At 51.7% G+C, this 63,708-nt stretch overlaps 6 protein-coding genes across 6 annotated transcripts; 4 read left to right on the top strand and 2 right to left on the bottom strand.

Annotated features, from left to right (window-relative positions):
• Positions 1-4,497: 4,497 nt before the first annotated feature.
• C6H11orf68 (chromosome 6 C11orf68 homolog) lies at positions 4,498-7,775 on the bottom strand. The gene is made up of 2 exons (XM_043972807.1): positions 7,638-7,775; positions 4,498-6,751 (listed from the first exon to the last, which is right to left on the bottom strand). Exons 1-2 carry the CDS (start codon positions 7,742-7,744, stop codon positions 6,004-6,006), a joined length of 855 nt encoding a protein of 284 aa, XP_043828742.1. The 5' UTR covers positions 7,745-7,775; the 3' UTR covers positions 4,498-6,003.
• A 472-nt stretch (positions 7,776-8,247) lies between these two features.
• On the top strand, positions 8,248-11,683 carry DRAP1 (DR1 associated protein 1). Its single transcript, XM_043972808.1, has 7 exons — positions 8,248-8,437; positions 8,925-8,997; positions 9,175-9,268; positions 9,565-9,684; positions 10,797-10,887; positions 11,150-11,238; positions 11,453-11,683. Exons 1-7 carry the CDS (start codon positions 8,396-8,398, stop codon positions 11,553-11,555), a joined length of 612 nt encoding a protein of 203 aa, XP_043828743.1. The 5' UTR covers positions 8,248-8,395; the 3' UTR covers positions 11,556-11,683.
• Positions 11,684-22,310: 10,627 nt separating this feature from the next.
• On the top strand, positions 22,311-30,833 carry LOC122730557 (testis specific 10 interacting protein). The gene is made up of 9 exons (XM_043969715.1): positions 22,311-22,478; positions 22,850-22,977; positions 23,061-23,489; positions 23,639-23,817; positions 24,389-24,518; positions 26,631-26,801; positions 28,450-28,549; positions 29,879-30,003; positions 30,770-30,833. The coding sequence occupies exons 1-9, from the start codon at positions 22,311-22,313 to the stop codon at positions 30,831-30,833; spliced, it is 1,494 nt and encodes a 497-aa protein (XP_043825650.1).
• Positions 30,834-36,131: 5,298 nt separating this feature from the next.
• On the top strand, positions 36,132-46,200 carry SART1 (spliceosome associated factor 1, recruiter of U4/U6.U5 tri-snRNP). Its single transcript, XM_043971384.1, has 20 exons — positions 36,132-36,553; positions 38,801-38,858; positions 39,057-39,112; positions 39,471-39,597; positions 39,739-39,844; positions 40,089-40,166; positions 40,317-40,416; positions 40,527-40,669; positions 40,805-41,011; positions 41,421-41,545; positions 41,623-41,756; positions 41,875-42,008; positions 42,167-42,337; positions 42,534-42,644; positions 42,738-42,825; positions 42,917-43,007; positions 43,107-43,262; positions 45,741-45,819; positions 45,913-46,034; positions 46,125-46,200. The coding sequence occupies exons 1-20, from the start codon at positions 36,211-36,213 to the stop codon at positions 46,141-46,143; spliced, it is 2,448 nt and encodes an 815-aa protein (XP_043827319.1). The 5' UTR covers positions 36,132-36,210; the 3' UTR covers positions 46,144-46,200.
• EIF1AD (eukaryotic translation initiation factor 1A domain containing) lies at positions 46,151-48,324 on the bottom strand. The gene is made up of 6 exons (XM_043971383.1): positions 47,942-48,324; positions 47,401-47,500; positions 47,178-47,286; positions 46,964-47,072; positions 46,828-46,878; positions 46,151-46,659 (listed from the first exon to the last, which is right to left on the bottom strand). The coding sequence occupies exons 2-6, from the start codon at positions 47,485-47,487 to the stop codon at positions 46,527-46,529; spliced, it is 489 nt and encodes a 162-aa protein (XP_043827318.1). The 5' UTR covers positions 47,488-47,500; positions 47,942-48,324; the 3' UTR covers positions 46,151-46,526.
• Positions 48,325-48,765: 441 nt separating this feature from the next.
• Positions 48,766-49,941, top strand: BANF1 (BAF nuclear assembly factor 1). Its single transcript, XM_043971211.1, is given in 3 exon segments — positions 48,766-48,948; positions 48,950-48,991; positions 49,409-49,941. Coding segments are annotated over 3 exon segments (273 nt in total). The 5' UTR covers positions 48,766-48,864; the 3' UTR covers positions 49,556-49,941.
• The last annotated feature ends 13,767 nt before the right edge of the window (positions 49,942-63,708 follow it).

The following is a 63,708-nucleotide window of genomic DNA, read 5'->3' as shown; positions in this document are numbered from 1 at the left end:
GCCCTGGGGACAGCTCAGGGGGAGGTTGTGATGGGGGCCACCACAAGTGGGTGGACTCTCCCCCAGTTTAACACAGTTTAAGCAGCCAATCCCTTTTCGGCTTTTAACTGGTTTGGGGAAACTGGATGGGAAGGGATGGGAAACAGCAGGTAGCAGTCTATCTCCTCATTCCTTTCACAAAAGAGTTAGGAGGCATTGGGAGGATGAGACAGAGGGGAACTCTTCCCTACAACTTCCCCAATGGAGGCATCCCTCTCTCCCTCCCCAGAAAAAGGTATCCCTGTACCCAATATGGTACTGCTTCCATTTCTAGGCCTATCAGGGATCACCCTGTACCTGTCTACACTGTACTCTGGTCGGCTAAACAGAATGACTCTTTGATCCCTAAACCCGGCCCAGTGCCTTCCCTGGAGTTTTGCTAGCTCTGTTCTGTCTGTGTGGGATGCCCTTCCCTCTCTCTGCACCCTCCCCCTCCACCTGCTGACTTCCTCCCCATTCTTTAGACACCAGTTCGAATACTTCTTACTCCAGGAAGCCTTTGCTGACTGACTGCCTGAGAACAACACGTACTGGAAAGGTCCAGAGCACTGTTTGCCTGGGATTCGCTTGTCCTATCATGTTGGAAGCTGAGGTTTCCCGGGGCTTGCCTCCTCTTAGACTCTTAGTTCCAAGAGAATAGGGACCAAGTTGGGGCTAGAGAAGGCTGAGTGTAGTGGGGAGGCAGACGGGCTAAGGAAGGAGAGAGGGTGAAGGAAAGAAGCATTTTAGGGCATTTCCTATGAGCTAGGCACTTTACAAGTATGGTTTTTTAATCATAAAAGTATTTTCTTATTTTCCAGTTAGAGATAAAGATAATTTTCAACATTTGTTTTTATAAGATTTTGAGTTCCAAATTACAGATATATATTCGATCCTCACAACAACCTTGTGAGATGGATGCTGCTATTGGCTTTATTGTACAGATGAGAAAACCAAGGAAATTCAGTGACTTGTCCAGAGTCACACAGCTAGTGTAGCAGAAGCCAAATCTGATGTCAGGCCTTCCTAACCCTGGAGCAGTTCTACTCACCACGGCAGCAGCTGCCTTTTATTTCAACTATCCACACAGCCCTCTGAATTGAGGGGCTTCATGACTTAGGAATGTCTGAGGGGGGCAATCCAGGACTCTGGGGCCCACAAGACGCTTTCTTTGCAGGTGACCTCATTTTCTTCTCTGAACAGACCAGTGAGGGAGATAATCCTGGCACTCTTATCTCTTACAGGTGATGAGAAACTGGGCTGTAGAAAGATTGGGACTTCCCCAGAATCCCACACCCAGGTCTCACCTGATACTTTGACCTGGAAGCCAGAAGACCTACCTTCCAGTTCCAGCTCTGCCCCTCACCGGCTGTGTGATTGGGCACATTCCTTCTATCTCTGACCCTCAGTCCAGTCCCTTCTGAGATTCGGATACTAGGAAAAACTCGGCACAGGACTGCTAGAAATTAGAATGTAGTCTAAGTGTCCCCACTGGCGAACTACAGGGCTCCGGGTGTTGAATGGCTCCAGGGGAAACTGAGGCGCCAGAGGGCAGCCAGGAGGGCCAAGAGACATCCAGCGGCGGGAGGAGAGACGCCGGCTTCCGTTAGCACAGTGAGCCGAGGGAGAACCTCAGGGGCTGGGGGGACGGGGAGGGTACTGGGGGAAAGGTGACTCCTCCAAGCTGCTGCCGGGAGGACTGAAGGAGAAACATTTCCATCTTTCCTGAAAGATGAGACTTACTTCTCCGGCTTCACAGCCAGAGGAGCATGAGGCAGCGAAGCATCTGCACCCGATGACTACCCCTGTGTCCGCCACGGTGGCCCATAGGGAGAAATGCGAGAGTAACTAACTGCCCATGACTCACCTCACTTCCACCTCCCCTCTCCCGCCGAGTCAAGTCAACTCTGTGGCATCTCCGCTCCTTGGCGGTGGCATTCCGATCGCGTGAGGCTCCCGGTCCTGACTCAGCCTTCGCACGCAGCGCTCTGTCCTAGGAAGCGGCAGAGACACGCCCCCTCCTCCCCCCCCCCCCGCCCCCAGACGCCAGAGTAAAGGGGGAGGCCCGGGAATAAGGGGCAGCAGTGGAGACCCAAGCTGGCCCAAGAGACTCGAGGGGCTTCATTTCCCTGGAGGACCCAAGCCAAAGTGACAGGAATCAGCAGAAATCCCAGTTCTCCCCGGTGGTCCCCCCCTCATCCCCTCTGCCTCCTTTACTCATTTCTCTGGAGCTAACGGTCCTTGCTGAAAGAGCTGAGCATCCCTAGAGAGTGCTTCATAATTCAGCCACGGATGAGTGACAAAACTGAGTAAAACCAATACCTTATACTTTATAGCATAGTAAATTCTAAATGAACAAATGGTCTAGATAGGAAAAGTCAGTCCATAAAAAAAAACCAAAACCAAACTAGGGGAATGAAAAGTTAAATCTTTCAGTTATGAGCAGGAGAAAAATTCCTTACAAGGTGAGGCATAAAAGACAAAATAGAGACTCTCAAATATATAAAGTGTAAATGTTTTTGCACAAATAAAATCAATGCAGCAAGAATCAGAGAAAAATATATGGCTTTGGGAAAATCTTTCCATTAAATATTTCTGACAAAAGTTCCATAAATACAGGCTGTAGAGAACTTACATAAAGATATGCTTAAGAACTTCAATAGAGAAGTTTTTCAAGAAAGAAATACTAATTATCAATAGCCACTTGAAAAAAATTTCGAAATTACAAATAAGTACAAATTATGATCCTGAGATACCACCTTAGACAATAAATGCCTTTTGAATGAATTCTGCCTGAAGGTAGCAAACATACAAAAAGATGGACAAATTCATTGTTGGAGCAGTTGGGGAAGATAGGAAAACTGATTTATTGCTAGTGAAGCTGTGAACTGGTCCAACAGCTCTGGGGTAAAAAGCTGCTTAAAGGAGGTGACTCACAGCAACAAAAACTGATATGCTGAAGTATTGATAACAATATTATTTGTGATAGACAAGAAATGTGCCCAACAATTGGGTGGCTACATAAATTCTGGCCTGTGACTATAAAGGAATATTCCTGCACTCTAAGGAATGATGAATATGAAAAAATCCAGAGGATCACATGAAAAAAGGAAGAGACAAAGCAAACAGGGCCACAGTTGTGCCAGTAGCATCACCATGGGAAAGCAAAGACCTGAAGGCCAGGATGATTGTCAGGGTTTTCATCCTGACTCCAGAGTTAGGGGACACATCTCCCTGACTCCTCTGTTACCAATCCAATTGTGTGTTGTTTTTTTTTTGGTGGGGGGGGGGAGTGCACTAGGTTAGAACACAGTAGGGAAGTACTTTGTCCAGAATTATCTGTTGTGTCCAAATAAAAGGTTATCAATAAAAATTATAAAGATAAAAAAATCATACTCTGGCTTAGTGATCCCCACCCCAAAAGGGCCAGAAAATTTATTCCAATCCTTTAAGGGCATGTGATTCCATTGGTGATGCCTGGGAGGCAGGTGCTATCATTACCTTCATTTTACAGTTGAAGAATTGAGGCAAACAGGGGTATAGTGACTAGCCCAGGGCCACACAGCTAATAAATGTCTGAGATTGAATTTGAACTCAGATCTTCTTTAGACCAGGCCCAGGGCTCTATGCATTACACCATCAAGCCCATCTAATGGCTCTTTGGGTGACCTGAAATTTTGACGTTTTGGGAGAAGACAGTTTTCCAGATACTTAGCCATACAGCTGAGAAGCACATTGGCATTTAAAGGTGTTTTTTTGTTTGAGTGAGAACCTTGGGGGTCACTAAAAGTACTGCACAATTTCCCAAATGAAAGTCGGCCTACTCTTCTATTTAGTTCTGGACTTGGTTGAGATCTTTGCAGCGTCTGCCTAGATATGGGCCATATGTCTAAGCACAGTCAGCTTACACAATGTACAGGTTTCATCCACTTGGTTTTTCCTGTCTAGATGGTTACTGTGTGTGCCCTTAGGAAACTTGGCCTTAGGAGCTCACTGCTGCCAGCAGCACCCAACAGGAGCAGGATTCTGTGGGCGGTACAGCAAACATCTCTGGTGGGGAGCATCCATCTCTCAGTGTTCACCAGAGGATCACTGAACAAAATGTGACTCTGCTGTTGTATCTTTCAAAGATCTTCACATGACTCTCCCTGCAACATTACAAATAAGCCACGAAGCAACTTTGGCCCGCCCAACCCCTTGCTCAGAAACCTTCCCAGACTGGAACTGCCTTTCCTCCTCACCCTCCTTCTAGGGTTAGCTCAAGGGCGCACCCTGGGATGATTCCCCAACTGATGAAAATGGTTTGAGAGAATACTATCGGGGCAGCTAGGTGGCGCAGTAGATAAAGCACTGGCCTTGGATTCAGGAGAACCTGAGTTCAAATCCAGCCTCAGACACTTGACACTTAACTACCTGTGTGACCCTGGGCAAGTCACTTAACCCCCATTGCCCTGCCCCCCCCCAATCCATTGGAGAGAACACTATCTGTGTAAACAACGTAGAACTGGAAGCTCCTTGAGGGCAAGGTCTGTTCATTTTCCTTTGTATTCCCAGCACCTGGCTCAGATCCTCATGCATCTTACTGGGAATACAAATGCTTCCTGAAGTAAACGGAGTTTCACCCTGAGAGGCAGATGATATAGGATGGAAAGAGGTCTGGACCTGAAGTTAGAAGATGTAGGTTTGAATGCCAACCCTGGCAGCTGTGTCACTTGACTTCTGTGCCTCAGTTTCCCGATCTGTAAGATGAGGATACTCGCTATGCTCCCTACTTCACAGGACTGTTGTGGGGATCACATGAGACTGGACTGAAGGTTCTCCATAAGCCAGTAAGTGCCCATAGTAAGTAAACCAGTAAGTGTCATACCTAAGGCAGAGAGGGAAGCTGTCGAAGGAATCAGTCAACAAGCATTTATTCGGGGCTCGCTAGGCACCAGGCACTGTGCTAAGTGCTGTGGGTACAAAGAAAAGCAAAAATAAAAGGGTCTTTTCCCTCGAGGGGCTCACATTCTAATGGAAGAGACAACGAGTTAATAACTAAGGAGACACAAGTATAGGGGGAAGGAAGGCAGTGAAGGTCCCAGGGAAGGCAGGAGGCAGAGGTGAAGACAAAGAGCATTCAGGCATGGGGCAGAGCCAGTGCAAAGGCCTGAGTCCTGTGCAAGAACAGCCAGGCCATTGTACCTGGAGTGCCAGAAGACGGGGAGGGGAGGAAAGGAGCAGGCATGCCCGACAGGGCATCCTCAGTGTGATACTGGAGCTGATGGGAGCCAGCAGTGGCACCAACAGCAGTATTGCATGGTCAGGTCTGTGGCTCCCCAGGTCTTGGTCCTAGGCTAGCCCCTAACCTCCTCAGCCCAGCAGGCCTCCTAACACCATTCCTCCTCACAATGGCTGGACCTGACCAGTTGCCACCCAGACCAGAGCACCGGGAGGAAGGGAGGGCTGGGATGAAAATGAAGGTGGGCTTTATTGAAGCAATGAAAGGAAAAGTGAGTTGGGGGCATAGGGCACTGCCCTCAGAGCAGGGAGCAGCTGGCACCCTCTCCATGGGAGGCCATATGGGTGGCCCAGTTCAGAGTCAGGACTACAACTCCCAGGATGCAACACTCCACCACCTCTTCTGTGCTCTGCCAGCCAGGGATGGGGTGGAGCAGCTCTAAGCAGGGGGAGGGAGAGAGCCCAGCTGAGGCTCTGGGCAAGCAACAGAAGCTCCGAAGGCAGAGGGTCCCTTTCTCCCTCCGCTGCCGGGACCAGCGCTGGGGAAGGGGGGAGGGGGATGACGTCATGTCTCAGCTCCTCTCCCTTCCCCTCTCCTGAGCCTCAGGCTGGTCCCCAGGGCCGGGAAGGCAGGCAGCCTAGAGGGTGGGGGGGTGGGGGCTGAGCGGAGGGCTGGGTCTCAGCTCCAAAGCCCACGCCCCCTACGGGCCGGCCAGGGTCAGAATGATTGTCTCTGCCCTCCCCGCCCCAAGGCCACTCGGCTGGCTAAGTCAGCGCCGTGTTGTTGAGGCGGTCCAGGACTCGGGAGCAATGGGGGTCGCTCTCAAGGTGGTAGCTGCTCTCGTAGAGGGTGGGGCACAGGTGCCAGCGGTTAGCTCGGTAGATTCCTAGGTAGGTGTAGACATCGGGTTTGTAGGTCATTGGGCACTTGACCCCTGCTGCCCGGATGGCGGCGTCAGCCTTCAGCACTCCCTCCTGGTCGGTAAAGTCCTCCGTGTAGACGCAGATGACCTGCCGCTCCTCTTCCTGGGCCCGGGGACTCACTTTGGCCACTTGTAGCTTCCCCTCCACCACAGCCCGGGCAATGCCGGCCCACGCATGGTCCAGCTTGAAGCCAGGGCTCAGGTGCATCAGCCACTTGCCCGTCAGGACCTGGTGAGTGAGGGCCAGTTCCCGCAGGATAGCAGGCGTAATGGGGCGCCCGCTGGCCTGCAGGGCTTCCCACGCCCCCTGCAGTCCCTGGACGTCCCCAGCTCCAGGGGAGAAATCAGGCCCGTAGACGGCGATCCAGCCCACAGGCTTGGGATTGGGGGCACCGGGTCCCCCGTAGCGAGAGACGAGGGAAGGAGGATAGTCGGCCAGCCAGGAGTCCAGCTCACAGGGTGGGGTGCTGCGAGCATCGAAGACCAACCAGGGGTCCATGTCCGCTGCCATGGCCTCAGCAGCCAGGTGCTCAGCCGTGTAGCCATCCTCTTGGTTCCCCGGAGGGATCTCTTCCTCTGGCAGCTCGATCCTGCAGGGAGGGGGAGAAGTGAGGCCCCCAGAACCCCTGCCTGTGCACTGGGTGTCTGGGCAGCAGGGACCACGGCCCTCCCCTCTGTAAAATGAGGTCCTTTGCAGTGCCAGGCTGGGTGTCACAGTGGGTAGAGTGCTGGGAAGCACTGAGTTCAAATGATGCAGTGTAAACCTGGTCAGTCACTTGACTGCTCTCTGCCTCACTTTCCCCATCTGCAAAATGGGGATGATAGCCCCTGCCCCTTCCCCAGGGTGGTGGGGAGGACCAAATGAATTAACTAGGGAAAGCATTTGACAAACCTCGGAGGGCTAAGTCATCGCTGGCTATCACTGTTGGATGGTCATTATTATTCATAAATGATAACATGAAACTCCTTCGACCCTGAGTTCTTTTTTTGTTTGCTTTTTGTTTTGTTTTTTGCGGGGCAATGAGGGTTAAGTGACTTGCCCAGGGTCACACAGCTAGTAAGTGTCATGTATCTGGGGCCAGATTTGAACTCAGGTCCTCCTGACTCCAGGGCCGGTGCTCTATCCACTGCACCACCTAGCAGCCCCACGACCCCAAGTTCTTAAAGGAGATGAGTCTAGGAGGACAAAACCCGAAAGGGTCCCGCGCCACCTCGGCTAAGGAGCCGGGTGGGTGCCAGTGCGCCCCCGCTCTCCACCCCCCCCACTCCCGTCCCCGGCTACTCCCACCCAGGTCTTCCTAGGCTCCGCCTCCCCTCCTCCGCCGGAGGGGGCGCTCGCCGCCGCTCGCCTCCTCCACGCCCCTCCCCCACCCCGGCCTTGGCCCCTCCCGGCTCCCGTACACTCCCTGCCGCTATTCCTGCCCTGGCTGGTCTCTGGCCCCGCGATCCCGCTGCCTCCCCACAAGGCTTAGTCACCTTCGCCTCTCGCTCCTCTCCGTGCCAGCCCGACCTGGCCCCCGCTCTCTCCGGGGCTCCTCTCCGCCGCGGGCCCTCCGCTCCGCCCACCCTACGGCCGCCGCCATCTTGGGCCGCCTGCCGCCTCAACAATAACTTTATCGGCAACCGCCGGCTGCAGTCGCGGACAGTCAGAACGAGGGGGGAAGTAAAGGGGAGTGGGGGACGGGACTTATCCGGACGTGGCAGAAGACGGGACCAATGAGAAGCGGGGTCTCTCCGCGGAGGCGCCCGGCTTGAACGCGCGGAGGGCGGGGCCGTTGAGGGCGTTCATCCTTCAGCAGGAAGGCGGGGACGAACGTCGTCCTCCACCGCGGATCTATGGAAGGAGGAGTGCTGGTGCTGGGCCGCGAGGAGGAGCGGGGCGGAGCGGAGCGTGCACAGTAAGCGGGCGATAGGACCCAGAGGAGCGAGAGGAGTCCCGGCGCTAGGACCCCGCGGCGCAGGAGGCGGCCCGGCGCTAGGACCCCGCGGCGCAGGAGGCGGCCCGGCGCTAGGACCCCGCGGCGCAGGAGGCGGCCCGGCGCTAGGACCCCGCGGCGCAGGAGGCGGCCCGGCGCTAGGACCCGGGCGGGGCCGCTGCCGGAGCCAGAGGAGTCGCGGCGGCGGATCCCGAGGAACCGGAGGAGCCGGGGCCGGAGCCGGGGCCGGGGCCGGAGGGCCGAGGCCGAGGTGCGGCAAGAGCAGCGGCGGCGGCGGCGCCAGCAGGAGGCCCCGAGATGCCGAGCAAGAAGAAGAAATACAACGCGCGCTTCCCGCCGGTGAGCAGCCGGCCCGGGGCCCCGCAGCCGCCCCCGGTCCCGGCCCCCCTTGGGCCTCTTCGCGCCCGGTCCGCAGTCGCCCTCCCGACAGCTGCCTCGTCCCCCTAGGGCCCGGATCCCCGCCTGCCCCCTGCCCCCGCCCAAGAACCCCGGGGGCCCCTCCCCCAGCACCGTGGGGTACTCTTACCCTCCGACCGCCCACCCCGCCCCCGCTGTCCCCCTCCCTCACTTCCTCCAGCACCCCCGAACCCCGGGATGCCCTCACCCCCAGGTCCTTCCCCCCCTCGGCGCCCCTCTGTAGCCACTGTCTTTCCGCCTCCCGTCCCCCTCCCCAGCCTTGCTCCCGGGGTCCTGCCGCCCCCTGCACGACCAGACCGTGGCCTCTTCGCCACCCCGTGTCATCCTCCCCCGGCCCAGGCCCCCGACGTCCCTTGGGTCCTTGTACCGGTTGTCTTTAAGACTGAAGCTGTTCCCCCCCCCCCCCCAGGCCAGAATCAAGAAGATCATGCAGACGGACGAGGAGATTGGCAAGGTGGCAGCCGCGGTACCTGTAATCATCTGTATCCTGGGCTTGTCGTCGGGGAGGGGGTGACGGGGCTGGGGGCTGGCGGGGGAGGACCGGGGCTCCGGAGGCTGGGGGGTTGGGCAGGACTGGGGCCCGGGAGACTGGAGGGGGGAAGGACTGGGGCTCAGGGCTGGCCCGGGTTGCCTTGGATTTTCTTGACAAGCTCCTTCAGCCCGGGCATTAGAACTGTTTTTGGAATCGCTGCTCAAGAAAGCCTGTCAAGTGACCCAATCTCGCAATGCCAAGACCATGACCACCTCCCACCTGTGAGTTCTGACAGCCAGGCCGTGGCGCCCCCCCCCCCCATTCCCACCTCTGGCTCTCTCCCTCCATCACGTGGCCTCAGAAGACCCACTTCCATCTTCCTCTGAATCTCTCTTCTGGTTCTGGGCCTCAGCTTTTTATGCTCCAAAACGAGGGGGCTAAATGGGCACACTTCGAAGGTGCCCACTGGCTCTCCATCCCAAGAGCACCTGCTGCCCCTTGCCCAGAATTCGGGGGGCAGCCTCTCCCTCTCTGGAGCCTGGAGGAGGAGCTCAGCCCCCATCCCTTCCCGTCCTAGGAAGCAGTGCATTGAGTTGGAGCAGCGGTTTGATTTCTTGAAGGACCTGGTGGCAGCGGTGCCGGACATGCAAGGGGATGGAGAAGACAATCACCTGGATGGAGAGAAAGGAACCCGAAGGTAAGGGGGCACAGGGGGCTTTGAGCTACCCTGGGAAGGCATCGTGCTTCACATCGAATATTTCCCAAATCCTTCCAAAGTTAAGCACCACCAAAGGAGAATGCTGCTTATACAAGGGAGAACAGTTGTGACACATTTATTCAGCTATGTGTCAGGTACTGTGAAATCCTGAACCAATCAATGTCTCATATACAATTCAACACATTGCCTTCTTTTTAAAATGTTTTATTGATAACTTTTGTTTTGACATCAGCCAGATTTCCCAGGGCATCCCTGTCCTTACCCTCTTCCAAAATGATGTCCCATATAACAAATAACCTTTTTACTGTCTTTTTTTGGGGGGGAAATTGGGGTTAAGTGACTTGCCCAGGGTCACACAGCTAGCGTCAAGTGTCTGAGGCTGGATTTGAACTCAGGTCCTCTTGACTCCAGGGCCGGTGCTCTAGCTACTGTGTCACCTAGCTGCCTCTCATAAATAACATTTTTTTTTTAAACAAATAGCATTTTTAAAGAAAGAAAAATCAGCAGAACTGATCCACCCTTAGGAAAAGTCTGAAGAGGTGTGTAGTTCTCCACAACTGTGGACCTCCACCTCAGCGAAGGGGTCAGAGTGAGGGCCTGGTCTTCCTTCCTTGGTAATTTCCCGTCTAGGACTGTTTTGGCTGGGGCTGGGGCTCTCTCCATTTGTGTGGATGAACCTCATGTATACCTAATTCTCCTGTTCTCCCCGATTTGTTCTGTATCAGTTCACACAAATCTTCCCAGGTTTCACTGTCCCTTTTCCTCTTTTTGAAGGCACTATCATATCCCATGACACTCCTGGATCATCATTTGTTCAGCCCTTTCCCCACTGAGAGGCTCCCCTATAGTTTCAAAACGAAGTGAGTTTTATGTGTGGGCTCTCATTAGGGGTATTGATGAATCCAAAGGGCACCAAGGGTTGCCCTGGCCTATGAACCCTGAGCTGCCCCAGCGGCCGAACAGAAGCACCTCAAGGTCTGGCCCTGGGTTTTTTTCAGTTTGGGTTTTTTGTGACCCACACGGCCTTTCACATCCATAAATGTTCATTGGACTGTTTACATACTCGCTGTCACCTCGGTTTCCAAATCTAGGGGCCGGAAGCCTGGGAGCAGCCGGAAAAATGGTGGTGCTGGGGGAAAAGGGAAAGATAAGAAGCAGTCTGGGACCGACTCGGAGCAGGAGGTAAGCTAGCCCAATTAGGCTGTCCACTCACTGAGGACAGACCTCTCTCCCTTTGGTCTCTCCGGTGACTGAGTCATCATCATAGATTGCCGCCAATCCCCAGGCGATGGCCCCCCGGCCTCTGGCCACCTCAGGGAGGAGGCCATCAGCCTTCCTTAGCCTCCCTCATCCCTTCCCTTTCTCCTCCCTGCCCCTCCCCGCTGAGCTCTGGGGGTCTGAGTGTCTAACCTAGTTGAGGCTTTATCTACAATGCTGCCCATAGGATGATTCTGAAGACACAGAGACAGATGGGGAGGAAGAGATGCCACAGGCCCCACCCCAGTCTAGCCGGCCCACGACCCAGTTGCAGAGGTGAGGTTGTAAGCCTGGAGGCTGGATCTGGGGAGCAGTGTGGGAGGTGGGATGTGGCTCGGGCTAGAGACTGAGGGAGCCCACTTTGCAAACCATTCTGGCCGCGGATGGGCCCCAGGGTCCTCCGGCATCCTGATGGGGAGGCAGGGGTTCTGGCCTGGGGCACGTCTGTGCAGCTCATCTGACTGTCTCCTTCCTTGTCTCTGCTCCACAGCCCCCCGGCCCCTTTCCTCCCCTTCCCCTCAAGCCTGCCTCTTCCCCCAGCACCCCCCGGTCCCACGGCTGCTGAAGAAGAAGAAGAAGATTATGACTCATAGGCCCTCCTCCCCTGGCCTTCCCCACCTCCTCCTCCCACCCTCCACCCTCATTCAGTCCATTTTAGTGGCTGAGGGGGAGGTGGGGGGGAGGGGAGGGCCTTCTTAAATTTATTAAACCTTTTTAAAAAGAAAGAGGCTCCTGAGTGTTCTCCCCGCTCTCTGTCCCTGGGTGTTCTCCCCCAGGCTCGACCCTGACCCACCCCTGCCCCTCCCTAGCCTTTAGGAGATCCTTGGGAAGGCCTCACTTTCCTGATCTGTAAAAGGGGGCCATTGGGTCCGGCGTGCCTGGAGAGTGGGCAGGCTGCTGACTGTGGAGCCAGACTCCCTGGCTCATACAACTCCTTCAGCCTCTGAGCTGAGGTGGCTGCCCCCAAGGGCTGCTGCTGAGAAGAGGGAACCGTTGAGGGACAAGAGCCTCGAGCTGACCCCTGCCTGTCCCCTGGGTCTATCAAGACCTGGGAGCCAGGGTAGCCCCTCCTCCTATACTTCTCTGCAACCACCCTGGCCTAAAGGTGAGAGCATTGCCTCAGGTTACAGATGGAGAAACTGAGGCCCAGGTCCCACATCACCTGAATTCCATCCCAATTCTTTTGGCCTCTTCTTTCCCCTGCAGAGCTGAAGCCAGACTAAAGATGGCGCGGGGAAGACGGGAGGGCTGCTCTGAACATAAGTGTTGGGCTCGATCTATAGACCCGGGCCCTGACAGAAGACCCCGATCTTTCCTGCTCTTTCCCCGTGTCCTTCCCCAACCCTCCTGGCCAGAACAACTCAACTCCTTTCCCAGGGAGGCTGCTTGGGATGAAGGGGGGAAGGCAAGAGATGCATTAAGTGGTTGCTCTGGGTCAAGCCCTGAGGAAACACCTAGGAAAAGAAGCCCCAGGGGAAGAGTAGGCCCTTTGGTGCTTGCCCCAGGGAGAACTGGGCTTTATTGCACTGGGGTCCCCACTCCTGGCCTGTGCCTTTGTTTCTCTGGATGCCTAAGCCAGGCCTATGAGGACCCCCCCCCCCACTCCACCCCCTACCCCTGCCAGTCCTGATTACTTAGGAAGTGGCCTCGATGTTCCTCACCCCAGGGAAGGCAGGCACTGATAATGAAGAACAGATCGAGAGAGAGCGCGAATGGGCGTCCAGCTTATCCCTTGGCCTGAGGCTGCCCCCAGCCAGCTCTCCATGCCTGTGCTCAGCGCCCCCTCAACTGTGGCCACCCAGATCTTGAGCCTGGGGTCCTGCTCCTGTCAAAGCCCAGAGGTGGTGCTGTTATTACAGATAAGGAAACTGAGGCCCTGAGATACAAAATGTCATGGCAGATGTCTCGTGATGCCCCACTGATGGAAGCTGCTCTCTGCAGCCAGCCTTGTGGGATCTGCAAAGCGCACCTCCACCACCATAAGGCAACCCCCCTTCTTTCTCCCAGTCGCTTCCTTGAGGGTGACCTCTTAAAGGTCCCCCAGAGTGAGTCATGGAGACTCGGGCCCCTGGTTGGGGGAGGGAGGACAGGAATCACTGGGGGGCAGTGGGGGAGGTGGGCTTCTCTGCCCTGCATCCAGTTTAAGCACCCCCCACTTTCTGCACAGCCCCATTCTCCTCAGTGTTGCAGAGTCTCTAAGTAAGAAATGACAGGCTTTCAGTGTCCTCAGGTGGTCTAAATAGCATGTGATCTGGAGATGCTTCAGCATCTTGGCTGCCCTCCCCTGGCTGGACCTTCTGCAGCTCAGCATTCTGTTAAGATTGGATGCCCAGAACTTAACCCAAAGGGGATCCTAGGTCTCTGCTAGAAGGAGCCTGACCCTAGTTTGACCCTGTAATGTGACTAGACTCCAGATAGGTTCTGACCAGGTTGGAGCACACCGCCCTTGTCCCAGACACCAGGCCCCTCTTAACGAAACTGAACACTGCTTTGCCTTTCTTGGCCACCCTCTCACATTATTGGGTCATTTGGAGCTTGCAGTCCACTAAGAACCCCAGATCATTTTCACAGCTTCCCAAGGGCTTGAGTTCAGACTGTCCCATGGTTCTTCTGCATAGACAAGGTGAGACCTGAGCTAGATCTCCGAGTACCTGCAGGAGAGGGAAGGGAGAGTGAGGCAGAGTGCAGGGAGGTGGAAAAAGGCAGTACCTACACAGATCAGGCATGTTTACCGGCTGAGCTTGCCCATTTTGGGCCTTCTGGCTTCTGAAAGAGTCATCTGAGGGACTCCAGGAGTGAGATAAGAGGCTCCAGTCTCATAAAAGCTGAAGGGGGGGGGGAAGCTAGGTGGCACAATGGATAAGGCACTAGCCTTGGATTCAGGAGGACCTGAGTTCAAACCCAGCCTCAGATACTTACTAGCTGTGTGACCCTGGGCAAGTCACTTAAACCCCATTGCCCTGCAAAAAAACAAAAACAAAACAAAAAAAGCCAAAGGGGGACTGGGAACAATATTCCTGGGCATTGCCCAGTGTTGGCTCCTTGGCCCATCGCTGCAAGGAAGCATCTGTGTGGCAGCAGGAGCCACTCACAGCACCCTAGGAGCCCAAGCACGTGGGAACCCATCTCTCCATGCAAAAAGAGAAAGAGTGTGGAGGAGGAGGAGGGGCAGACTGTGAGTAATTACAGAATGCCGGGGCTTGAAGAAGCCACTAGTCTGTTCCCTGTGTTACAGAGCTGGTGACTCAGACTCACCTGGGGTCCTGACTCCAAGGCCACCTGGATAAGCAGCGCTGGTTGCAGATATGGATTCATTTTTTTTTTAAATAAAATTTTTATTGATGTCATTTTTTTTTAGAATCAGTACCATTTCTCCCAGTGGGCACAGCAGATCAAGTACCAGGTCTGGAGTCAGGAAGATTCATCTTTGTGAGTTCAACTTCAGCCTCAGACACTTAGCAGCTTTGTGACCCTTAGCAAGTCACTTCATCCTGTTTGCCTCAGTTTCCCCATCTGTAAAATGAGCCTGAGAAGGAAGTAGCAAACCACTCCAGCATCTTTGCCAAGTAAACCCCAAATGGGGTCACGGAGAGTTGGATACGACTGAAAGGACTGAACAATTTCTCCCTCATAACTAGGCAATACATGGAAAAGGTCTGACAATACGTGCAATGTTCCACCATCACTTCTGGACCCCTCCCCCACCTCTGCAGAGGGGTGGAAGGTGGCTTCCTTTGTCTCTTCTTGGGGCCAAGCTTTTTTTTTTTTTTAATTCAGCATGTAACTTGGGGGGGGTAGGGCAATGAGGGTTAAGTGACTTGCCCAGGGTCACACGGCTAGTAAGTGTCAAGTGTCTGAGGCCGGATTTGAACTCAGGTCCTCCCGAATCCAGGCCCGGTGCTGTATCCATTGCGCCACCTAGCTGCCCCCCAAGCTTGTTCTTTAAAATTCTGCAACATTTTTTTTTTTCAACATTCACTTTTGCCTTTTTTGTGCCTCTTCCCATTTCTATTGTTGTAGTCACTGTGTGTGGTATTTTCTTGGCTGTGCTGACTCCCTTCTGTACCAGTTCGTGTAGGTCTTCTTGTTTCCCTCTATTCAGCACATGTCATTTCTCTGATATTCTGGTCCATTCATAGCCCACATTCTGTTGGGCCATTCCCCAATCAATGGGTATCTACTTTGCTATCACAAAAGCACACCAAGAGCATTTTCCATCATGAGTCTTTTAGCATTATCCTGGATCATTGTATTGCTGAGAAGAGTTAAGTCTATCAAGAGGAATACTTTGGAGTTTGGGGACTTTTTATCAGTGGCCTCCTTGGGGTCTCATTGCTGGCCTCTGAGCAAATCAGCCAAACTGATGCAGCTACCTGGAAACTCCAGGAGGTGAGACACACATGTGGCCTTGGGTGAGGAGGAACCAGGGAAGGAATCAAGGAAGAGGTGTCCTCTGAGGCAGTAGGGCAGGGTAGGAAGGACATTCTAGGCAAGGGATGGGTCCTCAGTCTCCTTTGGAAAATGAGAGGGCCTAAAGCAATCATCCCGTGAGGCCGGGAGTGTGGTGCTATCCCAATCTTAGAGATGAGGAAACAGGCTCAGAGTTCATTATACCATAGGATCACAGAGAGAGGGAAGAGGCCCTAAGATCTCATGTGGCATATCGTTTTAAGAGTCCTAGAGGTCTGGCTTCAAGTCTGGTTTGCCAGTCCCTGCACCACCTTGTCTCTCTCCTAAGAGGCCACTAGGGCGCGCCACAGTGCGCAGAGACCTGAACCTGGAACTGGGGAGACCTGAGCTCAATCCAGCCTCAGATTCTATCACTTCAATTTAGGTCGACCTCCGTTTTCTCATCTGTAAAATGGGGGTCATAATAGCACTGCCTTCCCAGAGCTGTTGGGAAGCTAAAATGGGGTCATGTCTGTAAAGAGCTTTATTTATTGTTTATTATGATTATTCCGTCATCCAAACTCTGACTTTGGTAGGTGCTTAGGGAAAGGATTGAGATGAATGGCTTGGACCCTGCACGTGTCCTCAGGGTGATGTCGAGAGCCCCAAAACACTTTGTCCTCCAGCATTTTAAATGTTTCTTCTGTAATCTGGTTGGCACAATTCCCTGCCACATGTTTTATGCCTGAAGGCTTTGCTAAGCACATCCTGAAATCTGGGTGTCCTTCCATGTGTTAATAATCCCAGACACCACTCTGGCAGGGTTCTCTCCAGCACAGCCAGAGGCCCCCAAAGGTGCCCACTTTCCTGATTCCTTTTTCTGCTAGTTGACTGAGTGGGGTGGGATGAGAGCAGGAAATACACAGTTACGGATCATAGAAGGTAAAAAATGATCGGGACCAAGGAGAGATTCAAAGTACTTTAGGAAATCTGTGCCAGAGATAGATCCCTTTTATTTATTTTTAATTAAAAAAAATTTCCAGACCTTTCTTTTTAATAATTTTTTCCAATTACATGTCAAGATAGTTTTCAATATTCATTTTTTTTTAAAGTGAGGCAATTGGGGTTAAGTGACTTGCCCAGTGTCACACAGCTAGTAAGTGTCAAGTGTCTGAGGTCATATTTGAACTCAGGTCCTCCTGAATCCAGGACCAGTGCTGGATCCACTGTGCCACCTAGCTACCCCACAATATTCACTCTTGTAAGATTTTGAGTTCCAAAATTTTCTTCCATCCTCCCTTCTCTCCCCCCTCCCAAAGCCAGCAAGAAATCTGATAGAGGTTATACATTATAACAATGTTAAACATATTTCCACATTAGTCATGTTGTAAGAGAAGAATCAGAACAAAAGGAAAAAATCACAAGAAAGAAGAAACAATAACAAAAGTGAAAATAGTCTGCTTCAATCTGCATTCAGACTCCATAGTTCCTTTTCTGGATGTGAAGAGCATTTTCCATTGTGGGTCTTTTTGGGGGGGGTGGGGGAGGTATTCAAGTTGAGTTTTTATTCAAATAGCTTCAGTGTTGACCAACTTGTAGGAATATGAATAATGGACAAAAATAAATACATAAAATCACCCAGAAAGAGAAAGCTAAAATATAATCCTAATCACAAACCAATATGGTTTTTTATCTTAATAGTATTTTTTCCAGTTACATGTAAAGATAGTTTTCAACATTTTTTTTTTTGGTGGAGCAATTTGGGTTATGTGACATGCTCAGGGTCACACAGCTAGTAAGTGTCAAGTTTCTGAGGCCGGATTTGAACTCAAGCCCTGAATCCAGGACTGGTGCTTTATCTACTGCACCACCTACTTGGCCCTTTTAAGTTTTTTTTTTCAATATTCATTTTTATAAGATTTTGAGTTCCAAATTTTTCTCCCTCCCCAAGATGGAAAACAATCTGATATAGGTTATATGTGTACTATCACATTAAACATATTTCTACATTAGTCATGTTTGAAAGAAGAATCAGAACAAAAGAGGAAAACCTCAAAAAAGAAAAAAAAATACAAAAAGTAAAAATAGTATGGTTCAATCATTCAGATCCCAAAGTTTGTTTTGTTTTGTTTTGTTTTCTGCATGTGGAGAACATTTCCATTATGAGTCTTTTAGCATTATCTTGGATCATTGTATTGCTGAGAAGAGCTAAGTCTATCACAGTAGATCATCACACAATGTTAATACTGTGTACAATGTTCTCTTGGTTCTATTCATTTTATTTTATTATTTTCCAGTTACATATTACATATAAGGATAGTTTTCAACATTTGTTTTCACTGGATTTTTAGTTCCAAATTTTTGTTTTCTCCCCCCCTCCCTTCCCTCCCTCTTCCCCAAGATGGAAAGCAGTCTGATATAGGTTGTATATGTACAATCACTTCAAACATATTTCTACATTAGTCATCTTGTGAAAGAAGAATCAGAGCACAAAGGAAAAACCTCAAACAAGAAAGAAAAAAACAGTCCAAAAGTAGAAACAGTATGATTCAATCTGCATTCATAATTCACAGTTCTTTTTTCTGGATGTTGAGAACATTTTCTATCACGAGTTCTTTGAAACTGTTTTGGATTGTTGCACTGCTGAGAAGAGCCAAGTCTATCCCCATTGTTCATCACACTATAATTATTTTTGTTTTGTTTAGTTTTGTTTTGGCAGGGCAATGAGGGTTAAGTGACTTGCCCAAGGTCACACAGCTAGCAAGTGCCAAGTGTCTGAGGCCAGATTTGAACTCAGGTCCTCCTGATTCCAGGGCTGGTGCTTTATCCAACTGCACCACCTAGCTGCCCCCGGTTCTGTTCATTTCACTCAGCATCAGTCCAATTAATTTTTCCAGGTTTTTCTGAAATCTACCTGCTCATCATTTCTTACAGCACAATAGTATTCCATTACATTCATCTACTACAGTTTGGTCAGTCATTCCCCAATTGATGGGCATCTCTCAATTTCCAATTCTTTGCCACCACAGAAAAAGCAGCTATAAATAATTTTGTACATGTGGGTCCTTTTCCCTTTTTTGTGATCTCTTTGGGATATAGACCTAGCAATGGTATTAAGTATACACAGTTTTATAGCACAGTTCCAAATTGCTCTCCATAATGGTGGGATCAGTTCACAACTCTATCAACAATGCATTAGTGTTCCAATTTTCCGACATCTTCTCCAACATTTATCATTTTCCTTTTTGTTTTTTTGTCACATTTGCCAATTGGATAGGTGTGAGGTGATACCTCAAAGTAGTTTTAATTTGTACTTCTCTAATCAATAGTGATTGAGAATATTTCTTTTTCATATGGCTGTAGATAGCTTTAATTTCTTCATCTTTGAACTGCCTGTGACAGATCCCTTTTAGGTGGGGGCTTCCTGAAAGAGGTGGCATCCAAGTTGAGCCTTAAAGGAAGGGAAGGATTTCACAAGGTCAAGTCCACTAGCACTTAAGAAGTTCGAGCTAAGTGCCTAGTGATACAAAGAAAAGTTAAGAGGGGCAGCTAGGTGGCACAGTGGATAGAGCACCGGCCCTGAAGTCAGGAGTACCTGAGTTCAAATCCGGCCTCAGACACTTAACACTTACTAGCTGTGTGACCCTGGGCAAGTCACTTAACCCCAATTGCCTCACTAAAAAAAAAAAAAAAAAAAAAGTTAAGAACAAAAAGAAAACAAAACCCAAAACATAACCACCCAAACAACAATAACAACAACAACAAACCCAGCCCCTGCCCTTGGGGAGCTCCCAATCTAATGGTGGAGACTACCCTATGTACAAACAAGCTATGTTAGCGATCACCCCAGAGGGAAGGCACAAGATTAAAATGAGGAGAGGCTTCCCGGAGAAAGAAGCCAAGAGCTGGAGACAGAGGGCATAATTGGCATGGGACGAAGCCAGGGAAAATGCCTGAAGTCCGGAGATGGAGAGGTTTGTTTGAGGTACAGTGGATAAGGAGAGACACCAGAATGAAGGGTGACTGGTGTCTATGAACAGACAGGACGGGGAAGGATAAGACCAGGGAACAGCCAGTCAAGTTTGGCCAGAGCCTAAAATCTGGGAATAGAACCTATGGCCTCATAGAATCAGAGCCGGAAGTGACCTCAGGGGTCATTTTCTCCAGCCCCTCATAAGACAGAGGAGGAAGGTGAAGCCTAGAGTGCTAAGTGACCTGCCCAAGGTCACACAGGCAGAGTGACATAGCCAAGATTTGACCCAGGTCCTTTGGATGTCAATTCACACTGCCTCCTCTAATTTCCCAACCCCCATCTCTGTCCAAAGCAATATGAGCAGAATTGAGAGATAGTGAACTCCCCATCACTGGAAGTCTGCAAGCAAAATATGCATGCCTACCTGTCTGCAATGTTCCAAGGGGGATTCTGCAGATGAACTTGATGCCTCTGAGAATCTTCCTCCCTGCTCTGACTAGAAGGAATGTAGATGGAGTAAAGCTCAGAGGGCGCCTGGAAATGCCAGGCTAAGTAAGGCAAGAAGAGAATGGGGATGATGGCGCTTGTCCTATCTGCCTTTGTGGTGAGGGAAAGGGTTTTTAAAACTTATTTTTATTTATTTTTCTTTCTTGGGGGGGGCAATGAGGGTTAAGTGACTTGCCCAGGGTCACACAGCTAGTAAGTGTCAAGTGTCTGAAGTCAAATTTGAGCTCAGATCCTCCTGAATCCAGGACTGGTGCTTTATCCACTGCGTCACCTAGCTGCCCCCTGGAAGGGCTTTAAAAAAACAAAACAAAACAAAAAAAAAAACCCCAAACCCAAAATTTATTATTTATTTCATGGTAAGATTTTTCTAATTTTGAGAGGTGAAATTAGAGGTACTCCACTAGTAGAGTTTGACAATCTATTTTCTTCTGTAGATCACTTATTCTTTTAAGAATCTGGATGCTATGCCATTGGTGGCTATAAATCTGCATTGGTGTTATTTCATTGGCTCTGATACCTTTATGCCAAATGTAGTTTCTCTGCCTATCCCTTTTCAGTAGGCCTGTTTTTCTTTTTCTTTGCTTTTGTGATGTTCGAAATCCTGATTGTTCTCCCTGCCAGCAAAGGGGCCCCTGTGATTGCTTGCTGACCAGTTGTCCAAACCCCTTGCCATCTGTGGGCTGGGAATACCCACCAATGCAGCTGCTGCCACTGATGCAGCTGCCTTTACAGACTTCTGCGGCCATTGCCATGGTGGGCCAACCACCACTCTACTGTGAACTTCCTAAGTTGTCTCAGGCTGGAAAAATGTTTCACCCTCACTTTTGTTGGCTCTGCCACTGCAGGATTCAAATTTTGTTGTTATTTTCCAGTTGTTTGGAGGGAAAAATTAGGAGAGTTCAGTTGGGTTTCTGCCTATACCCCAACATCTTGACTCCACCTCAATCTTCCTTGGCTTTCTTTTTTTTTTTTTTTGTGGTTGGCTTTTTTAAAAAAAATTTTTTCCTTACTACAGATAGTTTTCAACATTTGTTTTTTTGGTTTTTTTTTTTTGGTGAGGCAATTGGGGTTAAGTGACTTGCCTGGGGTCACACAGCTAGTAATTGTTAAGTGTCTGAGGCTGGACTTGAACTCAGGTCCTCCTGAATCCAGGGCCGGTGCTCTATCCACTGCGCCACCTAGCTGCCCCAACATTTGTTTTTTATAAGATTTTGAGTTCCACATTTTTCTCCCTCCCTCCCTTTCCTCCCCCTTCCCCTACACAGCAAGCAACCTGATATAGGTTATATATATATACAATCACATTGAACTTATTTCCACATTAGACCTGTTGTGAAAGAAGAATCAGAACAAAAGGGGAAAACTTCAAGAAAGAAAAACAAAAACAAAAGAAAAAGTAGAACTAGGATGGTTCAATCTGCATCCAGATTCCACAGTTCTTTTTTTCTGGATGTGAAGCATTTCCCATCATAGGTCCTTTGGCATTGTCCTGGATTGTTGTATTGCTAAGAAGAGCCAAGTCTCTCACAGCTGATCATCACACACAATGTTGCTGTTACTGTGCACAATGTTCTCCTGGTTCTGCTCACCTCACTCAGCATCGAGGGGCGATTCCAGGTGGAGCACACGAGTCATCATTTTCCCCACATGTTTCTCAGTCAGGATCTCAGACTCCCAGAGTTGGCACTGAAGGGCATTTCATCTGACCTCCACCTGATGCACGAATTGACTCCAAAACAGCCTCTGCTCGAGCCTTTCAGTGTCCAGCCTCATGGCCCAATCTCATCTCCATTGCCTGGCAGAGACTCAAACCTTGTGCTACTGTAACTGTCTGGGGACAGTTCAGAGAACAGGGCCCACAGACACCCAGGGCCCCATGCTTTGAAGACACGCAGCCCAGGCGGAAGGAGCACCCCCATTTCAGGGAGAGGGTTGGGAGGGGGCAAGATGAAGCCACAGAGAACTTGGAGGTAGGGAGGACCTTAAGCAATTGTCTCGTCTTGTCCGACTCCCTTATTGTCCAGGTGGGGAAGCTAAGGCCCAGAGAGAGGAAGGCACTTGCACTGACTCCAGGGACTTCAACCACCACTTCAGGACCCTCACGATGCCCTATGGAACATCTGGACTCAGGGGACCTGGGTTCAAATCTTGGCTCTGCCCCCTCCTCTGGGTCTCAGTTTTCTGCTCTGTTCAATGAGGCTGTCTCCATGTGCTCCCCTTGCAGGGGTCACTCCCAGGAGCCCAGGATCGCCTCCTATGTGAAAGACCCCGTCGAAGGAGAGAGCAGGTTTGGATCAGGTGGCACCTTCATGGAGGTCACAGCCCAGGGTATTACAAATGGCCGGACAGATGGCACCATCAGGGAGGTCAGCTGCTTCAGGAACCTTGCAGAGGCCGGCTTGCCGCTCTTCCCCAGAGGCTCGTTGGTCTCCATAGAGACCCTCCAGGACCAGGCTGGTAGAAGTTCTGAAAAGGGGGGATGGGGCAGGAGAATCCTTTGCTAAGAACCCATCAACAGTCAATTCTGGCTGCCTCGGTGGTGAAAGCTAACCATGATGCCCGGATCCGGGTCCCTTCAGCCTCATCGGAAAAGGGAACAGCCGCCGGACTTCTGGGACTCCTCTCTGGGGTGCCTCTGGTCCACCAAGTAGGTGGCTTCTAACTGCCGAGCCCCCAGAGCTGGGGACAGGATGCCTGGGTTCATGGAGGCACAGGGGAGGGCCTGGAGAAGGTTCCCTAAGGGCTGGGAAGGATCGGTGATGGTCTCTAAGGATCCTGCCAGCTCTAGGTCCCATGGCTGCCAGATACTTCACGGGGGTGGAAAGAGTCAGAAGGCCTGAGTTTAAGGATCACATTGTCCTCAGACCTAACCCTCTTCATGCAAGTCTCTTGCCCCCTTTTGGGGCATCAGACTGATGATGGAATGCCTTGCCTGTGGGCCCAGGGCCCTTGAGGTCAGGGTCTGGGCTGTTCAGGGAAGGTGGTTATCCATCTGGGCTCCCTCCCTTCCCCACTCAGGGTGCTTCTGGGAGTGGAGATGAGGTGCTGATCCAAGGCCGACCTAGGGCTCGGAGCGCAGGGAATGCCAGAAAGAAAGATGCATCCAACAAAGGCAAGAAGGGACATGAGCCTTCTGAGGCCGAAGAGTGAGTAGCTGGGGGCACAGGGAGGGGACCTGGGGCTCAGGGATGCCGACGTCCTGACCGGCCGCTTCTCTCCCAATCCCCAGCCTCATCCCACCACCTCCTCGGAAGCCCTCCTTCCCGTTCCAGTGGGCCTGGGAGAGCTTCTTGGTGGATGGCCGGAGCCTGCCCCTGCCCTCTCCCAACTCTTCCCAGCAGACCCTGCTGCCCAGGAGGGCCCAGGCCTCGGCCCTGCCACCCACCAAGGCCCGCCGGAAGTCCCGGTGGAAGGCTGTGCCCCCATCTGCCCAGCCGGCCAACTTCCCACTGTATTGGAAAGTGGAGGCCCGATGTCAGGACATAAAAAAGCAGCTGAAAACGTGGGTCCCGCCTGAGCCAGGCAGCCAAGAGAGCCGGGATTGTCAGGATGGCCAGGAGCAAGCAGGGCAAGCAGACCCAGATGGGGGGGAGGAGGAGGGGTCTGCGGGCAGGAGGGATCAAGGCCTCTGGCCCTCCTTTCTGTCTGCTGAGAAAAGGTTGGGGCTCCGAGGCGCTGGACCTAAAGGCCAAGGCCGGGGAGGAAGCGGAGGGGGAGGGGCAGTGGTGGCTGGGGGGAAGGTGCAGAGGGGCAGCAAAAGGGGCGGGCAGGGCCTCTGACCTCCCATGTGTGACCTCCCGTGACCAGGAGCAGAGACGAGGACAGAGGGCAGCTTAGGAAGTGGAAGGCCCTTCACCTGGCTGGCTTTACCCTCCTCAGAGGATTCCAGAGGAAGCCGGCAAAGGCGAAGGATCCGGAGAAACTCTTGGACATGGAGATTCTGCAGAAACATCTACAGGAAGATGCCAAGGAACTGGGGCTCTACTGTGAGTCCTGGGCTGGCCGGGGGCTCCCACCCCCTTTCTGGGCCTTAGAGGGGGTTGGGTTCAGGGAAGAAGAATCCTAGCCAGGGGAGGTCAGTCCAGGAGCCAGAACAGTTCATTCAAACAGGACTATGCCTATTGTAGCTACAGGACACGGTCAAATCCCCCTTCACTTCCTCCTCCGGGGGTCCCAGGTCTCTGTCCAGTGTCCTAACTCGGAGGTCTCTTTTCCTCCACTTACTGGGACTCGTCCCCCGAAGTTGAATTGAGGATACCTTTGGTGTCGCTTGCTTTGAGGGTCAGCACCAAGGGTTATGGCTCTGAAACCTGGGGTTTCTGACTCTAAATTCAGGGTTCTCCTCCAGCACGCCCCACAGAGGGCAGAGATATACAGGCAACATTGCAGAAATAGTTCCCTGCCAAAGGTTAAAGTGCTTGAGGGGCCAGCTTCAGTTACCTGGAAACCTTCCTTACTCAGAACCTCCATTGGCAGAGGAAGGAGAGGAGTTGCCTGAGATCGTGGGGAGGCAGGGGAGTAGGGAGAGGTCCCTGACTTCTGTTCCTCTGATATCAGCCTCCCAGTGGCCCACCCAGGACACCAGCCATCCTCAAGGTGAGAAGCTCCAGGCCTGGGGGGACGTTAAGCCCTTCCTGCTGACCAGTGGTACCACCAGAACCTTCCAAAAGCGACGTGAAGCCACCAGGTACCTGCCCCACCACAGCTGGATGGTGAGAGAGCAGTGGGCCAGGGAGACAAGGAGAGACAGGCACCCCTTCATTCATCATTCCTTCACTCCCTCATCTGTTGATTCCTTTCCCTGGCTGGGTCATTCGCAGGTGCAGGTTATATACAGAGGTCTCATATGCCCACACTGGTCAAGGGGGCTTCCTCATCTGGTGGTCCTCCATCATTGAACCCCAGGCTCCCTCCCCACCACACTCTATAACACATATAGACCTCTATGTGTATACACACACACATACACACACAGACAGAATGAAAAGGCAAGACTCCTTTTATAGTTAAGGAAACTGAGGCCTGGAGGTATTTGGGAACTTGCCCGCGGTCACCCAAGCCAGATCCTAAACCCCAGCTCCCTAAAAACCCCAAGCCCTTCCAGGCTGGGGCACCACAGCAATGCTTTGATGGACTCTTGGGAGCCCAAGAACCTGCCTGCCCCACGATCATTATGTTATGTGACCAGATGCTTCTGAATTTCAAAGGAATCACACCAAGCCCACCTTCTTCCCCCTTCCAAAGTCAAAGTCTTGGTGGGCTTAGCAGCAACAGCAATCGCAGCTCACATGCTGAACAAGGTCTGGGGATGCCGGGATACTACCCCTGAGGAAACCAGGCCACCTGCCCTCCCGGCTCAGCAGAGCCTCAGACTCACAAGGCAACAGGGGCAGGGCAGAATAAGTCCCTGTCTCAGACCTTTAGTGTCTCACAGTAGGTTTGGTCCTTGTGCCCCAGTGCTGATCCACCCCATTGGCTTTAATAAATACATGGCCGGAGAAGTATGAATATGCAGGAGAAGAGGGCGGCTGAATGTGTGTGGCTGCAGGGAGACCCCAAAGGACAAACACTGAGAAAAGGCTCAGATTTAGCAAGGAAGAGCCCACTGGGACCTGGCGAGAGCAGCCTCAGCTCAATGGTCAGAAGCTAGGATGCCAAGGGGCAGGAGGAAGTGGAGGCAGAGACCACCAATAGTGCTTCCCAGGCTTCTGGCAGTGAGAGGGAGAGATAGAAGGAGGAGCTATCTCAAGGGGATGGTAGGATCAAGAGAGGGCTGTGTCTGTATGTGTCTGCCTGTCTGTGTCCGTCTGTGTCCGTCTGTCTGATTGTATGTGTCTGTGTCTGTCCGTGTGTGTCTGCCTGTCTATGTGTGTCTGTGTCTGCCTATCTGTGTCTGTGTGTGTGTCTGTCTGTCTGTGTTCATGTGTGTGTGTGTCTGTCTGTCTGATTGTACGTGTGTCTATCCATGTGTCTGTCTGTGTCCGTGTGTGTGTCTGCCTGTCTATATGTGTCTGTGTCTGCCTATCTGTGTGTCTATCTGTGTTCATGTATGTGTGTCTGTCTGTCTGTCTGTGTTCATGTGTGTGTGTGTCTGTCTGTCTGATTGTATGTGTGTCTATCCATGTGTCTGTCTGTGTCCGTGTGTGTGTCTGCCTGTCTATGTCTGTCTGTGTTCATGTATGTGTGTGTGTGTCTGTCTGATTGTATGTGTGTCTATCCATGTGTCTGTCTGTGTCTCTGAGTCTGTCTGAATGGGGAAGGCTGGGGGGCCTCTTTGGAGGCAGCAGGGAAGGAGGCAGGGCCTCCCTTCCTGATGTTTCCATTCTCCTGGGTGAGTTACCATTTTTGTGAGAGGGCAGGGCAGCCTTCCTCAGGCAGAGGCCCCTGGATTGGGCCTCTGTTGCTAAGTTTGTTGCTAAGCTGAGGGGAAGGCAGATGACTGGGGTTAGGGAGGTAGAGGGGCCAGTCCTCAAGAGTCTGATAAGAGATGAAAGCAGAGACCCCTGGGGGACAGGCCCTCATTGCTTTGCCCTTGGTGATTCTACCTCTGTGATCCTGGCTTCATCTAGTGCCCCAGCTGTCAGTCACCAGGACTTACACCCTGCCAACCTCTACTCAGACTTAAGAAAGGAAGAATGGGTGTCACATCGGTCCTCAGCCTAGCCTTTCCCCCAGCTGTCCTTCAAGGCCTTCTGATAGTGTCTGGAAAGGGGCTTGGGGAGTGGGCACCAGACTGGGTCTCCTCCTGGGGCCCAGTCCTGCTGCAGGGATTTACTTCATCCCCTCCCCTCCCCCCCAGGACCTTGATGCTAGACTGGGAGCGGCACAAGCAGGAGGAACAAGTCAGGGCAGAGCAGCGCCGAGCTCAGGAGCAGCGGGTCCAGAAGCAGGTGGCTCGGTGCCTGGCAGCTTATGGACCGTCCAGGTCCAAGGGTTCTGGGGCATCCCATCGAAAGCTTGACGAGCTCAGGTGCCCACCCCGGTGGTGGGGGGCCAGGGAGGAGGTTCCTCGGAGGTGGGGGCACAGCTGGCCCCTGCAGGAGTGTGTGCTTGGGGCTCCAGGGCAGATGGGGAGAAGAGAAGAGACAGCCCCTGGCAGTGGGGAGAAGGGCTCCCACACTTTGGTTGGGGAGCCAGGACCTGGGAGCAGGAGATGTGCCAGAAGCTGCCCCGGGAAGGCTTGCCTTTATCCTGCTAAGTCCGGGGTGTCAGGCAGAAGCTTCCGGAGGCCACAGGAGAGTGGGCACCAGTGTGGCCTCCACAGTAGGAAAGGCTGCTGGGAGGAGAGGGCTTGAGTTGGGTCTGGAGCAGTGCTCAAAATGTGGATGGGCCAGAGTGTATTGTGGGTGGAGGTGTGTTGGGGGAGGAGCATTGTGGGATGAAGCTGGGGGGAAAGGAGGGAAAGTGGGGGGGGACAGTTAGCTGATCACTGAGAGACAGAGAAGGGGAGTACTTCGGTTGGGGGTTGGGGGGGAGAGAGGAGGATAGGGGAAAGCACTCTGGGTGAGGTATGAGGTAGGAGCTAGAAGTGGTCCAGCATGGGAGGCTGCCTCTCCTGGGTTCTGGGCGGGGAGGGGAAGCAGAAGGCCTGGCCAGGGCCCAAGGTGGCAGTTGGCTCCTTGCCTCTGTGCTCTCTCAAGAGTCCAATCTTTGCCCCATCTGGCTGTCAGTGGGCACTGGGACCCAGACCCCTGCCGTCAGCCCAGTCTGACGAATCTCCTGCAGGGATCAGTATCTCAGCATGACAAGGGGCCTCTCCTTGGGTCGGAGCCCTTGTTCCACTATTGAGAAGGGCTGGGCCGCTCGGGTCAGGGAGGCACCAGCTGCCGCCACCAGCCGCTGTGGGGCATCGAGGGTCCAGGTTCAGTCACTGACATTGCAATGGCAGGGGCAGCAGCAGCAGGGCCAAGCACCAAAGGCACAGGCTCCCAAGCCCATACCATAGCTGCGCTCCAATGCCCTGCCAGGCCCAGAGAGAGGCAGCATCTGGCCCCAAGTCACACAGCTAGAGAGGAGCTGGGGAGAGGAAGAAGATGCAACTTCAGGCCAGCTGACCCCACATCTAGGGCTCCTTCCCCAGCTCGTTCATTCAGCAAACATCACTGTGTTCAGAAAACAAGGGAGCAGAGAAATAAAATGCGGTCACTGGTCTCAAAATTGACTGACTGTTGCGCGGGGCTGGGAAGGTGCTGCCTGCTTTGGGGGATCGCTTCCTCCACCACAGAAATAGGCACAGTGGCAATAATAACAACAGCTAGCGATTAATTGGGGCTTTCAGGCTTCACAACATCACCGAGGAGGAAACTGAGGCAGACGGGTTCAGTGACTTGGCCAGGCTCACATGGCTAGTACATCTGAGGCCTTCCTGACTCTAGGCCCAGGGATCTCCCCACTGTGCCACCCAGCAGCCTAGAGCATTATACCCAGACTCTGGGAGATGGGCTGCAGATGTTCCTTAGCCAGGTGGTCCTGGCTTCACCTTTTGGTCAAGGTCCAAAGTCTAGTGCCCTGGGTCACTAGGGACTCCCCAGAGCCCGACCAAGCCCTTAGTTTATCAAAGGAGGGTCACTTCAGAGACTTTTCAGGCTGAGTGACCCCGCCCTGTCTCTCCAAGCCAGGCGGCAGGAGAAGCAGCGTTTGGCAGAGTACCAGGCTGAACTTGCGGGCATCCGTCACAGGGTGCAGAGCCGCCCCTTCCTCTTCCAGCAGGCCATGCAAGTACGGGCTCCCACCTCCACTGGGCACAGCCAGCTTTCCCCTCTCTCCCTCAGCACCAGGGAGGAACAAATAGATCTTCCCCATTCTGCTGCCCTCTCCCCCAGGTCCTCACTTCCCTTGCCCTCAGTCCTGTCCAATGTCATCCCAAGTCAAAAAAAACGCATGTGGATTAAGCCCCTGCTGTGTGCAGAGCCTCGTGTCAGGATGGGGGACCGTCTTTGCTGTCCACCTCGATGGGGGACACGTTCCAAATACTCCCAAATGCCAGCAGAGTGGTGATCTCATTGATAAGATATCTCTCCAACAATGCCGCTCATCACCTGTCTGCTTGTCCAGCCTCAGTTTCCTTATCTGTAAAATGAGGGGATCTCATTCTCATCCATGTTGTTTCCAATTTGGTGGGAAAAGGGAAGAAAGGGGCTTTCCTGAAGGAGGGGGTATTTGGAATAGGGTTTGAAGGATGATAGAGAGGGAAGGACGACACTCCAGTCAAAGAGAACAGTGTGAACCAGGCTGGGAGAAGGTATGAAGGTGCAGGGCAGGTTGTCAGGGCAAACACTAGCCTGATGAGGCTGGAGTGCAGAGGGCTGGGGGAAGAATAATAGGAATTGAGCCAGAAAGGCTGGGCATGGTGCCAGACAGCCCAGGGTGCTCAAGGCCCTTCAGGAAGGCATTAGGACTTTCCATCGATGGGCAGTGGGGAGCCTCTGGTGACTTTGGAGAGGAAGATGGTGCTGGCTGGGGCACCAAGGGTCCTGGGGGCACCAAGGCATCGGTTTAGAGCTCATTCCATCTTCTGGTTTTACAGAGGAGGCAGGTAGGGCCCAAGGGCTGGTGAGGGGAATGAAGTAACACATTAGGAGAGTGGAAACGAGGCCTGCACTCAGGTGTGGCTGTGGGACTATCGAGGAGGCAAGAGGTGCTGGGGGAGGTGGGCATGACCCACTGGGAAGGGTAAGAACCCCAAGGCTAGAAGAACAAGGGACAGGGTCAGTGGGGATGCCAGGGACAGACCCAGAGATGGGAAGGGTAAGTGGGGTTATCAGGAAAGGAAAGAATGGGGCCCCCCCCCACCCATAGATCTCTTAGGCCCAACCCTATCAGAGCCTATTCTTGGCAATGGAGGCCTCCTAGGGCTGTCCATTCTAGGCCTAGCACCACACCCTTTTGTTAATCAGTGAGATCGAGCCTTCGATAAGCCCCTCATTGTGCTTCCCAGATGGGGAGGGGGAGCTCTCCATCCACACAGCTTCCCAGCAGCCACCATCTCCACAGGGGGCATCTTCTCACTCTTCCCACTGGTTTCAGGGGCTCTCGTCTCCCTAACAGGCCAATGCCCGGCTCTCAGTGAACAGACGCTTCTCCCAGGTGCTGTCGGCCCTGGGTCTGGACGAGGAGCAGGTATTGGCTGAAGCGTTGAAGGATGAGATAGAGGAAATCCCCTCAAAGCACAGGTAGGGAGCTGGGCTTTCCTCAGTCGTCTGTTGGGCCTAGAGTCCGGCCCTCACTCTCTAAGGGATCAAGCTGAGACCAGAGAGGAGCCCCCAGGCTTCTCTAAGGCTTCAAGGCCGGAGGCATCAGAACCCCTGTGCATTGGGCCTGGCTGGTCCCCCATGCCTGGAATGCTCTCACTCTCCCCCATCGCCTCCTTACTGCTCTGGTGTCCTTCTGGTCTCAGCCAGAAGCCTTTCCCCGTCCTCGATCTTAGTGCCTTCCCTCTGCGATGACACCCTCCTTAGTCCGTATGAATCTTTTGTGCCCACACTTTGGTGTTTGCTTTCTCCTCCATTAACTGTGAGCTCCTTGACAGCAGGGGCTTGGCTTGGGCCACTTTTTGTATCTGCAGTGCTCAGCACAGTGTCTTGCACTTAGTAGGTGCTTCATGACTGCTGGCTGGCTGAATGCTTGACAGCAGGACAGCCACCTCCATCATGACCACCAAGGACCGAGGAGGGCATGTGACTGACCCAGCTGGAGCCAGTCTTTGCAGGTGCTTGGGATGCAGAGACAGCAAAGAGGAGGCGAGGCCTTCACAGTTTCTCCCCACCTTTGGAGCCCACCTGAGCACTGCCACTGCCCATCCAACCTCATGCATTCACGTTGTAGACTGAGAACCCCTTCAGGGGTAGATGAGGCGCCTGCTGCCCTGGCAGACTGGCACTTGGAGGAAGCAGCTCCTAGGCCAGGTAGCCCCTGAGGATACCCCCTGTCTCTCTTCAGGTCCTCGAAGACCAGGAGGTTGGCCAGGATCCGGGAGGAGCAGCCTTTGTGGGGCACTGAGTGAACAGAGCTGGAGCTGCCCGCAGTCAGCGAGCCTAGTACAAGGAGGGAATGACCCTGGGACCCGGGGCTAAATGGGAAAGAGGGAGAGAGTGGAAAATGAAATGATTGTATTTAAGCCCAGTGTCTGCTTTCCTGCCTGGCCACAGCCCTCAGGAGCTTGGGGTCTGTCTGGGGAAGTGAGCAGCATCAACAGATGGCCGATGGTGACTCGGGTTGCCGAATCCAGATGGATTTGGCAGATTTACAGAGAATTCTCAGTCTTCAACCCCTTTAGGGGAGGAGATGGACCTCTTTGGCTTACAAAGGAAGAAACTGAGGCACATGGAGGCAAAGGGATCTTATATTGGGTCACAGGAAAGTGTGGAGATGCCCCACAGTCACATCATTTGGTTCTATGAAAAGGCATTTAGGAAAAAAAATATTTTGGAGGTGGGGCAGTGAATTTCACGGAGGCATATGAATTCCTTTCTTAAGCACCAATGGTGTGTGCTACCAAGGAGATGGCAAGTGAGGTCCTTGTCCTCACAGGGCTTACAGTCTAGCAAAGGGTTAAGAAGGAACCACACAACTAATTGACAACAGAACATGATCAGGGAATTACAGGACATGGGAAAATTGGAGTCGGGAAGACCTGGGTCAGAATCACTTCAGACTTCTTATCTCTAAAAGGAGGGGATTGGGTCCAGAGTCCTCCAGAGTCCCCTCCCAGATATAAATCTACCATCTGACGTAAATGTCCCTTACAGCCGGAGGGAGCGGGGAAGGCTTCAGAGGGAGGTGGCATATGATTTGGGCTTCAGTGGTCAGAGTCTTCCGTGACCCTTCACCCTGCAAAAGGCTGGGCTGGACTGGTGTTCAGCAGAGGAACATCCGGACATAAACAACAGTGTAAGGAAGGTGTGGAGGTGAGATCTTGCAGACCCAATGGGACACTATCCATGCAAACCATAGAGTCCTAGCTTGCCACTGGTGACCACCTAGTCTAAACCTCTCCTTTTTCTAAGGAGGAAACTGAGGCAAAGAGAGGTCAATTGACTTGTAGTATGGTAATATCAATGCTCAGGACCCTTTAGGCCTCTGGGACTCATGAAACAGTAGCAAAACAGGAAGACACTTGGATTGGGAATCAGAGGATCTGGGTTTGAATCCTGCTCTCTCCACTTTATGAGCTCTGTGATCGTGGCCAAGTCACTTGACTTTTCTGAGCCTCAGTTTCCTCATCTGTAACAGGATGGGGTTAGATTAGATGGGCCTCTTAAATTCCCTCCAGCTTTAAATCTCTGAGCCTGTGACTGACTTGCAGCCAACCATACAATTTGGGTCCGAAATCGAGCTTTGCTCACAAACTGCTTTTCATTTATTTTTAGTTCCAAATTCTCTTCCTGCACCCCTCCCTCACCCATTAAGTCAGCTACTCACAATGTATTAATGAAGCTATTGTTGGCGTTACTGTTAAAATAATTACAAGAGACAGCAGTTTGGGGCAAGCATATTAATCCATTTATCAATCTGTACTGGCAAGGGAACTTGTGTGTGGGTCCTCCCAAAAGTTCACCACAAGGGGTCCACCCAGAATGATGAAAGCCTTCCACCCAGTGGAAGGTGTCCATCATCTACCTGTCATCAGTCATGCAATTCTTTGATGATGTCCTTTCCCGCTCTTCTTTGGGATCCCTTGTTGGTTATATGTCACAGCCTGCTCACAACGGCCACGTACTCTTCTGGTGCCCCGATGGGATGCTGATCTTTAGGTGTTCAAAGGGTTTCAGGTCTTGCTGTCAACAACATTGGTCAGTGTTGAAAAGATTGGCCCTTTCAATTTGGAACTATGCCCAAAAGAAAGAAAGAAAAAAAAAATCAAGAAAAAAGGGGGCGCTAGGTGGTGCAGTGGATAGAGCACCGGCCCTGGATTCAGGAGGACCTGAGTTCAAATTTGGCCTCAGACACGACACTAGCTGTGTGACCCTGGGCAAGTCACTTAACTCCCACTGCCCCACCAAAAAAAAAAAAAAAGGAACTATGCCCAAAGGGCTATAGAACTGTGCATACCCTTTGATGCAGCAATTCCACTGCCAGGTCTATCTTCCCAAGACATCACAAAAAAAGAGAAAAGGACCTATTTGTACAAAAATATAGCGACTCTTTTTGTGGGGGCTAAGAATTGGAAATCAAAGGAATGTCCATCGATCAGTGAATGGCTAAACAAGCTGAGGTATATGATAGTGATGGAACACTATTGTGCTGTAAGAAATGAGCAGATGATTTCATAAAGGTCTAGAAGACTTATATGAACTGATGCATAGTGAAGTAAGTAGAACCAGAATGTTGTTCACATTAACAGTTATATTGTTCCATGAATGGGGCAGCTAGGTGGTGCAGTGAATAGAGCACCGGCCCTGGAGTCGGAGTACCTGAGTTCAAATCTGGCCTCAGACACTTAACACTTACTAGCTGTGTGACCCTGGGCGAGTCACTTAACCCCAATTGCCTCACTAAAAAAAAAACCCCAAACAAACAAAAAAAACCCAGTTATCAATATTGTTCCATGAAGAACCGTGAATGACTTAGCTATCCTCAGCAATACAATGATGCAAGACAATCCCAAAGGACTAATGATGAAGCATACTACACACCTCCAGAGAAAGAACTGATAGTGATTGAACATATAGACTCAAGCATGCTACTTTTCACTTTCTGTTTTTTCTTTTATTCCAGTCTCATACAAAATGACTAATATGAAAACGTTTTACATAATTGCAAAAGAAAACAAATATTGGCCCTTTGCTGTCACAAGAAACAAAATGTTGGTAAAAGATCCTTACAATTTCCCAAAAGCAATCCAATTTTTCTTTCCTTTTCAAATCTGGATCCAGCTCATGGTCCATCTGTTGTCTGTGCTAGACACACATACTGTTGGTCAACCCCTGTAGGTTGGCAATTCAGAAACCTGAGCAGCAGGCAGTCTTCAGTTATTTGATCTTTCCCGGGTAAATAACAGACTAAATTCCTCTGGCTAGCTCAAGATCTCTTCTGGGAGGCTCTGCAAGGCCTTGGGGCTAAATACAATCAACATGTCACCCTCAAACAGGAACATCAAAAAGACTACCATCCACAAGGGAATCCCTCCTCCACAAGGGAATCCCTCCTCCACAAGGACTCTGTGAATCATCATCAGAAAGGAAAATATTAGGGGCAGCTAGGTGGTGCAGTGGATAGAGCACGGGCCCTGGAGTCAGGAGTACCTGAGTTCAAATCCGGCCTCAGACACTTAACACTTACTAGCTGTGTGACCCTGGGCAAGTCACTTAACCTCAACTGCCTCACTAAAAAAAAGAAAAAGAAAGGCAAATATTTATGGCAAGAACACATCTACCTATTTTATGCCTCACTGGGTGTTTTTGATCAGAGGGCTTATTTCTGTTGTTATATTTTCTGAGGAATCTTAAATGAGTTTAATATATAGTTGGGATACACCTAAATAACAGCCTGTAAAGAGGGCATTTTTTCCAGTGCAATGTTTTTTTTAACCAACAAGCACAATGGGATCTTATATTCCCGACATCTTTCTTTCTTTTTTTTTGGGCAGGGCAATGGGGACTAAGTGATTTGCCCAGGGTCACACAGCTAGTAAGTGTCAAGTGTCTAAGGTCATATTTGAACTCAGGTACTCCTGAATCCAGGGCCAGTGCTTTATCCACTGCGCCACCTAGCTGCCCTCCCAACATCTTTCAATCGGGGAATTTCAATCAATTCAATTTTTTCAATCAATTGCAAGATGTTAAACGTAGTATATTGCTGAACTTCATTTATAAAAATGCCCGCTTATCTCCTACTAAAACTTTTATTGAGGAAACTCTCAATCCATAAGTCATATAGATGCCCCTCACTTTGAATACATGGCAGAGGAAGCACATTGGTCTGTGGTTATTCACCACAGTGTCAGACACCAAGTGTCTGAGGCCGTTTTTGAACTCAGGTACTCCTGACTCCAGGGCTGGTGCTCTATCCACTGCACCACCTAGCTGCCCCCATACTTTCTTTAGACTGGTTTTACCCTCCACCGCTTATCTCTGCTTCATGAGACAATTCTGCTCACAATTATCCATCATCTTCCTCGGTAAGATTTTACAAATGAGTTTATATTCTAAACCCGCATTGCCTCAGACATTTCTGTTTGGCAAAAAAGGCCAATGCTTTCTAAGAAGCTTTTTGGGCTTTCTTGGTCTCCCGATTCTAGCAATTACTTTAATTGGTTTAACTTGTGATTTGAAATCAATAGCCCCTGGAGGATATTAATCTATTTTGATTTTCAAAAATCCAGGGTTTTAAATAATTCAGATTCTTCAACAACTTCAGAGTTAAATCTTAGCTATCCTTGGCCTTTTTCATTACTATTCACCATTAACTCTCCCCAGGAGTCAAGGTGAGCCAGCAAGGTGGCTTGCTGGCACACTGCTGAGCACAGGGAGCCTCGGTGGGAGCCTCTCGTGGCGCGGCCAGAAGGCACCTCCTCAGAGCGATGGGGCTAGCATGGGGGCTGCCTCCCCGCGCCGGCTCTGCGGAGTCAGCGGTCTTCTCCCCCGGACATGCCTTGGCCTTGTGGCCCTCTCCATGGCCCGGAACTCCATGCCACTCCTCCAGGAGCCGCCCCACTGACCGTGCTCGCTGGGCTGGGCAGCACTCGCGGCCCCTCGCCCTAGAGTTGGCAGCTCGCCTTTGGGCGTTGTCTTGTTTCGGGGGCCACCACGCGCCGGAGCCAAAGGAAGGCACCGGACATTTCCTAATTATTGGGTCTTTTGTTCAGGATTTAGAGGTGCAACTGAACAGGTTGGACGTACAAGACAAGGCCCTCAGGACGGGGGCCTGGAAGCCTCAGGAGAGGGCTGGGGGAGGGAGCATGGGGGCTGCCAGGGTGCAGAAGCAGGATCGAAGGGACCGAACTGCCGAGCGGGTACCCAGACCCACGGGAACGCTCTCGTAGCTCTCGGGGACGCCCAACCGACCCGGAACTGCGCACGCGCACCCACCCTCCTTTCAGTCACCATGTTCCGGGAACACAAAGGGTCCCGGCGGCTGTCCCCTGAGTGGCGCATGCGCCTTTCGGCCCGGATGCGTTGAGGGTGGGAGAGAGGAAAGGAAGTGGGCGCAGCCTGAGAAGAAAGGCACGAAGGAGAAAGCGTAGTGACGAGATGACGCCGGAAGCTCCGAGCCTGACTTCCCGTCGGGCGTTGGGCCAGAGGACCAGAACACAACGGAAACGGCTCCTATTGGTTTCCGGCAACAGCCTCCGAGGGGCGGCCCGTAACCCGGAAGAGCTCCCATTCTGCGTCAGGGCCCGGCGGTGACGGCGGCCGGGGTTCGGTGGGAGCGGAGCCACCATGGGCTCCTCGAAGAAGCACCGCGGGGAGAAGGAGGCGGCGGCGGGGGCCGGGGCGGGGACAGCGGGCAGTTCGGGCCCGGGCACAGCCGAGCAGGCGCCCCGGCACCGCGAGCATAAGAAGCACAAACACCGCAGCGGGGGCGGCGGGAGCGGGAGCGGCGGGGGCGGGGCCGGCGAGCGGCGCAAGCGCAGCCGGGAGCGCGGGACCGAGAGGGGGAGCAGCCGCCGCGGGGGCGAGGCCGAGGCCCGCAACGGGAGCGCGCACGGGCGCGAGCGCAGCCAGGCCGAGCCTGCAGAGCGAAGAGTGAAGCGAGAGAAGCGCGATGACGGCTATGAAGCTGGTGAGCGCGAGGCCCATGGGGCGGGAGTGGGGCCGGGCCAATGAGCAGCTAGGGGTGGAGCCTGACCGCCTGAATGGGCCTGTAAGAAAGCGTGGTTTATGCGGGGGGCGGGGCTTGAGGGGCAGGGTGGGGGGGCATGAGCTTTGCTCCGCCCATTTCCCCACCCTCATCGGTTCTAGGATCTGCTGGGACCTTAGAGCTTATCCCGATCAATAAAGGTTCCATTCCTCTGCGCTTGACGGGTGGGGAAACTGAGGCCAGAGAGGGGAAGTGACTGCCAAAGGCACAGGCATGGGAGGAAAGGCCAGTCTTGCCGTGGTTCGAGGTCGCCGATCCTGGGGACCCCATAGGGGATCTTAACTGCTACTGACTCGCATGATTGAGCCCCAGGGCTCACATAAGTGGGGCAGTCACTCAGTAAATAGATATGCCAGGCAACTGTGCAGAAAAGGCAGCCCCAGACATGAAGGAGCAAACAGATATATACAAACAAGCTACAGATGGGGATAAATAGGAAATAATTAACAAGGGAAGACTTTAGATCCAGGTGGGATTTTAGTTGGGACTTAAAGGAAGCCAGGGAGGTCAGCAAGTAGAATGGAGGAGGGAGAGCCTGTCCAGGCATAGGGACTACCAAAGAGAATGTCTGGAATTGGGCCAGGAGGCCAATGTGTCTGGATCAAAGGGGACTGGAAAGGAAGGAGTGGGTGAGGTTATGAAGGACTTTGAATACCAAGCAGAGATTTTGTTATTTGATCCTGGTGGCAATAGGCAGCTACTGGAATTTCTTGAGTAAGGGATGACATGACCAGAAGCTGCACTTTAGGAAAATCACTTTAGTAATTGAATGGAGGATGAGCTGAAGGGAAGGACTTGAGGCAGGCAGACCCCCAGCAGCTATTTCAGCAGTCCCACCCATGAGATGGTAAGGGCCTGCGGGGAAAGGGGGTGTGTAGTGTCTGGGGAGAGAAGGGGGCCTATTTAGGACAGGCTTGGTGTTTGTGTTTGATCCTGGAGATGATCCTGGGATTTACCGGAATAAGAGAATTCAGTTAGATGATGTTAAAGACCCCTTCTACCGCTGAATCTAGGAAGCCATGTCATCTCCAAATCCAGATCTGTTTCTACTTCTCAGCCCAGTTCCACAGTTCTTCAGCTCTGACTCTGCCCCTTAACACTTTGTCCTGGGCCCTGGCTAAGACACAGTTTCTGCCTTCATGGATCTCGAGGTTCCTCAGGGGATGATGAAGTTTGATAAAAGCAATAAGCACAAACAGAGTGGGAGGTCAGAGGGGAAAGATTATCACTGACCAGGGAAGTCCTCGTAGAGAAATAGAACATTGAAGTTTGGTTTTAAAGGATGAGCTTCTTGGAAGTGAGAACGGTTGGAAATCAGCAAGGCTTGGAGGTTGGGGAGCCTGGAACAGGGATGGTGAGTGGTTCAGTTTGGCTGAAGGACAGAGTATGAATGAGACAAGACAGGAAAGTGGGCCCTTCCAAACTTGACACTTGACTCCGTGGTCTGGCAGGAGCTGTTGGAGGCTTGCTTTTATTCACTGTACCTTAGATTTACAAAATGTTGTCCCCACAACAGCCCCAGGGAGAGAGGGAGTGTGAATGTTTTTAGCACCATTTTACACATTAAGAAGTGGAAGTCCAGAAAGACTAGATTGGTTTGTCAGGGTTGAGAAAGCCAAAAGTGAAATGGGCAAGTGCGGGTGGGAGCCATCTACATGACTACTTGCCTGTAGTGGAGTTCTTGTTTATAGACTGGACTGGAGATCTCTTCTAGGTGTGTGATACTTTGATTCTAAGTGGTATATCTAGCACTCAATGCCAGGCCTTTTGGTTCCCAGGCCAGAATTCTGTTTTACGTTTCCCCACCTGGGCTTGAGATTGGCATAGATTTATTTGGAGGGATAATGGGACATTTCTAGCTCCCAGCTCTTGTTGTTTTTCAACCAACACAAGGAAGAGCCTTCCCAGAACATCAGAGGGAAGGCGTGCTGATGTCAAGCAAGAGAAAAGCTGGGTTTGGAGCTAAAGAAGTTTTTCCCAGGGAGGGCTAGGGAAGCGAGCACAGCCTTTGTACCCATGTTGTCCTGGGACCTAGAACTCCTGAGTTTTGGGCTTCCAGATCTTGGAGGTGGCTCTTCATTCCTTGAACCCCAGTCAGGATGCCCTTGAAGCAACACGGGTCAGTAGAATGGTCCTTAACCTTTAACCAGCATGTTTTCTTTCTTCCAGCCACCGGATCCAAGGCCAGCTCTGGAGATGCCTCGTCTCTCAGCATTGAGGAGACCAAGTGAGTGACTGGCTGGGGTGACCTGGTTCAGTGGTGTTCTGCTAATGGACCCAAGGAAGCCTTGTTCTTGGTTCTTCCACATTTGTGCTGAGCAGCATCTCTCCCCCAATCTCTTTTCTTCTCTTTAGTCCATCTAGAATTTAGTTTACCTGTGTTTCATGATCGCCTCATAACCACAGTTCTCTCTTTTGTTCTCAGTAAACTCCGAGCCAAGTTGGGCCTCAAGCCTTTGGAGGTTAATGCTGTCAAGAAGGGTGAGTGCTAGGAGACAGGCTGGCTGAGGTGTTGAGTGGGTTTTTGGGTTCTGGAAGGAGCACCAGGGATGCAGAGAGATCCCGAACTGGGGGATCAGTGCCCTGTGGTTATGTCTGGGGGAGATTGTCATGATAGCAGGCACTTATGTCTTTAGAGCATCTACAGTTGAGCAGAGAGGCAGGTAGAAAGATTTGTAAGGGCTGTGGTCACGTATCAGGTGCATGCTTGGCCTAGGCTATGTTCAGGGCTATCTGGAGACATCAGAGATCTGTGTGAGGCAGTGTGCTGGGTGGGGGGTGATTCACCAACAGGGAACAGGGAGCAAAGGGGTCATCATCCCTTGGTTCTTTCCAGAAGCGACCGGCACCAAAGAGGAGCCAGTGCTGGCAGACGTGATCAACCCTATGGCCTTGCGGCAGCGTGAAGAACTACGTGAGAAGCTGGCAGCGGCCAAGGAGAAGCGACTCCTCAACCAGAAGCTGGGGTGAGTGGAGAAAGCAGCTTGGGGCGTGCAGGCACATGGGAGTGGGGCGGACTGTGAGGCAGGGGCAGAGGGAGGCCTGCAAATACCAGGAGGGAACCAGTGCACTGGGTTGGAGCCTTCTTATCCGTACTCCTTCCTCAGGAAGATCAAGACCCTGGGAGATGATGACCCGTGGCTAGATGACACGGCCGCGTGGATTGAGAAGAGCCGTCGGCTGCAGAAAGAGAAGGATTTAGCTGAGAAGAGGGTGAGCACCTGGCCTGGAAGATTAGGCGGGGAAGCTGAGCCGAGCCAGTTCCCTCCTGAGGGTTGGTGGGAGGTTAGGTCTCTTGCTTGATGGAGATGCTCTCAGCTTTGGCTCCTCTGCTTGTAAGGACCTTTGTCTTCTGTTTGTGTGAGCGGGTCCTTTGCCCCCCCAAATGCTGTCTTATCACACTGAGTTGCCGGAAGCCTGGATTCTCCATTGCACTTCTCCCCATCCCATCCTGTAGGCCAAACTGTTGGAGGAAATGGACCAAGAGTTTGGAGTGAGCAGCCTGGTGGAGGAGGAGTTTGGACAGAGGCGGAAGGTGAGGGGGGGCTGAAGGGCTGTGGTTGTGCTGAGCGCTTCGGGGGCTGCTCCAGGCTTCTGTCTGGGGGGGAAGACTTGGCCACATGGTCCTGCAGAGAGAACCCGAGTCGTATGGGGGTCACTGAGGCTGCCTTTGTGTCTGTTCTAGGAACAGTACAGTGCCCGGGACCTGCAGGGGCTGACTGTGGAGCATACCATCGACTCCTTCAGGGAGGGGGAGACCATGATCCTTACTCTCAAGGACAAGGGTATGCCTGGCATGGGGGAAGTCAGAGCCTCTGGGCCTCTGTGAGGGGCTGCTGGGGAGAAAGGGACACTCAATTTGGGGTACAGGTGACCATAGCCCCTTCTTCCCCAGGCGTGCTGCAGGAGGAGGAGGATGTGTTAGTAAACGTGAACCTCCTTGACAAAGAGAGGGCAGAAAAGAATGTGGAACTTCGGAAAAAGAAGCCGGATTACCGACCTTATGCTGAAGACGAGAGCGTGGATGACATGGCTATGGTTTGTAGGGGACGAGGGAGGGAGGGAGGGGCTAGGAGCTCAGAGAAAGTTGGTTCAGTGGACGTGGGTGTCACGGGAAAGGAGGAGAGGGATTTGGAGTTGGGGATGTGGGGCTGAGTCCTCTGACCTCCACAGTTTAAGCCCCGGTCCATTTTGGCCAAGTATGATGAGGAACTGGAAGGAGAGCGACCACATTCATTCCGACTTGATCGGAGCGGGGCAGCCGATGGAGTCCGAGAGCGGGAGCTGGAGGAAATCCGGGCCAACCTGAGGCAGCAGGCACAGTCCCTGACAATGGCTGGACCCCGGCTTGCCTCCGAGTATCTCACTCCACAGGAGATGGTGAGTCTGTAGCAGAGGTAAGCAGGTAAAGGCACCCAGAGCCACCTCAGCACTGTTGGGGGTGACGAGAGATCTTTGTGGGGGGAGGGGGCTGCTGCTAGTCCCGTGGTGGGACCTCACCAGATCTCAGCACTCCCTGCCCTGTGTGAGTGTCTGCTTGGGGGTGGTGGGGCTCCTCAGCTAGAGTATTCTGGGAGAATGTGAGGAGGGAGGGGACTGAGGTGGGCTGGGCGTTCTACAAGGAGAGACCTGCAAGTTCTCAGCTTTGAAGGCTCCTGAATGGAGCTGTAGTGGTCATGGGGAAAGGCCTGCCCTGAGATGGGGAGGCCATACCTGCCATCTAGCAAATGGGCCTGAGTGGGGAAAGGTGAAAGTCAGGAAGTCAGGACATTACCACCCCCACCCCTAGGTGACCTTCAAAAAGACAAAACGGAGGGTGAGGAAAATCCGAAAGAAGGAGAAGGAGGTGGTGGTTCGAGCTGATGATCTGCTTCCTCTTGGCAATGAATCCAGTGAGGGAGACTTTGGCTCCAGGTAACCAGGCACTGCCCATATGGGGTCGGGGTGGGGGCAGGGACTGCTGGGGCTCAGGGCTCCTTTCTCTCCCACAGGTTGCGGGGGAGGGGCCGCCGCCGAGTCCCTGAGGCAGAGGAAGAAGCCCCTGGAGAGCAGGAGAGGGAGGCCCCTTCCCAGCTCCCCCAGTCTGATGACAACCGAGTAGAAAACATGGACATCAGTGATGATGGTTAGAGGAAGGGTTGGCTTGCCTGGCTGAAGCTTAGAGTGGGAGGAGTGGTGGGGTGGGGTATAGGGAGTGATGGAGAGGGGCAAGGCTCACTGGTGGCCTGTTGTCTATCTCTCAGAAGAGGGGGGAGCCCAGGGATCGGGCTCCCCCGAGATCCTCGAGGAGGATGAAGTGGAGGCTGAGCTACAAAAGCAGCTGGAGAAGGGCCGGAGGCTGAGGCAGCTGCAGCAGCTCAAGGACAGTGGGGAGAAGGTGAGAGTGGGGGGCTCTGGGTGGGTTCTGGCCCTGTGTGTCGGGTCATACGGGCCCCTGAGACCTATGCGTTTTGTGGGCCTTCCTCTCTTGGAAGACAAGCATCACGTCCCCCCTCAATCTTCTCTCTCCAGGCTAACATCCCCGTCTCCCCTTAGGTGATTGAGATCGTGAAGAAGCTGGAGACACGGCGGAGCCGGGAGGAGGACGAAGACCCGGAGCGCAAAGGGGCCATTGTGTTCAATGCCACCTCAGAGTTCTGCCGGACCCTCGGGGAGATCCCCACTTACGGGCTGGCTGGCAACCGGGAGGACCAGGAAGAGCTCATGGCAAGTCCTCTTAGGATAGGACTTGATGGCAGCAGGCAGGGCACAGAAACCAAAGGCCCAAGAGGTGGACGGGACAGTTGTGCTTAGGCACCAGGACCTTGGGGCCCCCTAAAGGAGCCAGAGACAGGGCTGGACACTGGGCACCCAGGGGTATCTTTCTTTTCACTTGACCTGATGCCTGTTTCTTCCCCACCAGGACTTTGAGAGAGATGAAGAAAGGTCTGCCAACGGTGGCTCAGAATCTGACGGGGAGGAGAATATTGGCTGGAGTACTGTCAACCTGGACGAGGAAAAGCAGCAGCAGGACGTAAGGACGGGAGAAATGGGGCAGGGAGGACTGGAAATGTGGTCAGATGACCTGACCATTGATGGGAGCTGCCTTCCTCTCCACTCCCCTTAGTTCTCTGCTTCTTCTACCACCATTCTGGATGAAGAGCCCATTGTGAATAGGGGCCTGGCTGCAGCCCTGCTCTTGTGTCAGAACAAAGGCAAGTAGGGAGGCTGAAGCAAGGTCTGCACGGGCATGGGGAGGGGGGCTCACCAGGGCCAGGGTGTTCTTAAGGACTCCCCCCTCCTCAGGGCTGCTGGAGACAACAGTGCAGAAGGTGGCTCGGGTGAAGGCCCCCAACAAGTCTCTGCCTTCTGCTGTGTACTGCATCGAGGACAAGATGTAAGTGATGCAGGGAGTCCCTGAGCCCAAGGCTTTGGCCCTTCAGAGATAGGCGAGGGGCAGCCTTCTGAGGGGCCTCCTTTGGGTTGTTCACCACAGGGCTATTGATGACAAGTATAGTCGGCGGGAAGAGTATCGTGGCTTCACGCAGGATTTCAAGGAGAAAGATGGCTACAAGCCTGATGTCAAGATTGAATATGTGGATGAGACTGGGAGAAAGCTGACGCCCAAGGAGGTAGGGGAGTCCCAGGCCCAGCACAAAGGCCTTATGCTTCCTTTTTTTTTTTTCCCCCCTACTTCCCTTTTTTTTACAAGAAGCTGCCACATCCCCTTATGGCTTCTGGTTCTGCCTTTTGGGAGCAAGAACAAATGGAAATCTCCTTCAGGTGTTGGCAAGCATTCCTAAGACTCGCCTTCCTCCGACCAGTCCTCGCAAGGTGTTATTTCTAGTCCCTTTGCCACCCAGGTTTTCCTCCTGGGCCACTACTAATAATGTGCCTAGAACTGACCACATTCCTCCCGATATCCTCTGGTCAGGGCCAAGGACAAGCCTTTGAAACCCTGGGCTTCTCAGTGCAGCCCTGGAGGGCATTTGCTTTTCTTGCTGACCTTTCCCATGGGTCACTCACACAATCGCCAGCTCTTTTATGTCCCATGCACTGGGGACAGGCAGCAGGACAGAGGAGGAATGCTAAGAAACCCACGATATCTTCCTACAATGATCCATGATCTGCAGTGTCATCCATGAAATGAATGGATTGGTCCAGATGACTGGCCTTCACGGTCTCTCTGAGCTCAGAATCCATGATTCTCAGATTTGGCTAGCTCAGCCTCTCCCAGTTAGATGCTTGTGAAGTTGGGATCTCAATACAGTTTGGAAGGTGAACATCTGATGGGATCCAGGGCCCTGGCCTGCTAAAGCCTTTAGGGCCCAGTTCTGTCATCCATCTTGTTAGCTGTCCACCTCATCTCTGCCTTCAAGCTAGTTCTTAGTGAAGATGTTGTAGGCCAGTACCCTAAGACACCCATCATTGGCTTCTGGGCATTGAATCAGTTTGAAGTGGTCAGTCTTCAACATCTTGTAGCCCATGAGGGAAGCATGAGAAATTTGGCAGAGTAGCCATATCTGATGATACAGTCTAGTACCTAGTCAGAAATGAGATAAGGCTGGTCTGGCCTGGCCTAGCCCACCTAGATAAAGCCACTTTTGGCTTTTAGTTTTGCCAAGAATCAGTCATGCTCAGCAGTCTAACCCTGTTGTTTCTTGGCATTGTTGAAATTGGGACATCAGCTTATCTTAAGACAGTGGGGGGCCAGAATTTATTTTTGTTCTAATCCAAAAACTCCTTCCAGAGAAAAAAGCAGGTGAAGAGTTGAGTAGTTCAATGAGCTGTGTCCTTTTCCCTTCTTGCTCTTAATACAGCCCCCTAAGAACCCCATTGTTGTCCGTTCTTGGCTCAGCAGCACCACTGATGCTCAGCTTCTTGGCTGTGCTCCTGTTGGTTTCTTGCTCCCTGGCTTCCATCTTCTCTACATTTCATGAGTCAGCTGCTTATGAGTTCAGTGCACCTCAGCCTTCTTGAATGTGGTTCTTGTGAACTCTTGTTGATCAGTAATTTCCTCCATCTGGAAGAAGTTCACAATAAATCAGGCCTCAGGCTGATGACTGTTTTTGCCAGAGCCATGTCAGGAGGTCCAGATGGGGCAGGCATGTGGGATTGCTCCCTTGCCAGTCTTCCATTGACCTTGGCCCAGATCTCTCCTCCACAGTCCTGCGTCTATCAGTTTGGGCTTCCTTATAAATGAAGTCCTGTCTATGCAGTTAAAATTGACCTTGTGGGTAGGCCCCATGTATATACATCATACACTTGTGTATGTGCACATACCAAGACACTCTTGTGAGACACAGTAAGTTTTCCTGCTGCCCCCACCAGCCAGTCTTTGTGGCACCTGGTCTGGCAGACACAAGCCCTAACCTTCCCAAGAGCTGCTGACCAAAAGCACAGGTTGTATTCACAGGAACACAAAGCCTTGGGACCAGCTGCAGTAATGCAAAAATGTGACCTTTTCCCCTCTTGGTTCCTCAGCAAGGATCCCATCCCCATAGGGAGCCAAAAGCTATGTTCCGAGCCCAGAAACCAGCAACATAGGTGTCCCTGAAGTTGGCAGACCCTTATCAGGTGCCAGCCCTGCCCTCTACTCTCTAGTACTTGAAGGTTTGCCTAAGGAACCTCACAAGCCTGTGAATTGAACAGGCACTGTCCCTATTTGAGCTAGCACCCACCTCCACACCCCCCCCATTCCTTCCCCAGCTCCTCTGCTAACATGGGTCTGTCTCCTCATCACCCCCATGTAATGTGCTGGTCCTTGCAGAATTCCTCCTGTCTGCCTTACCTGCCATTGGCATCCTTCCAGCTGGCTGTCCCCTTCCCCAAGCTAGGACGGAAACAGTATCATGTGATCAACAGCCTCTCTCTGCTAGCATCCTCCCTCCCTCTCCACTGCCCTTTCTTCCCCAAACTAGCAGCTGCCCTCACACCCAGAAGAGATCTTAGCAGGCCCCTCCTTAGACTTCAAGCCACTGGAGTTCCAAGATGTTTCATGACTTTCCCACGTCCCCCTTTCAGACTAAGGGCTTTGACTTGAAATTCTGTGCTTTTGCTGCTCTGCTAATGCAGAAATGACTGCGCTTGTCAAAAGCAATCACTGATCTTTTTGCCCAGGCCTCGGCAGCTGTCCCAACCGATTCCACGGAAAGGGTTCGGGCAAAATGAAGACCGAGCGAAGGATGAAAAAGCTGGATGAGGAAGCTGTGAGTGGCCATTGTGGAGGGGGGCGGGTGGGAGGGGCCGAAACTGAGTCTGGGAAAGGTGGCTCAGCCCCATGACTGGTCCCCCTGTTACAGCTCTTGAAGAAGATGAGCTCCAGTGACACTCCCCTGGGCACAGTGGCCTTGCTTCAGGAGAAACAGAAAGCCCAGAAGACCCCGTACATCGTGCTCAGTGGCAGTGGGAAGAGCATGAACGCGTGAGCAGGGGGCAGATGGGGCCTTGGGTGGGCGTGTGGGGGTGCCCACTTCTGCTTCCCTCCCTCATCTCTTATGTCTTCTTTCCACAGGAACACCATCACAAAGTGAAGACATCCCATGTCCCCAGTCCTTTAATATTAAATAAAATTCCCTCCTTATTTTTTCCTCCCTTGTTTAAGTTATGAATCCATTTTCGCCTGGGTGGGTGGAAATAGGTGTTGCCCTTTGTTGGGGCCCATCCAGAAACGCCCTAGGGGCTGGTCAAGGCTTAGGCCAGCCTTGCACCCAGCCATTCCTGGGTCCCTCCTTTCCTCCTCTTTTCACCGGAGCGAGATGTCAAAAACCGGAATCGCTTTACTAGGCACATCGGTACAAGGGGAACAAATGGCTGTCTCTCAACCCACCAGGGGTTTAATCTGACAGAGAAGAGTTCAGATGGGGGGCCCTGGCCTCATCCCCATCCAGGGGGGTGGATCCACAGAGCTGGGTCCTCAGGCCTCCTCACTCTCCTCCTCGCTCTCCTGGTACTGCACACGATTGGTGTTGACAAAGAGGTCCGAGTCGTCCTCGGAACTGTCCTCTTCTGAAGACTGCACTTCTCCCGGGAGTTCTGGCTGAGGTGGTCTGGGGGGGGGCGGGGGGGGGGGAGGAGGAGGAGGAGTGAAGGGCTCCGTGAAACCCCAGACCTCAGGGGCTCCGTGGTGACATGCCTGCTGGGCTGTCTGGACAGGCCCATCCCAGGGAGCGTGGGGAAAACCAGAGAATCCAGCCAAAGGGCTGCACACGCCTCACCTGTTCCTGCTGTTGCTTTGTTTCTCCGCTACCTCAGAGAAGGCTTCTGGCCTGCATAGGGGGAAGGATGAGTTGTGGGGGTGGGAGGTGCTGGGCCTCGCCAGCCCGTGCCCCCCAGGACCCAGGCAGCCCCTACCAGAGTCCCTCCTTCTGCAGGGAGCGGACGTGGTCCTTGCAGAGCACAAAGGAGATCTCGGCCTTCACCTTCTCCCCTTCCTCGATGGGGTCCACGATGAGAAAGTCCCCTGGAGGAGAGGGCCACCGGGGCCTTGTATGTAGCTCCCCAAGCAGCTGCAGCTGGAGAAACGCCCCCCCCCCCCCTGCCTGGGGCTGACCCCGCCCCCCCTTACCTCTCTTGATCCAGATGTTCTTTCGGTACTTGGAGGGCATGCTGACCAGGAAGCGCTGCCCCTGCGCAGTCTCCACCTCGTGCAGGTTGTTGCCGGGGGTCCCCAAAACCTGACCGTGATGGAGGACAGAGCGTTGAGAAGGGGGGGGTGGGCAGCGAGGGAGGAGGATGGACCGAGAGCTGTCCGTGGATGACCCCGTGACCCGGGGGGGGGGGAGGCTCACCCTCACGATCTGCTGCTGGTCCGAGGGCACCATGTGCTCCCCGAGCACCTCCTGCACCACGTGCTTCCGCTTGGTGGCCTGGGACATGCTGGGGCCGGGGCTGCAGAGATCAGGACAGCCCCCCACCAGGGGTCAGTAACTGGCCAGGGTCACATGCCCCATCCCCCCCATCCCCCCAGGGCCGGGATCCAAGCCCTCGTTTTGCAGATGAAACCGAGGCAGGAGAGGGAAAGGACCGGTTCCAGGCGGGGGGGCTGTCGCCGGCGGGGGGCACGAGAGCCACGGAAGTTTCGTGTGGTCCTCACTGCCCGGGGTCGGCCGGACGCCACTCGAGAAGTCATGGGGAGAGGCGATGAAGGCCTGGGTCGTCCAGGCCGGACCCGGACACTGCAGAATCGGCATCTGGGGGGTGGGGCCTTCTCCAGCCTCCGCTGGAAGCCCTAGGGAGACGGGGGTCTCGCTACGCAGGAGGGGGAGAAGACGTAGCAAGCCTGGGCCCCGGCACCGCCACCTCCACGGAGCCGGCCCTCCCCCACTTTACCTTCCTGCTGGCCGCTGCCTCCTACAGACCGCGCCAACCCAAGCCGGGGACTTCCGGAGACCGTGCTTCCGGCGCTCCGGCCCAAGGGTTCCCCTCCGGGGCCTCGGCGTCCCCGGCTAACTCTTCCCCTCGGTGTGCGGCGCAGACCCCGGCACTTCAGTTCCGCAGCCGCCGCTGCCGACCCCGCCGTGGGCTGAGTGGGGAGCTTCGGGAGGCGCCCCGCGCCAGGAGGAGCGCGGCCGGAGGTCTGGCCATAGAGAAGGAAAGGCAGAGTGTCCGCGCTCCGTGGTCGCCGTTCGGAGGCGCGCTTCTGCCTCAGGAGCGCGCGCGCCCGTCTCTATGGTCGCTACTCCAGCTGAACACGCCCCGTTGGGCGCCCGGCCCTAGCCCCGCCCCCTCCCGTCCTCTCCCCCCGGCCCCGCCCCGCTTCCTCCCCCCTGCCCCGCCCCTCCTCCCGCCCTTTCTTCAAATTGCCCTTGACCCGGAAACGACCTCGACAACCTGGAAGCGGAAGCCGGCATACTCCGTGCGGGATTGAGGCAGCGGCGGGAGAGGCCGGTTGGCGGGAGTGTGACCGTTACGGGAGCCAGAGCCGGTGGGCGCGCGCGCGGCTTGCGGACCCCAGGGTCGTGGGCAGGGGTGGGACGAATCGAAGAAGGAGGGGGGGAAGGTCTGCGGGTGGTGGTGACCCCCACCCCGCCGGGGAACGTGGGGGGCAGGCATGGGGAGGGGCGGGGCCGGCGGGGGCGGGGCTATGTGGACTGGGCTCGGCGGCACGAGGCGGGCAAACACGTGCGGAGGGGCGGGGCCGGCGCCAGCGCCGTGACCCCGCCGCCGCCCCTTGACCCTGCTTCCTCCCCCCTCCCGGAGCACGCGGCGAGCTGCCTCTCTCTGGTCCGCTCCCAGTCAGTGTGTGAGGAGCTATGACGACCTCCCAGAAGCACAGCCGCGACTTCGTGGCCGAGCCCATGGGGGAGAAGCCGCGTGGGCAGCCTGCGGGCATCGGAAGAAGTACTGGGCAAGAAGCTCGAGGACAAAGGCTTCGACAAGGTCCCGGGGCCGCGCTTTACGGAAGGGGAAACTGAGGGCTGGGGGCGAGGGTGCCGAGTGTCCGCCCGCGTGCGCCCTCCCCAGTCTGGGCTCGAGGGGTGACTGGGAAGGGCGCGCGGTGCCTGCCACGCCCCCCTAAGGAGGGGCACCTTGAGCCTGCCCGCCCCAGGTGCTTGTCAGTCCTTCCCCCCCTGCGAGAGAACAAGGGTGGATGTAAACGTTAGCGCTTTCCCAGGGGCATCTCCTGGCCCACCCCGAGAGGACTCGGATCGCTTCCAGCCAGGTCCCGGGCACCCCTTGGCGAGGCCGGCGGCCTCTTCACTGACCGGGCCTCCCCTTGTCTCTGCAGAACGTGCGAAGCTTTCGCAGTGCGGGAGCAGAGCCTGGTCCATTCTTCCTACTCTGTGTTTCTTACAGGCCTACGTGGTTCTGGGCCAGTTCTTGGTGCTGAAAAAAGACGAAGACCTCTTCCGGGAGTGGCTCAAAGACACCTGTGGGGCTAACGCCAAGCAGTCTCGAGATTGCTTTGGCTGCCTTCGAGAATGGTGCGATGCCTTCTTGTGAGCCCCGTGCCTGGGGGCCGGCCCCCCTTTGCCCCTCAGATGGGTCTTCACAGTTAGCACCCCCAAGCGGGAAATCCTGTCCCTCCCACCCTTCCCACCTCCCAACAAAAGGAAAGATTTTTGCTGCCGCCCCCACCTCGGACACCTTTTCCTCTCCACCACCGCTTTGACTCAACCTCCCTGTGCCTGCCTCAGCATGCTTCCTGTCCCATCCCATAAATTCCAGTGGCGATAGTTATTAGCTTTCCTGGGTGGGTCTCTGGAGTGACTTCCCCACCCCCTAAGCCCCCACTTCTGGTCTCTTATGCCATTTGGGTAACTTGGGCAGAAGGACACTCACTGCCATTGTAAAGAGTTTTTTAAAACCAATAAAGTCGATAGCCTTGATATCCGATCTTGGTTGTGTACAACAGGAATGGGATGGGGAGGGGGAGATCTTGGATTAGGAAACAGCCACGTCTTTCAAGAACACAGCTCTAGGGGCAGCTAGGTGGTGCAGTGGATAGAGCACTGACCCTGGAGTCAGGAGGACCTGAGTTCAAGTCCAGCTTCGGACACTTATCACTTACTAGCTGTGTGACCCTGGGCAAGTCACTTAACCCCAATTGCCTCACTAAAAAAAAAAAAGAAAGAAAACACGGCTCTTATCAGCTACCAACCCAAACTGATAACCTCTCTCATGGCCACCCTCTGCTCACTGGAGTTCCAGTCACAAAACTTGGGCAAATACGTCTATGTCTCAACTACTTAGTTATGTAGGGGAAAGGTTTTTTGTTACTTCCTCCTAGGGCTGAGGTTTCAGGTGCTATGCCATAGAATGGTCTAGTGAATATCAAGGCCATGCCACCAGAGGCTGGTGGTGGGCCCAGCCCAGGATGTGGGTCATAGATCACCTGCTGAGATGGGCCATCTGCCAGCTTCCAGCAATGGCTGTTCAGGGTTTCCTGTGTTGGGCCAGGTGGGGTGTGGGAGACCAGCTGTCCTCCTTTGGTTCCCAGGGATGCTTCTGGTGAAGCCCGGGAACGATTGCAGGGAGAAGGCACCATTCCTGTGTTAAGAACAACATTCCAGGCACGAGAAAACACCTGGGTATTTGGGAGATTACCCTGGGAGCCAGCTAGTCCAGGTCCAGGTGCCTAGGAGGAGCTAAAGCAGAAAGAATGTTTCAAATCCACAAGGAAAAAAACTGCCTTATGTGAAAAATTACTCATTATTGTTTCCCCAAGTAGGAAGGAAATTTATTGTCTAGAGAGTTAATGAACAGCCTTGGCTTCTGAACCCCTCAGGGGTCCCACCCAGCTCTGTTCATTGTGTGCTTAGGTGGTTTGGAGATAAAGGTTCCAGGTTTAAATTCTGTTTTGATTATGACCAGTCTGACTGAACAAGTCACTCTCTGGGCTCTGGCTTCCCCACCCTCCTTCCAACTCTAGACTCTTGATCCTATGATTGACAGCAAGAGGAAAGAAGAGCTTGGTTCTCTGTGTTCGCTGATGAAGGAGGAATGCCCCTGTGGCTAAATGAAGTAATTCAGACTCCCACTACCTCCAGGAAGCCTTCCCTGACTACTCCAGCCCACACTGAATTTTCCCCTTTATGTAACCTACAGTCCCTGCTTACACCACAGTCTCTGTTAGACACTTATGTTTGTTTTGTTCTCTGCTTTGTGTTTGGTCATGTTCTGTAACTACACTGGAGAGGTTGAGGGAAGTGTGGGAATTGATTCCTCCTTGAGGTTGCACATTGCAGGTGGCCAGACACATAGTAGGGGCCCAAGAAGTTAGGCCAGAGTTAGGGTGATATGAGGCAAGGAGGAGTGAAGCAGCTGATCCTTGTGTTCTGCTGGTGGGGTGAAAGAACATCCGAAGTAGGGTCCTGTGGCCACTTGTGAAGGCGGCCAGAGCAGGCCCTCAAGAATAAAGAACTTTTGTTTGGTTGGACAGTCCTGGGGAGACTTGTGGGAATGAGTGAGACAGCAGCTTGCAGTTTCCTGCCCAAGGGGGGCGTTATCTGATCCTAAACCTACAGAAATCCCAGGCAGGGTGTGCTCACCAGGAGGTGAGGATGGGGCAGGGCTCCACCATTGGCAAATATTGACTGAGCACCCACTCTACTCCCCAGCCTAGCCCAGCCTGACCCTTTCAGCACCCCCCACCTTTACTCTGCTATCAACTGGCACACTTTTGACTGGTCCCATCTGGAACTCTGGGTGTAGGGCCCTTCTCTGTTGAACCTAGGGAGGTTTGCAGGGAACTGGCCAAACCACTTTGATCCCATGAGTTACTAGAGCCCTCCTTTGGCATCCCATAGACTGCAAGAACATGGCCACTGCTTGCTGGGGTCTAGCCCAGTGAAAGGTGTAATGAGCATGTTGTGAGGGGTTCACCAAGCCCTTCCCTGCTGATTCAAAACCTAGATCTCTCACTGTTAGAGTCACTCAGATTCAAATGGATCCAGAGCCCTCATAGTCTTAATGGTTACCCAAATTGGTGAAGGGAAAAGGGTAAAAAAACAAAAAAGATCTACATCCTGTTGGAGGGGTTGTGGGAAAACTGGGACACTAACGCACTGTTGTTAGAGTTGTGAATTGATCCAACCGTTCTGGAGAGCAATTTGGAACTATGCCCAAAGGGCTATCAAACTCTGCATACTCTTCGATCTGCTCTATAGCCCAAAAACATCCAAAAAGGGGGGAAAGGACTCACATGTACAAAAATATTTATAGCAGATCTTTTTGTGGTGACTAAGAATTAGAAATCAAAAGGATTGCCCATCAATTGGAGAATGGCTGAACAAGTTGTGGTATGTGATGGTGATGGAATATTATTGTGCTCTAAGAAATGACAAGCAGGAGAATTTCAGAAAGGCCTGGAAAGACTTGTATGAACTGATGTATAGTGAAGAGTGCAGAACCAGAAGGCTTTGCACAGTAACAGCGACATTGTACAATGAACTGTGAATGACTTAGCTATTCTCAGCAATACAATGATCCAAAACAATCCCAAAAGACTTAATGATAAAGCATACTATCTGACTGAACACAGACTGAAGCAGGCTTTCTTTTTTTTTTTCTTTTTATTGGAGTCTTCTTGTCCAGAATGACTAATATGGAAATGTTTTCCATGATTGCACGTGCATAATCTATATTTGGTTGCTTACTGCCTTGTGGAGGGGGACGCAGGGAGGAATAGAGTTTGGTACTCAAACTTTAAGTAAAGATGTTAAAAAACTTTTTTAAAATCTAAAACTCCAGATCTTGGGCCACGGTGCCACGGAGAAGTTCCAATAACAGAGGGGTGGCGGGATGGCTTGGGGTGAAGCATCATTACCAAAGTCTAACGTCCTCTACTAAGAGAGGGAAGTGGGGGAAAGAGAGCCTGGTCTAGAGACCAGGAGGCCTGGGCAAGCTGCCCTAAAGGGACTCAGGGTACCAGGCCCAGGCTAACTAAGGTTCTGCTTGGTACCCAGCCTGGTCCGTGTGACTGCTAGGCCACTGGCTGGTTTGGGGAAGATGGGAAACAATGGAAGACTTGTCACAGGATTGGCACTGGAAGGGCTGGAGGAGGACACAGAAGGCACAGAGGCTGGAGGGTGGCAGCTGGACCGGTTTTCAGAAAAACAACAACAAGCAGAGCGCACAGTCCTCCTGGCAAGTTGCTAGAACCCGTTATCTACGGAATGGTGTGGGAACCTTCAGAAAGAGAAGGGATGAGCCCAAGAGCCAGCAGGGCCTCCTTCTTCCCAAGAAGGCCACGGCAGACAGAAGTCCATTTCCTTTTCTGACGAGGAAATGTCAAAGGCCAATCAAAGCAGTCGCATTTTAAACAGCAAAGTCGCCAACGAGAAACACAAAAATCCCCCCAAGCCCCCAAAACCAAACCTAAACCATGGCACTAAGTAGATGGCAAAGAGAACATTTGTTTACAGTGTGAGAGCTGAAATGAGAGGGCAGAGTGGCATGGCTTTGCTCGACCCCAGCTGGGAATGTCTGAGGCAGGAGAATCAGATTTTTCACCACTCTGAATATGTCCAAATGATCGCAAAAGCACCCTGAGTATTGATTTGGGGATTACAAATCGAGTTTAGCTGGCAGGCAAATTCGCAAAAACAGACTCTTCAAGTGATGAGGATTGGCCACATATATATCATACAGTTGAGATCCAAATATATTTTGATGGGCTAGAATATTAAACGGAATCTATTAAGATGATTTTTAAGTGCATTAATCTATTTTTTTTAATCTTACCTATATTTCCCACTATACAAGCCATCCCTTATAATAAAGAAGAAATAACAGCAACTCCGTAAAACTAGTCAAGGCATGAACCGAGTGTGACACATTCAGAGTTCCACACCCATAGTCTCTCACCTCTGTAGAGAAGGGAGGGAGCTACATTCTCATCTCTTTCTTCTTTGGGGTCAGCTTTGGCATCATAATTTCTCAGCCTTAATTTTTAATTCTTTTATTGCTGTTGTTCTCTTTTATATAACAACTTCATTGTTGTATCTCTTATTTTCCTGATTCTGCTTGCTTTGCTTTGCACTTGTTCACATACATTTTTCCTGCTTCTATTTTCAACAGTAGGGTAATAAGCAATTATATTCATGTACCAGAATTTGCATAGCTGTTCTCCGATTGATGGTCTGTCTCCAGTTCTTTGCTACCACAAAAAGGACGGCTAAAAATATTTTGGTGTCTGTGGAACCTTTTGTTTCTTTTTTAAATCACCAACTTGGAAAAATATGCTTAGGAGTGGCTTCTCAGCCATCACTTTTCTTAAATCCAAATTGCTTTCCAAAATGGACCAATTCACAGTTCTACCAACAGTGAGTGTATCAGTGTGTTTGGCATCTATCTCAAGGGGGTCAGTGATAAAAAAGAGGCTCCTAAGACCTGAAAAATATTTATAGCAGGCAGCAGCCCTTTTTGTGATAACAAAGAACTGGAAACTAAGTAGTGCCTATTGGTTGGAGAATGGCTACACAAATTGTGGTACACAAATATAAAGGAATATTGCTGTGCTATAAGAAACCATGAAAATGGGGGGCAGCTAACAGTTGGTGCAGTGGATAAAGCACCAGCCCAGGATTCAGGAGTACCTGAGTTCAAATCCAGCCTCAGACACTTGACACTTAACTAGCTGTGTGACCCTGGGCAAGTCACTTAACCCTCATTGCCCAGCCAAAAAAAGAAAGAAAGAAAGAAAGAAAGAAAGAAAGAAAGAAAGAAAGAAAGAAAGAAAGAAAGAAAGAAAGAAAGAAAGAAAGAAAGAAACCATGAAAACAGAAGCATAGAAAGATTTTTATGAACTGATGCAGAGGGAAGTTGGTAGAATCAGGAAGACTGAACACAATGAAAACAACAATGAGAATGAGAAAAACAACCACAAAACAATCAAAATTGAATGTTGTGGAATAGTAAAGAACAAATTTGGTTGGTCCCAAAGAAGACTGAGAAGATGTTACCACTATTCCTTTGCAGAGGTGAGGAGTTCATGGGTGTGGAGTGCTGCAGATAAGGTCAGATGTTTTGGGATATGTTGACTGTTTTAGCTGAATTTCTTTCTCTTCCTCCTTTAGAAAAATTATTATTAGTGATGGTTCTCTGGGAGGGGAAAATGGAACCCCAGGAAAAATCTAGGGATATAAAACAAAAGATATAAAAAAAAGTCTATTTTAAGATAGATATACTGGGGGGAAAAAAAAAAGGATAGAGTACCGGCCCTGGATTCAGGAGGACCTGAGTTCAAATCCAGCCTCAGACACTTAATACTTATTAGCTGTGTGACCCCGGGCAAGTCACTTAACCCCCAATTGCCTCACTAAAAAAAAAAAAAAGATAGATATATACTGTATCATAATCCTCACTCCAAATACACTGTATTAGTATGCCTATCATTCCCCAATCCCTCTAACACTGACTTCCCATCTTTTGTCATCTTTGGCAATTTGCTGTTAGATGAAATCTTCAAATGTTTGATTTCCATTTCTCTCTCAATAATGATTTGGGGGGGCAGCTAGGTGGCGCAGTGGATAGAGCACCAGCCCTGGAGTCAGAGTACCTGAGTTCAAATCTGACCTCAGACACTTAACACTACTAGCTATGTGACCCTGGGCAAGTCGCTTAACCCTGATTGCCTCACTAAAAATAACTAACTAACTAACTAACTAACTAACTAAATAAATGATGATTTGGGGGACGGCTATGTGGCGCAGTAGATAAAGCACTGGCCCTGGATTCAGGAATACCTGAGTTCAAATCCGGCCTTAGACACTTAACACTTACTAGCTATGTGACCCTGGCAAGTCACTTAACCCGATTGCCCCGCAAAAAAATTTTTTTAAAATAATATTTGGAAACAGACGCAATGCATCCAAAATTAGAAGGGAGGCAGAAAGCTGGGAAACAATTTTTATGGCCAGTACTTCTGAGGTACCACCTGACACCTATCAGATTGGCTAATATGACAAAAAAAGGAAAATAATAAATGTTGGAGAAGCTGTGGAAAAATTGGAACACTAATGCATTGTTGGTGGAGCTGTGATATGATCCAACCATTCTGGAGAGCAATTTGCTATTATGCCCAAAGGGCTATAAAGCTGTGCATACCCTTTGACCCAGCAATACCACTTTTGAGTCTTTTTCCCAAAGAGATCATAAGAAAGGGAAAAGGACCCACATGTACAAAAATATTTATAGCTGCTCTTTTTGTGGTGGCAAGGAATTGGAAATTGAGGGGATGCCCATCAATTGGGGAATGGTATATGAATATAATGGAATTCTATTGTGCTATAAGAAATGATGAGGCAGGAGGAGTTCAGAGAAACCTGGAAGGACTTGCATGAATTGATGATGAGTGAGATGAGCAGAACCAGAAGAACATTATACACAGTATCATCAACATTATGTGTTGTTGATCAACTGTGATAGACTAGATTCTTCTCACCAATACAATGGTACAAGAAAGTTTCCAAGGACTCATGATGGAAAAGGCTCTCAAACCAGAAATAAAAAAGGAACTGTGGAATATTGATGCTGATTGGACCATACTATTTCTTTTGTTTTTGGAGCTGTGGGTTTGATGTTTTGAGATTTTTCCTCTTTGCTCTTCTCTTATAATATGACTAATGCAGAAATATGTTTAATATTTTTATGTATATATAACCTGTATCAGATTACCTGCTGTCTAGGGGAGGTGGGGAGGGAGGGAGAAAAATTGGAAATTGGAAATCTTATATAAGCGAAAGTTCGAAAACTATTCTACATGTAACTGGAAAATAATAAAATACCTTTATTTTACAAATATAATGATTTGGAGCAAGCTTTCATATGGTGCTAACAGTTTGAAATATAAGATGAAGTTTCTAGTCCCTGCTTTGTGTGTTATCTTTCCTCAGAGTATAATCTCCTTGAAGGCAGAAACTGTCTTGCTTGCTTGTATTTGTAACTTAGTACAATGTCTGGCACACAGTAAGCACTCCATAAATGTTTTCTGTATCTATGTATTTAAAATCTCACCACCACAACCACCAAATTCACAATTACAACACTCCATTCCATCCAATAAACATTTATTAGGTCCACAAATGGCATACTAAGTCAAAAACCAAATTTTTTTTCCTGTTCTCAAGGAGGTTACAGTCTACTAGGGTAGACAAGTACATAAGCTTATATAAAGTATAACGAAGTAATACATCAAGGGGGGGAGAGAGCCTGAACTAGAGCAAAGTAGGAAAGGCTTCATGTAGGAAGGAGATGCCACCTGAAGGATGTTTCCACTGAAGCCAGGAATTCCCTGGAGGGGGAGTTGACAAGGGAGTGTATTCCAGATGTGGGTGTGGTGGGGGTAGAATGCTAGGCATGGGGAAGAGCCAGCAGGCCAGTTTGACTGGAAAGGAGAATGAATGGAGGGCAGTGATTGGAAATAAGAGAGATTAGGAAAGGTGGGAAGATGGCAGGAGGTTTAGCTAGATAGCAGATTGCCTAAAAAAGATTTGAAGGTAGGCAAGCAAGGTTGACGCTTCCTGTTGAAAACTAGGGAGGAGAGGGCTCCATCACACCTCATCTAATGGTAGTGGAGACACCTGGACAAGAGCAGCAAGGACAGAAGGGACCACCTGAGTATCGGTGGACAGAGTTGGGGGTCTTGAACCCATGAGAAGAGATAGGCCTTTTCCTTAATTACATCCCTTTTTCCCACTACTGACTGGCAGGCACCATCTCTCAGCCAGGTCTTTACTACCACCAAGGGCCTTGCCTGTGAACATTTTGGTCGATGGGGGACCCTTGTTTCTTTGCCCTTGACTTCTTCCAAGTCCCATAGTATATTGCTGGGCAAATGCTGGGGGTGCACAGGTTAGGAGTTGCTTTTCTTGAACTGAAATCCACCTAGTTGGAACACTTAGGAGCAGAAGAAGGTGCAAGGGCACTGGTTTGGGAATGGAGAACTTAGCTTCAAATCTCACCCCCAACAATTCTACCCCTGTGACGCTGTGACCTTGGGCAATCATCTCACTTTGTTGGGCCTCGTCTATAACAAGGGTGGCCTGTAATAGATGGGGCCTCTACATCTGTGAGCCATTTCACAGGTCTCGCAACAATGCCATTCCTGCTCCTGTCTTCCCATTGTCATTATTGTCGGTCAGTTGTTTTTAGTCCTGTCTGACTCTCCATGACCCCCATTTGGGGTTTCCTTGCCAGAGATGCTGGAGTGGTTGGCCATTTCCTTCTCCAGCTCATTTTACAGATGAGGAAACTGAGGTAAACAGAATAAACTGACTTGCCCAGCATCACCCAGCTAGGAAGTGTCTGAGGCTAGATTTGAACTCACGAAGATGAGTCCTCCTGATTCCGAGCCTGGTGCTCTATCCACCGTAGTAGCCCCTAGCTGCCCTAGCTCATCTTCCCATTCTCCCTTGTTAAGGGCTAAAACTCACACCCTCCAATACTGTCTATTCCCATCTTCTGTCATCTCTTCCAAAGTTCTGGGTGTGATTTGTGGTCTCAAAATTGTTGTCCTTTTTCTTTCTCTCCTCTTACTCTCAATCAACAAGGATTTATTAAATGCCTTCTCTATTCCAGACACCCCTCAAACAGCTTTCGTTCCCAAGGGAGAGGAGGATATGCAAAATATACCCAAGACAAACAGCATACATTTTGTAGCGGAAGACCACTGATGGGCATGTGTGTGTGTGTGTGTGTGTGTGTGTGTGTGAATCATGTAGAAAAAGGTGGCCCTTGAGTAGAATTTGGAAGGAAATACAATTCTAGGAGGTAGGGGGTAGGGGGGTAGTGAGAAGCAACAAGGAAGCCACTGAAGTGCTTGAGGCTGGAAGCTCTGAGCCCCTAAAGTGAGGGCCTCCTACCTGGAGGGAGACAGGAAAACGTGAGAAATGGTCCCCTTGGGCCCTGACTGGATAGGAAGAGGGAGGGAGAGCCAGGCAGCAGGCCAATGCAGCCCTCAAGAGAAACAGAGAAGCTGGGGAAGGTCAGGATTGGGGGGAAGATGTCCATGTTGGGTTTAAGAGGTCTAAGGACATCCAGTGGGAGACGTCCAATAAGCAATCAGTGATAGAGGCCTGAACACAGAGGCCTGGGACTACCTGCACAGAGATGGTCACTGACCCTGTGGGGGCTGATGAGATCCCCAAGAAGGATTAAGATCGGCCATTGTCCATGTTTGGCAATGGAGACATCATTGGTGACTGTATCAAGATCAGCTTCAGTTGAGTGATGTGACTGGAAGTGTGATTGCAGAGGGTTGAATGAGAGGAGAGGAAGCAGAGTGAGCACGGGCAGCTGGGACAGGCCAGAGAGGGTGGTAGCCAGAGGGCATGGCAGGGTCTAGGGCAACCGCGTTTGTGGGCAGCAGAGAAGGAACGAGTAGACAGGAAGAGTGAAGATTGGGGAGAAAGATGGTGATTGAAGGGCAGAAATGGGATCGGGCCCGCGGAGCGGGGATAACCTCCAAGGATACCAGGTAAATAAAGGAGGAGAGAAGGGCACCAGAGGCAAAGGGTTAGGAGGTGAAGAGAGAGGGAGAAGAGGGAGCTGGTGGGAAAGGGCCTCTGTTTCCTCACTGAAGAATGAGGCAAAGCCCATGACTGAGAGGGCAGGAGGAGAGGTGGGGAAGGGCCTCGGGAATAAGTATTTTTTATAAGAACCTACTGTGTGCCAGGCAGTTCACAAATATTATTTAATCCTCCCAACAACCCTTCGAAGGATGTGCCGTTATTATGCCCAGTTTACAGTGGAAGAAACTGAAGCAGGCAGAGGTGACATGATTTAGCCAGGGTCACACATCTAGTAAGTCTGACACTGATTTTAGGCAGGTGTTTTTCCTGACCCTGGGCCCAGCGAACCATCCTCTGTGCCACCAGCTGCCTCCTTAACCACTCGGAAGCATGCTGCCTGGCCCCACGCCCCTCATTGGCTTCTGCTTTTGAGTCCCCTGGGCCTCTGTCTTCTCACTGCTCATGCCTCACCAAACCCCAAGCCCTGGGTCACTCCCTCCATCCCAACTTTTCTTTCTTTTTTTTAAAATTTAATTTTAAAAATAATAAACATTTTTATTTATAGTTTGGGGCTCCAGTTTTTACCCTTTTTTCCCTCCCTCCCTCCCCTCTCTCTTCCCTGAGGCAGCAAACTATTAGATATGGATCCCAACTTTTCTTTTGCTCACAACTGGTTGAAACTGAACTGGAAGAAGTCACTCAGTGGAGCTGCCAGGGATCACTGCCAGTTGATGTTATCTAGTGTCAACTGCCCAGTTGTGGGAGGGAGGGGAAGAAAAGAGAAGGCCTGGAACCATCCTGTGGAAAGTGAGATAGCCAGTCTCTTAGGGAGGAGTAACAGGCTCACCTGGAGAGGTGATGAAGCATGAAAGCTCTCTATTTTTGGAAATGAAATTTGTACTTAGATTTCATATATTTGTTACAAAGATTGTGTGTGTGTGTGCTTGTATGTGTGCATGCATGGGTGTACATGTGTATATATGTGTTGTGTATCCAGTGTGGGGATGGGGAGGTGGGAGGGAGAGAAAATAAATGCTTGTTAATTAAAAAACTTTTTTTTGGAAAGGATTGTCTCTCTATGATAGTGCCCAGTTGAGATTTAATTTCAGTTGTTTCAGTTGCTTCAGACTCTCCATGACCCCTTTTGGGGTTTTCTTGGCTAAGATCCTGGAGTGATTTCTTATTTCCTTCTCCAGCTAAGGAAACTGAGACAAACAGGATGAAGTGACTTGCCCAGGGTCACACTGCTGGGAAGTGTCTGAGGCTGACACATTGAGATTAGAAGACATCAATTTGCAGTGAACCCGGGCAGCTCAGGTGGGTGACTTTTTCAGTTCAGGTTTAGCCCCTTGCGAGGAGAAGAGGAAGCAGATAGAGAAAAAGTCCTGGGTCGGGTTTTCTTAAGGTGTGAACAGTAATAGGAGAGGTGACTGGGGCCTGTGTCCTTTGCCTCCTTATTAATTAGGAAGTAGCTTTTGGTTTTACTGAAGGGTGGGGTAATTCAAGACTTCTTCCTCTGATAGTCCTCCCCAAGGTGAACCTTCCCTCTTCTGAACGGCTTTGGGCACAAAGTGTTCCTGAGGCTCAATCAGCTGGGACCAAGCTAGGCCAAGTGACTCCTTTCCTTTCCCCAAGCTGCCCCCATTGGGAGGACAAGCTGAGTCCAGAGGCCCCCACCCAGAGAATTCCTAGAATGGCAACTGTTCCCAGTGCTGGGGTGGGGGGAAGGTGTTAGAAAACCCCTCGTCTTTAGAGGGGGCACCATGGCTGACCTCTGTCAGCATTTGGGCTCTTTGGGGCAGAAGGGATGCATTCCTCATTATACAGACAGGGAAACTGAGGCCCAGGGAGGCACACAGTGAGTTAGTAAGGAAGCTAGGACTTGTGTCCCAGGTTGCTTCCATTCAGGCCAGCATCTCCTGTGTCTCTCCCCACCTTCATCTTTGGGAAAACCCATCTCAAGTGTCTGTCCTGTGTCTCACTTCCTCAGACTAAGTCCTCTCTGCTGGTGGACAGTGAACTAATCTGAGCAATGGCCGAAGCCCAGTGTTAATGGATCCTGAGGGAATCCTGCCCATTTGCACAGGAAGCCTTCAGCACGGCGGCCATCAGGAGAGAGATTGGTGACCACAGTAGGCAACAACAAGCCAGCATGAGCCATGTGACTCCGGGAGTGCAGGAGTTATTATTCCTATTTTATAGCTGAAGAAGTGGGGCCTGGGAGAGGGAGGGCAACAGCCACGGAGTGACCAAGTCACTTTATCCCAGCTCTCCTAACTCTGGCCAGTGCTTGGCCTCCCCAGCACTTGGAGTGGCCCTGCCCTCCTAGGAAATCATGGACTATCAGAATTGTAAGGGGGGCAGCTAGGTGGCACAGTGGATGGAGCACCGGCCCTGAATTCAGGAGGACCTGAGTTCAAATCCGGCCTCAGACACTTTACACACTTATTAGCTGTGTGACCCTGGGCAAATCACTTAACCCCAATTGCCTCACACACAAAAAACAAAAAACAAAACAAAACAAAAAGAATTGTAAGGGACCCTGCAGGTCAACTAAACTAACCCCCTGCACTTTACCAGTTGAGAAACTGAGGCCCAGAGAGGGGAAGCCATGAGCTCAGGGTCACACACTAAGTATTCTGCCTCTATGCTGGACTGGCCAGATCCAGAACTGACCCAGATTTCTTGGACCCAGGTTCACCTGGAGTCCATATGAAGGGGAAGAGACCTCATGGGGTGCCCTGGAGTAGGCCTTTAGCAAAGGCACCCAGGAAGAGCACAAACCTCAGGAATGAATCCGGCTGAAGAGTGTTTGATTATCTCTCTTGGCCTCCCCATGAGCCAGTTGCCACCCTCAGGGGCTTATCTGCTGATCTGCCCCTGTGGGGAGTGGCTGGTCTGCTGCCCACCACATTTTACTCCTCTCCCTTCAAGGCAACAAACTTGGCAGCTGCCCATCAGAGTCCTATCTGTTTTCTAAGCCAGGGTTTGTGGAGAGCACTGGGGAGTCTTGGGATCATAGCATTAGAGCTGAAAGTGTCCTTAGAAGCTGTCTAGTGCAACCCTCCCATTTTACAGATGAGCCAACTGAGGGCCAGAGAGAGGAGACAACCTTCTCCAGGCTCACACAGCTAGTCAGAAGCAGAGGGCACATTTGAACTTAGGTCCTCTTAGTCCAGAGCCCAGGACTTGTTTGGGGAGGTTAAAGGCACACAAAAGGCAGAGGAGGTAGAAGATCAGAAGACTAGGGGGAAACTTCTGGTTCTGCCACTTCCCAACAACCCATGATAAAGTACCTCCTATGTGCTCAGTACTGGGCCAGCTGTTGTTGCCCGGTCGTTTTTCAGTTATGTCAGACTCTCCATGCTCCCATTTGGGGTTTTCCTGGCAGAGATCCTAGATCGGTTTGCCATTTCCTTCTCCAGCTCATTTTCTAGAAGAGGAAACTGAGGCAAACAGGGTGAAGTGACTTGCTCAGGGTCACACAGCTAGGAAGTGTCTGAGGCCACATTTGAACTCAGGAAATGAGTTTTCCTGACTCCAAGCCCGGTGCTCTGTCCAACGCACCACCTAGCTGCCCCTGCTTGGTGTTGGGGATGCAAAGACAGGCCCTGTCCTCAAAAGGCTTATATTTTCTTGGCTCTGTGTGTGTGTAAGGAGATTGGGGGTGAGGAGAGCACATAGACAGTTGAATACAAAATTTAAACAAAGTAATTTTAGGGAGAAAGTTGCCACAAGTCTAATCCAAAGGTGACTTTCTTACCAACAAGCCAAGTATCCCAGAGGACACAATGGAAGGTGAGGAGGGTAAAAGGATAGAAAATCACTGGAGGGATGAGATTGTCATGGTTGGGTGTGAGGGAGCAGGAAGTGGTGGTCAGGGAAGGACTGTCTGGGACACAGAATCACCCCCTTCATAGGAACAAAGGTGAGTGAGAGTGAGCGAGAAGTGGAAGAGCACTGGGAGAGAGGGGTTCAGAGAGTAGAGCAGACGAGGCCACCTCAGGGTCTGTGAAACCCTGGGGCCTTGTGGGTGTAACCCCTGCCCCAGAGTCCATTGGCATTGGCTCTATCCTTATTGTTCTGAGAGCACCAGGAGATGAATGTCTGGTACCTGCGTGAGGGGCGGGGCAGATGGGGGGA

Source organism: Dromiciops gliroides, chromosome 6, assembly GCF_019393635.1.
Source record: "Dromiciops gliroides isolate mDroGli1 chromosome 6, mDroGli1.pri, whole genome shotgun sequence".
Lineage (NCBI taxonomy): Eukaryota > Metazoa > Chordata > Mammalia > Microbiotheria > Microbiotheriidae > Dromiciops > Dromiciops gliroides.
This window is presented reverse-complemented; position numbering and strand designations above follow the sequence as displayed.

Bases quoted from the DNA above. Each gene is read 5' to 3' on its own strand.
- C6H11orf68 (XM_043972807.1), bottom strand. From the start codon at position 7,744: ATGGCGGCGGCCGTAGGGTGGGCGGAGCGGAGGGCCCGCGGCGGAGAG. The intron at 6,752-7,637 runs GTGACTAAGCCT...CCCTCCCTGCAG, and splicing joins GAGAGGAGCGAGAGGCGAAG to GATCGAGCTGCCAGAGGAAG.
- DRAP1 (XM_043972808.1), top strand. From the start codon at position 8,396: ATGCCGAGCAAGAAGAAGAAATACAACGCGCGCTTCCCGCCG. The intron at 8,438-8,924 runs GTGAGCAGCCGG...CCCCCCCCCCAG, and splicing joins ACAACGCGCGCTTCCCGCCG to GCCAGAATCAAGAAGATCAT. The intron at 8,998-9,174 runs GTATCCTGGGCT...AAGCTCCTTCAG, and splicing joins CGCGGTACCTGTAATCATCT to CCCGGGCATTAGAACTGTTT.
- LOC122730557 (XM_043969715.1), top strand. From the start codon at position 22,311: ATGGGGCAGGAGAATCCTTTGCTAAGAACCCATCAACAGTCAATTCTG. The intron at 22,479-22,849 runs GTAGGTGGCTTC...TTCCCCACTCAG, and splicing joins GGGTGCCTCTGGTCCACCAA to GGTGCTTCTGGGAGTGGAGA. The intron at 24,519-26,630 runs GTACCTGCCCCA...CCTCCCCCCCAG, and splicing joins AAGCGACGTGAAGCCACCAG to GACCTTGATGCTAGACTGGG.
- SART1 (XM_043971384.1), top strand. From the start codon at position 36,211: ATGGGCTCCTCGAAGAAGCACCGCGGGGAGAAGGAGGCGGCGGCGGGG. The intron at 40,417-40,526 runs GTATGCCTGGCA...CTTCTTCCCCAG, and splicing joins CCTTACTCTCAAGGACAAGG to GCGTGCTGCAGGAGGAGGAG. The intron at 41,012-41,420 runs GTGAGTCTGTAG...CCCCACCCCTAG, and splicing joins ATCTCACTCCACAGGAGATG to GTGACCTTCAAAAAGACAAA.
- EIF1AD (XM_043971383.1), bottom strand. From the start codon at position 47,487: ATGTCCCAGGCCACCAAGCGGAAGCACGTGGTGCAGGAGGTGCTCGGG. The intron at 47,073-47,177 runs GTAAGGGGGGGC...CCTCTCCTCCAG, and splicing joins GAACATCTGGATCAAGAGAG to GGGACTTTCTCATCGTGGAC. The intron at 46,660-46,827 runs GTGAGGCGTGTG...GCCCCCCCCCAG, and splicing joins CAAAGCAACAGCAGGAACAG to ACCACCTCAGCCAGAACTCC.